General features: G+C 38.5%; 2 protein-coding genes across 2 annotated transcripts; both read right to left on the reverse strand.

Annotated features, from left to right (window-relative positions):
* Positions 1-14,418: 14,418 nt before the first annotated feature.
* On the reverse strand, positions 14,419-29,447 carry LOC104118688 (protein S-acyltransferase 8-like). Its single transcript, XM_009629993.4, has 5 exons — positions 29,075-29,447; positions 17,486-17,671; positions 16,258-16,563; positions 15,930-16,163; positions 14,419-15,244 (listed from the first exon to the last, which is right to left on the reverse strand). Exons 1-5 carry the CDS (start codon positions 29,111-29,113, stop codon positions 14,738-14,740), a joined length of 1,272 nt encoding a protein of 423 aa, XP_009628288.1. The 5' UTR covers positions 29,114-29,447; the 3' UTR covers positions 14,419-14,737.
* On the reverse strand, positions 18,719-29,068 carry LOC108948948 (uncharacterized). The gene is made up of 2 exons (XM_070200026.1): positions 27,038-29,068; positions 18,719-26,552 (listed from the first exon to the last, which is right to left on the reverse strand). The coding sequence occupies exon 2, from the start codon at positions 25,604-25,606 to the stop codon at positions 23,912-23,914; it is 1,695 nt and encodes a 564-aa protein (XP_070056127.1). The 5' UTR covers positions 25,607-26,552; positions 27,038-29,068; the 3' UTR covers positions 18,719-23,911.
* Positions 29,448-72,089: the final 42,642 nt, after the last annotated feature.

Below are 72,089 nucleotides of genomic sequence, written 5' to 3' on the forward strand. Positions count from 1 at the left end.
GTTTTCTGGATTTTGTTGTGGACTTTGGACCCGACCTTGGTAAAAGCTCGTCACTACTTTCAACCTAAGGTTAGGTTTGTTATTTACTCAGTACATGGGGACGGTTGTACTGATACTACACTTCTGCACCTTGCGTGCAGATGTTGGCTGCTGATGTTGCTGTGTTCGATGGGAGCTGGATTTGAAGATGTATCTGCGTTCCGGTTGTAGCTGCTTCTTGTTCATGATAGCCTTTGATTTATAAAACTTTGTTTATGTACTTCTCAAACAGATGGTGTATTTATTTCATACCAACTTTGTAAACTCTATTCTTAGAAGCTCATGATTTGTACTACCAGTTCTTGGGGAAAAGCATTGGCTTTAGATATTTGCTTTTAATTAAGTGCCTCGTTAATTTCATTGGAATCAGATAGTTGGTAATTGGCTTACCTAATGGGTTGGGTTAGAGGCCATCACGACTAGTTGGATTTTGGGTCGTGACATAGGTTTGTGAGATATAATTGGAAGTTCATATATGAATCCAATTGCAACATTTCATGTATAACCACTCTCTATTGTATATATACTAAAATCCTATAGTACAACTTTAAAAGACAAAATATATCTACTCTACAATCTGTTCGTTGCATATGCTAAATTTAAACTCAAGTAAATTTCTTGAACGGCAAAGGGTCAAATATACCCATGTACTTTCGAAAATGGTCTAAGAATACCCCTCGTTATACTATTGGGCTATATATACCCTTTTCGTTATACTTTGGAATAAATATACCCTTATTTTGGATGGAGTGCCATGTGGTAGCACCAGATGAAAATGACTCATTTCCTTTTTTTACCTAATCCGTTTTAAAAAACTCACCACCCGACTCGTTTTAAAATTCAGTTTTTTTTCAGTTTTTTTAAAACATATATTTTGTTAAAACTGGAATTGTTTTTTAGTAAAAACCGGGGAAAAAAAGTAATTTGAAAAATATATATTTTTAAGTCTTTTCAGTGTTTTTAAATTATTCTTTTTGTAAAAAATAAAAAAAATTGTAAAAACTGAAAAGAAAAAAAAAAGACTCTCCTAAAGCAGTAGACTACATATGCATTAGTTTAACTAAAATGAAAATATTTTGCAAAGTCTTTTTTTTCAGTTTTTACAAAAAAATACATTAAAAACTGAAAAAACTAAAAAATATATATTTTGAAAATTTCTTATTTTTTTCTTTTTTACAAAAAAATATTTTCAAAAAAAAATGCTTTAAAAACTGAAAATATATATTTTGTAAAAACTAGAAAAAAAGAAATTTGAAAAATATATATATTTCAGTTTTTTCAGTTTTTTAAAGTATGTTTTTTGTAAAAACTGGAAAAAAAAAAGATTTTGCAAAATATTTTCATTTTCTTAAAACTGAAAAATATATATTTTGCAAATTTATTTTTTCTGTTTTTATAAAATATATATTTTTCAGTTTTAAAAGCATTTTTTTTAAAAATATTTTTTTGTAAAACTGAAAAAAAAAAAAAAAAAGGAATTTTCAAAATATATATTTTTTAGTTTTTTCAGTTTTTAAAGCATTAGTTTTGTAAAAACTGGGAAAAAAAAAAGACCTTGCAAAATATTTTTATTTTTTTAAAACTAATGCATATGTAGTCCAATGCTTTAGGAGAGACTTTGCTTTTCTAGTTTTTACAGAAAAATATTATTTTTTCAGTTTTTACAAAAGTAATACTTTAAAAAAACTGAAAAGACTTAAAAATATATATTTTGCAAATTCTTTTTTTGTTTTTTTTTTGTTTTTACAAAAAAATATTCCTATTTTTAAAAAATATATACTGAAAAAAACTGAATTTTAAAACGGGTCGGGTTGTGGGTTTTTTAAAACGGATCAGGTAAAAAAAAAGGGTAGTTTTCATCTGGTGCTGCCACGTGGCACTCCATCCAAAATAAGGGTATATTTGTTCCAAAGTATGACGGGAAGGGTATATATAGCCCAATAGTTTAACGAGGGGTATTCTAAGACCATTTTCGAAAGTACAGGGGTATATTTGGCCCTTTGCGCGTCTCCTCACCATCCGTGAGAGAATAGAGATACAAAGGCTCAAACTCCAAAATCAACAAATTTTGCACAAGAGGAATGAAAGAAGTGGAAATTTTCTAATAGTTCTGTATCCTTTCGAAGATAAGTACAGACGTCTCTGTACCGATCCGCAAGACTCTACTAGACTCATTCGAGACTCGTAGAACCTATGAACCTAGAGCTCTGATACCAACTTGTCAAAATTCAAAATCCCACCACAGGCGTTGTGATGGCACTTAGTCTCTAAGACTAGGTAAGCCGATTACAATTACATTTCGAGTCTTTTTTTAAAACATATAATTTAATACATGTGTCGAAACCAAAAGCGGAAACAAATATAAAAACTTCCCAAGATTGGTAATACTGAGCTATGAACTCAAACTGAGTACATGCGGTGATCCCAAGGATCAAATATACAATATTGTTCGAATAAGAGTGGACATTACAATAAAAATGGAAAGACTCGAAGGGACTGCGACGACCAAGCAGCCCCACCTTGAATCCTTGCGATCACACTCTAATCTCTATCCGAATCCGATATCTCCAATACCTGGCTCTGCACAAAAATATACAAAAGTGTAGTATGAGTACACCACAATCGGTACCCAGTAAGTATCAAGACTAACCCTAGTAGAGTAGTGACGAGGTACAATCAAGACACTCACTAATCATTTAACATGTGAAATATAATGATATACAAGGATAATAGAAAACAAGTAGTAGTGACGGCAAAAAAGATCAATCAGGGATATGAACAACAAGGCAACAAGAACTCCATAAATATTGATCAAACGAATAAGGAACACAAGTACAACCAATTAATCAAGTCCTTCAAATATAAATCTTTCACATATAAGTTTTAAAAATCTCTCGAATATAGTTCCTTCAAATAAATATCCTTCGAGTATAATTGTTTCAAATAAAAGTCACTCTGTGACACCTCATTTCATAATCATAAAATACGGGTCTCAGCCCACTTTCATATTTTCATGGCACCTCATGCCCATATCTCTATTACAACCGCACATACAACTCACATACCAAAATATCAACGTATATTAGATCCACAAGATCAATTTATTTTCAATGAAGTAAGTTAATAATTTTTAAACCAAGTAAGAAATCAACAAAGAAATGAGTTTATTTTTTAACTCGTTTGGGTGAAGAGAATGACATTTCAATTCATATGAAGCATCTTATAGCTATTGATTTGGATGTAAAATTTATTAAATTAAAATATAATAGCAATTTCTTTTATTCGAAACAACTCAAACCTCGAAAACCAGTAAAAATCATAAACACAAATCCTCAGAGTCACGTACGAAGAGTCAAAGCCAACACAATACAACAAAGAAAAGAAAACACATAATAAAATCAAATAATACGTCACGGAAGAACACAAGAATTTATATATCATGAAAAAATAAAATAACTAAAGGCAAGCGCAGCCATAAATAAATTTCAACAAAGGGCACTCCCGAATCATAAATAAATTTCAAATCTTTCCTTATATCACTGTGGGAACCTTTACATTTAGTTTTTAAAAATAAATTATTCCCGAAATAGCATCCCGCGTTTTAGTCACCCATATCACACTGCATGGCTTCTAGTAGTTCCCCTACTAGCCACGTGTATCAATCCCCCCCTTATCTCACCGCATGCGTTTCAACACCCAGACCCTATACCACCGCATGCGTACCAATATCACAATTCGCACCTCAAGTGCCTGATTATCACAATATAACACAACTTGCACCTCAAGTGCTCAAATATCATAACATATTAGAAATTGCACATCAAGTGCTGAAATATCAAAATATATCACAAATTGCACCTCAAGTGATCAAATATTACAACATATCATAAATTGCACATCAAGTGCTTAAATATTACAACATATCTCAAATTGCACATCAAGTGCTCAAATATCACAACTTGCCAAAGAAATCAACAATACATTATTTTCTACAATAAGGAGCTCATGGCTCGACCATAATGTGCACAAAAGCTTAATAAAAATATTCGGGAGTGACCAACTCAACAAAATAATATTTCACAATTTAACACTTTGCCTCAATATGACTCCCGACCTTTATAACTCAATACCAATTTCAACAATATGAACTGGAAAATAATTCATCAAGGAACAACGCCTTCTTAAATCCAAATTTTAGATAAATATATAAACGCCTCAATTTAAACTTATTTAATTAATTATTTGCAGATGGAAAATCCATAATGTGATTATTTCCAAGAAATATCAAATCAACAAACACACGGAATTCACATAGAAATCTAAGTGGCAATCACATCAAATTATCATATAAAATACAAACTCGACAAACAAAGATTGAGGCATGACAAATAGATGATTTAATAAGTGCCAATAATTTCCAAATTTAATACATAAGGGCGTCTAAGAATTTTAACCGATATAATTTACACATATAAACCAACTACGTACTCGTCACCTCGCGTACATGGTTTTGAATTACACAGTTTTCCACATAGGACTCAATGCCTAAGGAGTAATTCCCCCACTCAAGGTTAGGCAAGATACTTACCTTTTTGAAGTTATGTTGATATTCCAAAATAGCCTTCTTGCTTGAATTAACCTCCGGACATCTCAAATCTATCCAAACTGATTGTATAACTTCATTAAAATTCATCGAAAATAATTCCAGATAATAAAACATCAACTTAAAATTTTGCATTAAAAAGTCAACCAAAAGTCAATGTGGGGCTCGCCTATCAGAACCATACAGAATTTTCATGAAATCCGAACACCCATTCCGATAAGAGTTCAACCATACCAAATTTACCAAATTCCGATAACCAATTGACCTCTAAATCTTAAATTTTCGTTTTTGAAAGATTTTGCAAAATATATCATTTTCTTCCAATTGATTTACTAATAAAAGATGAAAATAATCATGGAATCGTGAAATATAATGAAAACCGAGTAGAAAACACTTATCCCAATCCATTTGGTGAAAATCCTCTCAAAAATCGCCCAAATCCGTGTTCTCTAGCTCCAAAAATATTGAAATGAGCTTAAAAAACAAAACTGATCAATAAAAACTCAGTTCTCTTCAATAAAAGTACATTTTCCGTCACTAAAGGTCCGCACTAGAACCTGCTTGCACCAACAATTTAATATTTTACTAAAAAGGCTCTAACTCTATCATACGAACTTGAAATTCGACGATTCTTGTTCCTATGAGTCACAAATAATAATATGAACCTAGTAGTTCAATCGAAATTCAATTCGAAGCTCATTTGTTCAATGTGATACCAATTTCGCTCGTTAAACAATTAACTCATGTTTCGCGCTAAAAACTCAATCACGACTTGATGAAATTAGACCAAACATACTCTGCTCAGAAAATAAATTAAAGCAGCGTATTCATGGGCCCAACAAAGGTATAAAAGCAGCAGGAAGGCAAAATCACAAGAAGCATGGCCTATGGAATGCACGGGTTCATGCCCTATCTTGACGCACAATTAGCATCAAATTTCTCTTAACCTCTATAACAAAATTGAACTTAACAGAAAAAGGAATGCTAGGCTTGTGAGATATAATTGGAAGTTCATATATGAATCCAATTGCAACATTTCATGTATAATCACTCCCTGTTGTATATATGCTAAAATCCTATAGTACAACTTTAAAAGACAAAATATATCTACTCTGCAATCTGTTCGTTGCATATGCTAATTTTAAACTCGAGTAAATTTCTTGGATGATCACCCAACTTATGACATACGTGAATATGCACAAAATCCATATAAGATGTTTTATATACAACTTATATTACTTAATTATGTCTTTTTATTGGACAAAATTCATCTGAGGTCGTCTTGGATTACATTAACGAAATTGAAATACACAATGAAATCTGAGTCTTCTCTGAATTGCAGTTTTAGAAACAGAACAAAAAAGAAAAGCAGAAGCAGCATTTGTCATCAGGCCTTTTACAAGTACCTCAATATGCACCTTAACATTTAACAAATCAACAACAGTAATAGTAGCACTTTTTACATAATGAGACATTAATGTTTACACCATACTGAGAACAACATGAATTACAAAGATTTCAAATCTACTTTAATTCGGACCGACAATAAGGACAGGATCTATTTTTCAGAAGCCATTCAAGAAAACATGTTTCATTATATATATGGGAACATGATTTTAAGGATAAAACGGTAGAGCCAACTGAGAAGTCTTCCCTGCAAATCAAGCACATCTCCAAAAGATTTGAACCCTCACTTACAAATCTCATCTTTTGCAATCCTAAATCCTTCTGCAAAGCATCAAGCTTTTCGAGCCGTGAACCGATAACTCCTTGAGGCCTTTTCCGTGCCTGAATATTGTGGTCTGGTTCAATATTCTTAAGCTTATTCAAGAATACTATTTGGGATAGATGAGTGACCTTCAAAATTTCCAAATTGATGAAGCTATGAACTTTGTCGTAAGGCGAAGCTGGAGAATCCATCATACTCCTAACAGAGTCCACTATTTTGGAAATCAACATGTCCTTGTTTTCCAAAATGGCAGTTATCTCAATTTTACCATATTATTCTGTGTCTCTCCAATTTAGATTATCCTCCAAGGAAAAAGGGACATTCATCAGGTAGATAATTTTCGACATAATATCACGAGCATTGTCCGAGAAGATTTAATCGTATGGAATCCAAAATGTGAGCTCGGTTTTGTGATCAAGTATGTGATTACGAGAACTAGTAGAAAGTGATGACGAAGGACATAACATTACAACAACCGAAACTTTAAGAGGCAAACCAACCTTGTCAACAGAGGTTTTGTTGAGGTGAAGCGTACACTTCTTTTCTTGTCTAAGCATGTAAGTAGTGGATTTTGAACCTGTCACGCACACATAAGAATTTTCTGCAAAATTAGACCATTGTCTTAGTGTTGTTGTTCCTGCAATCGCAACCGACATATTTCTTTGAGTGAGTGGTTTTGGAAAGGAATTTGTTGTTTCTTGAATTGTATTCTGGAGAGAGATTGATTTTGAAGTAGAAAATGTGTAGTGGTTGATTAATGTATTTGTATGCACTTTTATAGTAAAAAACCATAATCCTATTGAGTCCGAGAAGAAATAGGAAAACGCGGGCCCTATGTTTCATACTTACCAAAATGGCAATTCTCATTGTATTTTGAGTCCGATAAGAACTAGGAAAACAAGTAATGCTTGGGCTCTACGTAGTTATTAATTTCCAAAAGGACAGGACACTCACGCGTTTAAATAAATAGAATCCTCACTTTTTTAGCCAATAAACAACACACTTCCTATTAAGGTGTATATAGTTCGGGTTGGTACCCGGTGCCGGAACCATGGCACAAGAACCCTGATGCTGTGAAATGTTCGATGCACGAGGGCAAAAATCTAGCGATGTGCCTCGGATCACCACAAGTATAACAGGACCTCGGCTGCTGTGACTGCGGACCCTGGAACTGACCCTGTCGATCTGAGTAACCACCCTGAAAACTCTGGAGTGGAGGTGCACTAATAGGAGCCGGTGGTGTATTGTAGGCTAGCTAGTCGGAATAAGGCATATGAGGGCCATGACCACCTGAAGCACCGTGGGATGCCTGGAGTGCTGAATGAAACGGCGTGGGAGGATGGCCTCTACCAAAAGTACCCCTGCCTCCAGACGAAGCACCGCTAAACCCACCGGAATGATGAGACCTCTTGTCAGACCCCTGACCTCCCCCTGTGCAAGAACCATCTCGACCCATCGGCATCCGTCTGAAAAGAAATCCCACTCCCGGTCTCCTTGGCCATCTGCAACTTGATAGGCTGAGCAAGTCCCTCAATAAAACTCCTCACCCTCTCTCTCTCTCTCTCTCGGTAGGAAGCAGAAGAATAGCATGACGGGCCAGATCTACAAAATAGGTCTCATACTGAGTGACGGACATATTGTCATGCTGAAGACGCTCGAACTGATGGCGATACTCCTCTCTCAATTTAATAGGGAGGAACTTCTCCAGGAAGAGCTGAGAGAACTGGTCCCAAGTAAGAGCAGGCGACCCCGCTAGTCTGGTCAATACAAAGTCCTTCCACCATCTCTTGGCGGAACCCGTCATCTAAAACACAGCAAAATCGATTCCATTGGTCTCAACTATCCCCATGTTCCGCAGAACCTTAGGGCAGCGGTCAAGATAATCATGCGGGTCCTCAGAAGGTGCACCTCTGAAGTGAACTGGGAAGAGCTTGGTGAACTTGTCCAATATCAATAAGCCCTCAGAAGACATAGCTGGCCCATTACCGGCCTGTGCCGCAACAACCGGCTAAACTACTCCGACTGGCTGAGCTGCTGGAGTCTAATACTGGGGAGCCATCTACTCCGGAGTATGAGTAGCAGGAGTTTGTGCTCCTCCTCCAGGCTGAGAGACGGCCGGTGGCATGGGAAATGTACCAGTGGGACACACTCTCCATAAGGCTCACCAAACAGACCAAAGCGTCCTGAAGCACTAGGGTGGCGATGAACCCCTCCGGGACCTGAGCTGATCCGATAGGAACAGTCTGGATTGAAACCTCCTCGTCAAACTCTACCTGAGGCTCCATTGCTGGTGCTGCTGCTCGAGCCCTGGGCTGAGCTCTGCCCCTGCCTCGGCCTCTGGCACGGCCTCGACCTCGACCTCTGCCCCTTATAGGAGCTTCCACTGGGGGCTCTGGCTGCTGCTTAGCTGAAGATGCAGTATGTGTTCTCTCCATCTATGAGAAAATAGTAATAGAAGAGTTCAATTAACACTAAGAGAACAAAATCGCACGACAGAGAATAATGGAAGTGAAATTTATTCCTAAACTTCATAGCTCCTAGAAGATAAGTACAAGCGTCTCCGTACCGATCCTCCAGACGCTGCTAAGCCTGCTCGTGAATTGTGAGACCTAGGCAACTTAGTGCTCTGATACCAACTTGCCACGACCCGAAATTCTCACCTTCGGGACCGTGATGATACCTAATATTTCACTTGCTAGGTAAGCCAACATTAGAGAACCGTTAAATCAATTATTATTCAATTCAATAGATACAGTCAATTAAATCAATATGAAATAAAGCCGAGTGTGGAATAATATAAAGCCCATAATATCTGAGACAATTCGGAACTAGAATCACAACTCACGAGCTTCTAAGATTTTCTACAAATAGAGTTTGAAAGAAATACAACTGTTTGAACGAAAGAAACAGTAAAAAAAAAACTGAAAAGATAGACGGGGACTTCAAGGTCTGCGAACGCCAACATATCTACCTTGAGTCTCCGATGAACTAGTCCGAGCTGCTACGCCTCTCGATCAGCCGTGACCAATACCAAAATCCGCACAGGAAGTGCAGAGTACAGTATCAGTACAACCGACCCCATAATAAATATAATCAATAAGCGATAATGAAAATGAATATAATCTAAAATTACTAAGTTGTTAAAATAAGTATGACTAATGAGTACTATTATTTACATGACTAAACACTAAAAAGAATAAGTTATACATTTTATCTAAACCATTAAAAATATAAAGAAAAAGATATCCAAGGCTATTCTCATTCAAGTACAATTAAATTGAATGTCTTTTGTTAGCATTAATATTGATTTGGTTTTGGTTTGGGATTTCTTTGAGTTACTAATATTTATGGACTATAAAATTTATTGGAGCAAATAATACGTTAAAAGATAAACCTATGAAAAAATTTAAGAAATATTTATAAATTACGCTACAATAAATATATTAAAAACTTCTATACATGTAATGTCGAGTTGGTTTGGTTTCGATGTGACTTTTTTTAGTTAAACAAACCAATTATGATCGAATTTTTTTTCAACACCAAACCAAATCAAACTGAACCATAGTCGGGTTTTTTTATTGATTTGACTCGGATTATTGGCTTGGTGCGGTTTATCGGTTTACTTTGTACACCCCTACTTCCTATAGTGGATTTAAACATCAAGAATAAATCAATCTTAATACAAACTTGGTATGATATTGTGTAGTAATTTTCTATACACGGTCTTGACTTTTATCCTACATGTGCACCGTATATGCACACATACTCACGGATCGTGAAAAATAATACAAGATGCAAGTGAATATTACATTTTATTGCACCAATCATACTCTGCTCAGTAAACAAAGCAGCATATTCATGGGCCCTACAAAGGTATAAAAGCAGCAAAATCACAAGAAGCGTGGCCTATGGAATGCACGGGTTCATGCCCTATCTTGAAGCACAATTAATTAGCATCTCTAAAAAAATTGAACTTTAGAATCAAGTCTGGAGAATCAAGTCCTCCTTCTTCGGTAATCAAGTCGGAAGAACATGAGTAAACAGAAAAAGACTGGACAGTGGAAACTATGTATCCAAATGAGCAGGGAAAATAGAAATTCCATGATCACCAAGTACCATGCTTGAAATTTAACCAGCAATTTTACTGCTCTAATTATGTACTACTGTTATAGTTATGTAACTGTTATGTGTAAAAATGAAAATATCAAAGCTAATAAATAATCAGGAGAATGAAAAAACAACTGGACATACAAAGGGACAAACAAATTCTAGACACAAATGCTAACGTATACATGAACAAAAAAGAAAAGCAGAAGCAGCATTTGTCATCAAGCCTTGTACAAGTAACTCAATATGCACCTTAACATTTAACAAATCAACAACAGTAATAGTAGCACATTTACATAAAGAGACATTAATGTTTACACCATACTGAGAACAATATGAATTATAAAGATTTCAAATCTACCTTAATTCGGACCGACAATAAGGACAGGACCTATTTTTCAGAAGCCATTCAAGAAAACATGTTTCATGGTATATATGGGAACATGATTTTAAGGATAAAACGGTAGAGCCAACTGAGAAGTCTTCCCTACAAATCAAGCACATCTCCAAAAGATTTGAACCCTCACTTACAAATCTCATCTTTTGCAATCCGAAATCCTTCTGCAAAGCATCAAGCTTTTCGAGTCGTGAACCGATAACTCCTTGAGGCCTTTTCCGTGCCTGAATATTGTGGTCTGGTTCAATATTCTTAAGCTTATTCAAGAATTCTATTTGGGATAGATGAGTGACCTTCAGAATTTCCAAATTGATGAAGCTATGAACTTTGTCGTAAGGCGAAGCTGGAGAATCCATCATACTCCTAACAGAGTCCACTATTTTGGAAATCAACATGTCCTTGTTTTCCAAAATGGCAGTTATCTCAATTTTACCATATTGTTCTGTGTCTCTCCAATTTAGATTATCCTCCAAGGAAAAAGGGACATTCATCAGGTAGATAATTTTCGACATAATATCACGAGCATTGTCCGAGAAGATTTCATCGTATGGAATCCAAAATGTGAGCTCGGTTTTGTGATCAAGTATGTGATTACGAGAACTAGTAGAAAGTGATGACGAAGGACATAACATTACAACAACCGAAACTTTAAGAGGCAAACCAACCTTGTCAACAGAGGTTTTGTTGAGGTGAAGCGTACACTTCTTTTCTTGTCTAAGCATGTAAGTAGTGGATTTTGAACCTGTCACACACACATAAGAATTTTCTGCAAAATTAGACCATTGTCTTAGTGTTGTTCCTGCAATCGCAACCGACATATTTCTTTGAGTGAGTGGTTTTGGAAAGGAATTTGTTGTTTCTTGAATTGTATTCTGGAGAGAGATTGATTTTGAAGTAGAAAATGTGTAGTGGTTGATTAATGTATTTGTATGCACTTTTATAGTAAAAAACCCCATAATCCTATAATAGTTAGGATTTTGAGTCCCAGAAGAAATAGGAAAACGTGTGCCCTATATTTCATACTTACCAAAATGGCAATTCTCATTTTATTTTGAGTCCGATAAGAACTAGGAAAGCAAGTAATGCTTGGGCCCTACGTAGTTATTAATTTGCAAAAGGACAGGAGACGCGTTTAAATAAATAGAATCCTCACTTTTTTAGCCAATAAACAACACTCTTCCTATTAAGGTGTATATAGTTAGGGTTGGTTCGGATAACCAAACCAATTATATCGGATTATTAAATTTAAAGACCAAAACAAAACAATAAAAGTAGAATTTTTTAATCTCATCTTTTCTCGAATTTTTTAGGTTTTTTTTTCATAAAGTCTTCATAGCATAAAACATAGAATTTTTGCTCCAAATATTTCATTAATCCTAATAAGACAAAACTATATAAGGTATTTTTTCAGAAAATAACATAAAATATGAGATCAACCATGGCATTGTACGAAAATATTCAACAATAAAGATAATAAAATCGCATAATAAATATAATTAATAAGCCATAATGACAATGAACATAATCTAAAATTACTAAGTTGTTGAAATAAGTATGACTAATAAGTACTATTATTTACATGACTAAACACTAAAAAGAATAAGGTATAGTACATTTTATCTAAACCATTAAAAATAAAAAAAAATAGATATCCAAGGCTATTCTCATTCTAGTACTATTAAATTGAATGTCTTTTGTTAGCATTAATATTGATTTGATTTTGGTTTGGGATTTCTTTGAGTTACTAATATTTATGGAGTATAAAACTTATTGGAGCAAATAATACGTTAAAAGATAAACCTATGAAAAAAATTAAGAAATATTTATAAATTAAGCTACAATAAATATATTTAAAACTTCTATACATGTAATGTCGAGTTGGTTTGGTTTCAATGTGACTTTATTTAGTTAAACAAACAAATTATGATTGAGTTTTTTTTTCAACACCAAACCAAATCAAACTGAACCATAGTCGGGTTTTTTTTATCGATTTGACTTGGATTATTGGCTTGGTGCGGTTTATCGGTTTCCTTTGTACACCCCTACTTCATATCGTGGAATTAAAGATCAAGAATATCTCAATCTTAATACAAACTTGGTATGATATTGTGTAGTAATTTTCTATACACGGTCTTGACTTTTATCCTACATGTGCACTGTATATGCACACATACTCACCGATCGTGAAAAATAACACAAGATGCAAGTGAATATTACATTTTATTGCACCAATTATTCAGTAATTAATATACTTTTTTCCTTTAAGGGAAAAATTAGATCTATCGAATACAATAAGTTTTTCTGATGGTTTAAGTAGTAATGGCTAAAGAATATGAAAAAAAGAAGTTAAGAAAAAGAGAAAACAAATTGTTTTTTTTTAAATTGTTTGCTGGTATGATACAGAGGAAGCTGGGAAGAAGAAAATAAAATATTCGAGTAATAATTTCTTTTCAATGATAATAAATATTAAAAAGGACCAAGAAGAATGACCTACTTTTTGATAAGCCAATCTGAGATCATAAGATCATTCACAACTGTATATCCCGTCAAACTAAGATACTTAATAAATTTGTTACCACTTGAAATATCAGCATCAAGAATCCCAGAAAGAAGTAGCCAACCTTGACAATACTCAGCATTATTGGCAGCTATTGAAAATTCAAAACTTGCTACATCATATAACTTATGTTTTTCAACATGAACCAAAGCACTCTTGTACAAACCTATTATCTGACCATACAAGTTGAGACATTGACCAAGACCTGACTTCAATTCGAGTCCTATAACTTGAATATTTCCTTTAAGCTTTTCTCCAATGTATATTTGTGTTCTTGTAGCGTTTATTAGTCCTGTCTCGATGATTGATAGTGTTAGCTGCAGCAGATCCTCTGCTGATATGATTAGAGGACTTGATTTCAAAACGTCTAAACAGAACGAAGAATTCCAATCTGTTGAACCCCAAGCACAAGCCTTGTCGAGCAATTTTGGAGAATCTGGCTCTGATGTAGCACTGAAAAATGCCAAAAGAAATATTGCAAGAATCGAAACATTAATTAATGAAGACATTCTTGCTGTGGAGGAATAAATTTAGGGGAAAAAAAACAATTTTTAACGAGGGAATGAAAGGGTATGAAGTTGTAACATAACGTATGAATTGTATCTGTGATATTTTGGGATGATGGATTGTCTGAATGATTAAATAATTGTTTGGTATAGCTCATTTATTATGAGTAATAGATAAGTTCACAATTTAATTGTGCCTAATTGCAAATAAGGTAAAGAATTTATTTGTATGGACTCAACCATAGAAAGAACACTGTATTTGGATGGATCAATGGATTTGGATCATTTACATTCCAGCTAATCAATTATGTAACAAAAGATACACACTCCCTTTCTCCTTCCCAAATATTGTAATAATGGGCTTCAAAATTAAGAGGTAATATTGTGTCGTTAGTGAATTGTGATATGAGGTTGAAAAGATGGCAGAAGATTTAAGAGAAGAAGCTACTGATACCCAAAAATGGTGAAAACAAGGAGAAGTAAAATGAGTAAGAACCATCTCTATTTAAATTAACAGAGGCATCAGGTCTACACAAAACAAGCCAGTTCACAGTCCCCCAATTGAACAGAATAAGCAGCAGCAGCAGCAAAGCCAAAACAGGGACTACCTTGTCATTCAAAAAATCACACACGCCTATTCACTAATTTTCCCAAAAGAATATTTATACCAGTCTAGTATCCAGTGGTGAATGAGAATGTGAAAAGGATATAATGTATTACAGAGTTAACCTACAGGAGTAAGTTACAACTGCAGCTTAATGATATTATCCATTGTCGTCAACTGTACAACATCATTAAATCATTGATAAGGCTCCCGCGAAGCATTGTAGCTCCTGCTCTCGGGGACGTTGGTTTTCGTGCCAAGGACCTCTGATGCGATTTCCCAGCTCCCACTTCTCCTTCCCCAGCTCGAGTGACGCGTGTCTGATTGCACGTTGGGAGCTCGCCTATCTGACCCATGAATTGAATCAGCCTCAGATGAATTATGATAGGGCACATCACTCCCTCGGCTACGTATATCTGCTTCAATATCTTCAATACTATGACGCTGTGAGATCTTTAGAAGGTCTCCACCAATATCGAGATCATCTTCTACCTTCACTCGTTGATCCTCACCCATTTCAACTTCAGCTTCCCTGGTAGTAGGCAAAGGTGGCTGTGGTTCTTCCTCTTGTACATAACCTCGGAAGTTGTTCCGTGACGGTTTTACTTTTGTGCAAAATACTTCCATGAAGTTGTTCAAACAACCAAGGTCATAGACATTGATCCTGTTTTCTGCTCTATACCGGAAATTCTCATAGGTCGTCTGAGACAGGACAAGGTTAAACGCTAGTGAGAATGCAAAGACTGCTGCATATCTAGAACAGCACAAGAAGAAAATTTCTTGTTGACATGATGGTAAAGTGGATCTCCCAGACAGACACCTTGTCAAAAAGCTATTTACTTTAACTAACTACAGAGACAATACTTGACTAATGCATGAATACCAACCGATATGGGTTAGCTGTTTTGAATGAATAAAAGGAAAGAAAAGCAAGTGCATTTTATAAGATAACTATATTGCTTACTGTTTCTCTCCATTCTTTCCTTTCTATCCTAAATCAGACCAGCCCAAAACCTTCACATGAACTAACTGCAACTATTAAACATAAATGCAAAGGAACAACTTGAAATGAAAAGGAAGACATAAAACACCAACCTGACCCTACCCTCGTGCAACAGTACATTAAAATGCAAAAGCAATTAAGGGAACAGAGAAAGTAGTATATTAGGCTCATCTTTTACTTCCAATCATACTCTGCTCAGTAAACAAAGCAGCATATTCATGGGCCCAACAAAAGTATAAAAGCAGCAGGAAGGCAAAATCACAAGAAGCATGGCCTATGGAATGCACGGGTTCATGCCCTATCTTGAAGCACAATTAGCATCTCTAAAAAAATTGAACTTTAGAATCAAATGTCCTATCATGAATACAAGATAAAGCAACTGACCTGATTGGTACTTATTAGATAGAAGTGAAAGCCGGTGAGTCCACCAACAAACCACAGGGAAATAAAACAATAAGCCATTAGAATGACAGATGCTGGCGACTCTTTCATTGCCTTCCAGACTGTGCCTTGATCATTATCCATTAGCACCTTGATGTACAGAGCACATATTGCAAACACATAGATGCACAGCAGCATAGCAGAAGAGACAAAGCAGAAGAAAAACCGGTAGTTGCGCTGCACGATAAAATGAGAGCTGTCAAGAGTAACCCAATAGATCTAAAAATTAAGAAAATTTCACAGAACCAATTTAGCTAGTACAATACCCTACCAATCCAATGCACTGGCCCACCCATGGGCAGTGGTGATCAAATCGCTCCACACAATTGTTACAGATGGAACAGTGCGAACAACGTGGAGGGCGATATAACATGCAGGTATCACAGTATTTCACTCTCACTGGCATCCCATTAACAGTTACTTCTTTTGTTCGGGGAAATTGAAGGCTAGGCGTTTGTCTTCCACCAATCTCTACTGATGCAGAAGTGTCACAACGGAATACTTCCTCTGGCTGATGAGAATTACGTGGAACAATACCTGGATCTCTAGCTGATGTAAGAAGCAGCAGCACCAATACCTGCCAAAACCAATTCAGGGATCCTCTAAGCCACAGCTTGAGAGTTGATCCATTTCTCCTCTACACTATTTCGAACGAACAAGAAGTGATACCCATATAGAGAGGTCATAACAGTACATAGTTCGACACAGAAAGAAGCAAATAGAACAAATTATCAGGCAACTATTTTCAGAAGTACTACCTTCAGCTAAATCTTTCCAAAACAATAAAGATAAAACAAGTAACTTCAATCAAATTCTAAAAGTTTCACTAACAAAAGCTGAGAGCTGACAAAACATATCCATATGTGCACGACATTTTTGCATGTTCAGTAGTGTCTAACTAGTATAATTGTGCAACTACCAACAGTCCAAACCAAGATGAAAATTAAGATTATCCAATTATTTGTCATCTATAATATCAGATATTAAAAGCATTCGTTATTTGCCTCCTCCTTCGGTAATCAAGTCTGAAGAACATGAATAAACAGAAAAAGACTGGAAAGTGGAAACTATGTATCCAAATGAGCAGGGAAAATAGAAATTCCATGATCACCAAGTACCATGAAATTTAACCAGCAATTTTACTGCTCTAGGCACTACAGTTAATATCCCACCCACCAAAAACTCAACCTGAAAACATAATAGCAAAACCTAATTATGTAACTGTTATAGTTATGTAACTGTTATGTGTAAAAATGAAAAAATCAAAGCTATTAAATAATCAGGAGAATGAAAAAACAACTGGACATACAAAGGGACAAACAAATCCTAGACACAAATGCTAACGATCCATGAACAAAATTAAATGTAACAACTAGCCACTAGCTAAAAACCACAAGAATTCAAAGTAAAACAAACTTATCACATTATTTTAACCATATTGGTGACAGAAGTAACATGCAATCATTCTCAAGAGTCAAGTAAGGGGTTAATGAACTTACATGGATAGTGAAAATAATTGCTACTGCCAAAATAGCATATCCTGCATTGTACGATGAAAACTCATGGCGCAGATGCCTTGCGACAAAAACACAGAAAACAGTGACGGGTACTATGATAAGCAATAAGGTTATAAGCAATGACTTTGCATCTGGCCCAAAAATCAACCTGCCACCTAGAAAAAAATACTGCAGAAGAAAGGAAATGAGTAAAAAACAAAGAAGATAAATCAGAAGTACAAAGTATAGCATGGCATGCTACTGCTGATTTGTTATAGCAACAGATGAATAATTACACTGTTGTTGCTGCAAAATGAAAACATTGAAAAAGGACTTATCTTTTCTGTCCTTTGGTTCACAAGAATAGTTGAAAGATCAAGAGACAATTTCAAGGGGAAGAAACGAATAATTTCTCTTCATCGCAATCATCAGTGCAAGTGAAAAAACTTCTATTGGTACTGCCAATGTTCTGTTGGCAATCTTTTCCACTTTCTTTTCTTTTTTCAAGACCCCTCCTCTTTGTTTAGAACAATCTAGATGTGGCTATGATCATGATTTCATACTCAATGATGATAGAGTTATACATATATATTATCTAAAGACAGAGAGACCTCTAATTGAATGGCCAAGAGGATTGTACTGAAAAAAAGTCAATACAAGGGGACTTTAGGCCCCAGAAGTCAATGACCCAGTGTACAAGGGCCCCTGTACAAAGAAGCTATATACGAGGAAAACAGCCTGATCAACTATATTCATACTTTACAACAGTGATTTTTATACAGAGGCTTCCCCTTTTTATGAGGGGCTTCCGCTGCTTTCTACAAGGATCCTCCCTACTTTTGCAATGTCGAGTACTAGCTGAGCGCTTGGATTTTAACACGACCAATACTTGCTTATCAAAATAAGCCAAAACAAAACTAATGGGCCAATGGCCCGTGGTGAGCCGATCGTGATATTAAACATTCTACTTTCAGTTTTTTTTTTTTTTTTGATAAGTAGACTTGAGGTTAGTTTTACGAATAAAAAATCTTCAGTATTCGAATTTCAAGTGCTACTATGCCCAATCAAGTCTTTCAAGAGGTGCCAGAAAGGAAGATAACTACCTTTTTACTTTTTCTAATCACAAATGTTTACCGAACAAAGTGCACATTAGAGGAACCTTTAGAACATTGTCGGTGTATTAGGGCACATGTACCACGTTGAAATCACCTTCGGTTAACAGGGGCAAGCGTTAAACAATTCTAGTTCAATGAAACTCCTCCAGGTAAGGGCACTCACAATCAGAATACAGTTTATCACGAAGAGGAAAAAATCCACACTAGACTGACTAAATGAATAATTTACGGAAAAGGGCCAACAATACCCCTAACGTATTAAAAATGGCTCAAAAATACCCTTCGTTAACCTTTTGGTCAGCAAATGCCCCTAACATTTATTTTTGGGCTCAAACTTACCCATGTATCTAACAGAACTACTTGGTCAATTTTTTGACTTTAACTTTGCCATGTGGCATTTTCTTAACCTGCCACGTGGATTATTTATATTAAATTAAAACTCACCCATATCTTTTAAAATACCCAATGACCTTACCCGCTCCTATAACCCACTGCTTAACCTCTTCAAACTTGTTACGAACTATTCAGTATTCCTCATTAGAAGAATACAAGTTTGCTTCTTGATCCATATTTAGTATAGAATCGTCTAATTAATACACTTGGAGAAGTTGCAAAGCTTCAAAAACAGAACAAGAAAATTGTCTCTTCCATATCTTCCCCAAGAAAAAATGACCATAAGACTCAAGAATGCTAGCATTAGATCTAGGTTTTGGATTTATTGCCGGAGAGAAAGATTAGGAGGGCAGGATTTTATATGCCTTGGCGGCCAGGTAGATACTACCCCTACAGCGGTGTTGGCACTAGTATACCGCAAGAACATACAAAATACTAGCAGAAAGCTAAGGTCAAAATAATGGACAAGTGCTACGGTTTCAGAATCCTAGTATCTCTTATTAATGATAAAGAAGAAAGGGTTGTTGGTTTAAATTAACTGGTAATGGGTGGGTTATAGGAGCGGGTCAGGATCGTTGAGTATTTTAAAAGATACAGGTGGGTTTTATTTAATACAAATAATACACGTGGCAGGTTAAGAAAATGCCTCATGGCGAAGTTAAAGTCAAAAAATTGACCAGGTTAGTTCTGTTAAATATAAGGGTAAGTTTGAGTCCAAAAACAAACGTTGGGGGCATTTGCGGACCAAAAGATTAACGGGGGGTATTTTTGAGTCATTTTCAATACATTAGGGGTATTGTTGGCCCTTTTCCGAATAATTTATTAGCAATTCCCTCAGAGTAACAGCTAACTCTCTTCCTAATCCCTCTATCATTGCTAGTAACTATCTAATCATTTTTTTTTTTTGATGAAGTAAGATAATATCATTGAAATGGCATCAGGAGGATGCCAAATTACAAGAACAGAAATTATGTTAGCTCCCGTACAAAAGACAAAAAACACTGTAAGCTCCAGTACAAGAGTATCTATGCTATAACTAGGGAGCTAACAAAATCCAAAAGAGTGTCTACGCTATTAACAGGGGAAAGAAAGTTCCAACTCAACAAACTAACTAAACATCTAGCTTTTACGGAATGTGTTGGAGTTGATATTCCATCAAAACATCTGCCAATGTTTCCTTCCAAACAATCCAAAATATGACTGCTGGGATCATTCTCCATATTCTTTTGATGGCTTTGTCAACTCTCCAAAAAATTCAGCTAATATAGGCTTCCTTGATGGTGTGAGGCATGATCCAAGTTATACCGAAAATGGATAGGAAGAAGTTCCAAATATCAACAGTGACTGGGCAATGAAGAAACATATGGTTAACACTTTCTGATTTCTGTTGGCACATATAACATCTGTTGACTAAAGTAATGCTCCTTCTGCTAAGATTGTCCTGTGTTAAAACAGCTTCATTGAGGGCAGTCCATGTGAGGCATGCTACTTTGAGTGGCATTCTGGTAAACCAGACATGTTTCCAGGGCCAATCCTCTAATATTCTATTATGTGAGCAGATAAGGTTGTAACCCTCTTAGACTGTGTACTTTCCTTCTTTTGAATTCCCCCAGATGATTCTGTCTGGTTGTTGATCTTCCGTGATGAAATCTCCTAATGTGGCTAGGAGAGCAAGTAAGTCATTGATTTCCCAATCCTGAAGATTTCTTCTAAACACTGGATTCCTCTGTTTTGAGCAATATTTGAGTCCTGATTGCAGGCTATTAGGTATAGACTTGGGTATGAATCCTTTAGTGTTGTATTACCAAGCCATATGTCTTTCCAAAATTTCACATGAACACCACTACCGACTTTGAATGATGTATTCTGAAAGAAATCATTACTACCGACTTTGAATGATGTATTCTGAAAGAAATCATTTTGAAAGTTGCTGATGTGTTTCCATTAACCCACTCCATGGGGTGCTGAACTTTTCTTGGGGCTCCAATGATTCTGAATTCCATATTTGGCGCCAATGATCTCCTTCTTAGTAACCTGCTTCAGTTTGTCCATACCACCATAGCCATTTCATTAGCATACATTTGTTGTGAAGCCTAAGATTCCTGATACCCAATCCCCCATAAGACTTTGGTTGAATTACTCTTGGCCACCTAACAAGTGAAAATTTGTGAGTCTCACTGTTTCCTTCCCATAAAAACCTTCTTTTTAGCCGGTCTAGTTGTTTCAGGACTGAGCTTGGCATAGGAAACAGAGACATGTAATAAGATGGTATGTTTGTCAAGGACACTACTGATCAGTGTGAGTCTGCCCCCCATCGAGAGATATTGCATTTGCCAGGTTGCTAGTCTCCTTTCAACTTTTTCAATGACTTCATTCCAAATTCCAGTGGATTTGAATTTGGCTCCCGAGGGGAGTCCTAGATAAGTTGTGGGGAAGGAGCCAGTTTTGCAGCTAAGTATTTCAGCTAAATCCTCCAAATTTTGAACCTCATTCACTGGATAAATAATGCTTTTAAGCATATTGATGTGTAGCCCGAACAATGCTTCAAAAATGAGTAAGATGAGGTTGAGATTGATTACTTGTGACCTTTCTGCACCACAGAAGATCAATGTGTCATTTGCATATAGCGGGTGTGATACAGTGACTGAATTTGCATGATTTCTCCCCACCTGAAAACCTTGTATCCATTGAAGCTCCTTTGCCTTTCCTAGCATATGTGAGAGACCCTCCATTGCTAATAAAAAGAGAAAAGAAGAGAGTGGATCTCCTTGCCTGAGGCCTTTTTGAGGAGAAAAGAAACCTACAGGACTTTTGTTAACCAACACAGAATACTTCACAGTTGATATGCAGAATTTTATCCACCTATCTCCAAATCCCATCTTCTTTAAGATGTTGGTGAGATATGCCCAACTCAGTTGATCAAAAGCTTTTTCAATGTCTAATTTGCACAGCAAACCTGTTTCACCATTTTTGATTCTCCAATCCAAGAACTCATTGGCAATCAAGGAGACATTTGTGATCTGCCTGTTTTTTATAAAAGCACTTTGTTGCCTAGAGATCAACTTGGCAATGACCTTTTTTAATCTTCCAAAATTTTTACAGCTATCTTGTAAACACTCCCTATTAAACTGATAGGTCTATAGTCCCTTAGTTCTATTGCTCCTTTCTTTTTGGGGATAAGAGCAATAAATGCAGTATTGCAGGATTTGACCATATGACAACTATGATAGAGTGATTGAGAGCCTCCATGATATCTGTTTTAATAAAGTCCCATGCCTTTTGAAAGAAGACCATAGTGAACCCATCGGGGTCTGGTGCTTTATCAGGAGCACAAGACTTTAAGCCTGCTAAGACTTCTGATTCCTCAAAAGATGATTCTAGATCAACACATTCATCTGCAGATAATGAGGGTAACCCCTCAAACTCTGTTGTAGGCCTCCACGGTTCCCTTTCCCTATACAAAGCCCGATAATAATCCAGTATTTCCTATTTGATCTGCTCCTTAACTTCAACTAAATTTTCTCCCACTTTGAGCCTATCAATGCAATTGTTCCTCCTTTGAGAATTAGCAATTTTCTGAAAATACTTCGTGTTTCTGTCTCCCTCCTTTAGCCATAAGCATCTGGATTTTTGTCTCCAAGAGACTTCTTCAGCTAGTGCAATCTGTTGAAGTTCCAATTTGAGATTGAAGGTCCTCAACTTTTCCTCTGGAGAATGTATCCTATGTTCAGCCACTTGATCCAAGAGTCTTAACTCATCGAGCGCCTTGTTCCTTTTGTCTTCCAACTTGCCATGCACCTCTCTATTCTAGGTTATTATGTCCTTCTTTAAGGATCTCAACTTCTGGATGAGAATATGATTGTATAGGATTGCCACCATTCCTTTATCATGTCCATAAACCCTTCAGTTTGTAGCCACATATTTTCAAACTTGAAGTAGGAAGGTGTCGATTCCCGATCTCCACTTTCCAGGAGGATTGGTTTGTGGTCTGAAATTACCTTGGGCATTGGTAGCTGTTTCACTGCTTTAAATGAATCACCCCATTCGGTTGAATGCAAAAATCTGTCAATTCTGGACGCTTGTGTAAAGTTCTCCCCTCTCGACCATGTGTATTGTGCTCCATTAAGAGGAGGATCAATCAAGCCCAGCTCCAATATAAAAATTGAGAAGTCGATCATTGCCTTAGATCTTCTGGAGCAATTAAGTCTTTCATTTTCATATCTGCATGCATTGAAATCTCCGCCAATTACCCATTGGTCTGACCATAAACCACCGATTGCTGCCAATTCATGCCAAAATTCCTTCCTTTCTGGGTTGGTACGAGGGCCATAGACCCCTGTGTAAGCCCATTTGAAATCTTCAGTTAAACTCTCAAATCTGCAGGTTATTGAGAAGTCTCCCGATTGAGAATCAACACAATGCTACAACCTTCTATCCCACATAATAATGACCCCTCCTTTATTTCCCCAAGCCTTGAGTTCAACCCATGATACCCATCTGTTGCCCCATATTTGCATGGACAGAAAATTGTTCCAATCCTCAATTTTAGTTTCCTGAATACAAAGGATGTCTACTCTCCATTTACGAATCAGAGACTCCAAAGTACTTTTATTCTTGTCATTTAGTCCCTACACATTCCAACTTAGGATTTTGACCTTCATGCGGAATGAGATTGGTGAGACCTGCCCCTAACCTTTCTGTCACTGCCTTCTTGAAGACCCCAAGCCAGCTTCTTAAGTTCTGCTTCCCCTTTATTCTTCCCTTTTCTAGGGCTTGCTACTGCCTTAGCCTGTTGTTGTTGAAGCAGTAGTTGAGCCTTTCTTCTCTCCTCCATCCTTAAAATGATACCCAAGATGTCATGTTCGAACCCTGCCGCATTTACACCAAAAGCTTTGCAAGCTTTTACCAATGCAATTTTGGTTTACCTTGATGTTTCGACCTCTGTTGGTTTGTCCATCACTTGCATGGTAAGATCCAGTCGATCATGCCATGGGAGAGAGAGAAAGTCATTGAAAGACTGAGCGGAGAAGTCTGATTCCGAGTCACTTACCTTAGCTGATTCTGAGAGCAAACATAATTGCGAAGTGGGTGGCTCAGCTTCATCATCTGCATCGAATTGGGTGTGAGATGTTTCACCTATTGCTTCATTGTTCATGTGAGTGGAAGCTTGGATCTCCTCAGACATAGGGTCGAAATAATTTTTAATCTCTGTCATATGACCCTTTAGAAGACACGGGTCATTATTATTCCTTAGCACCTTCCATGTATTACAGTTGTTGGGCCTTTTAAAATATTTCTTCTGCTTTTGCCCACTTGAATAGTACCCATTATAAAAGCCCAATGTTTTGGCTTTATGGGTCTTAATATTTGTAGTAGTTGTAACTGGACCTTTTAATTTTGCAGCTAGCCCCTTCACATGTAAAATCCAAGGCTGATTTTTAAAGTTGGAGATGGTCCCTACATTAGACATATCCTTGCTGACCTGCACAAGATTCGAAATCTCAGAGCCCACATGATCCTCTGTTACCTTTTCTGCTGGCCTCACTGTTACAGAGGGTAATGTGTTTGGACTGCTAGGTATTGGAGTTGGTTGGTTCTCCGTTGTTATCAAGATTTCAAATCTCAAACCTCCCCAATCTATTCTAACCTTCGCCGGAAGTTGCTTGCCAGAGTTCCTGATGCAAATTCGAGCCCAGAAAAAATGCTTTCTGCTCTTTGTATCTGCATCTACTCCAACATAGCCGTCGCACTGATCTCCAATTTGTTTGAAGATTTTAGATGTCCAAGCATGGATGGGGATCCCGAAAGTTTTCACCCATATAACTTCTGGGAAGCTATCAACAGAAATAGTTCCATAACACGGCGTCCACCATTGTAAATGTAAATGTCGATCGCTCCAGAACCAATTCCCTGCACTGATTCTAACAGCCTCTTGTCTTGATGGGAACTCAAATAGGAAACGATTGTGGTCTATGGGGGTAACTTTAAGTCCTGCACTGATTTTCCATCTGCCAAGGAACCAATTCTGAATGGTTTCTGCGCTTGGGCTATTGCTGAATGGGTCGTTGAAAGTTCCAATTAGACATCTAGAGAGTGGGTGTGTAACTTCTTCAACCTTTGAAGATGGTGGGATCAGAATGTCTGGCCAGCTCTCAATCTTTACAGCTTCGAAATAGCTCCTAAGTAATGGAGATGGTGGTCGTATAGGGCCATTACTGTTGTGGCTTCCTACAAATCGGAGGATTTTTTCAGCAATATCAACCCAATCACTATTATAATCTGCTTCCGGAATAATCACCGCTGATTTTCTGCTTCCTTGCCACACTTCTATTCTTACAAATCTGCCATAGATATTGTAATTCTGATAGACTTTGTGAAGATATTGTTGTTGTTTCCTCCCCCATCTTCTGTAAAGATCTCCTCTCCCCTTTGATGTTTGCTTCAAAGCGTCACATACCCATCGTAGATTATTCTCGTCGATGCTAATTCTGCTAGTGAAACGACTACTTCTTTCGATGAGTGAATACCACCTAATCTGAGCATCCCCGATGTTGATGAGTTCAAAAGATTTTTCCCCTGAAATGAAAAAAGTTTGTTCCCCCATAGAAAAATCCATCTAATCATTTTACTAACTCTACAACAACAACAACCCAGTATAATCCCACTAGTGGGGTCTGGGGAGGGTAGTGTGTACGCAGACCTTACCCCTACCTGGGGTAGAGAGGTTGTTTTCGATAGACCCTCGGCTCCCTCCTTCCAAGAACTCCTCACCTTGCTCTTGGGGTGACTCGAACTCACAACTTCTTGATTGGAAGTGGAGGGTGCTCACCACTAGATCAACCCACTCTTATCCATTTTACTAACTCTACATCTCCACGGATCATTTTCTCCTATTTCTTGTTTTTGGTTTCTCTATGTTTCTGGGAGGATAAGTAAATTACCATTAAAGCATACAATGAAAACATAACACCCTACTGTGATAAAGATTTCGTGATCTTGTTATCATCAACCTGTCTTCCCCATTTCCAGATCATCTCAAGCTATATCAACGCCTTCCTTTTCTTTTTCCTTTTGTTTCTTGGGTGAAAGTGTACTATCTATTCTTTAAAATTTGATACTTCGATGGTAAATCTCTTAAACTATCTTAGCTCAATAGCTTTGATTGTTATCAGGAATACTTTATTTGTACAATAAAATAAATATATAGAAAATAATTGAATATGTAGAGAAGTTTGTCAAACAAAAGGGTTCCAACACATTGAGCACCCTGTCCACTATAATCAACCCCATTAGAAGTGTTGAAGTCCACTATGACTAACAGCAGAAAAACTTAACAATAAATTAACCTTCAAAAACTTGATGACAACCAATTAAAGGAAATGTTTAAGGGCAAGAACAGTTGTCTAACGTACAGTCCCTCAAGGACTCAGCATCTTTACCTACATCTTTAAAAGCAGCATGCCAGGATATTTTTCTTTTTTCTTTCTCCTTTTTTTTCCTTTTTCAACTTTGTTGGAGGGGGGGTGGGGGAAGGATGTGGGCGGAGTGGAAGTACTCAATACCTAAGTTGCTCGGACACGGGTGCGGGTGTCTAACACGGGTGCGGATCTAGAGGTCGGATCCTTCGACATGTAAATTCTAAGATTCGGGGATACGGATCCTAGTACGGATATGGGTGCGGGGATCCAGCTAAAAATAATTCAAAAAAATAAAAATATAAAAATATCTCTAAGTTATGAGAAATTTTGTGGAATACTTACGTATAGCTTGTGAAGTGTGGATTTTCTTTTTATTCTCAAATTGTAGATAAGTAAAGGATTGATTTACTAGATAAGGTATGTTATTTTCTTCAAATTTATCCGAGTTATGGTTCTTATTTCGGGCATCAAATTGTATCTCGTCTCGAATTTTTCCGTCTGTCGTGGTCAAAGTACCCAAAATTGTTTGACCAGATCCGGTACGGATCCCATACCCACACCCATACTAGTGTCGTGTCGACATGGGTGCGACACCTAAACTGCCGTGTCGGAGCAACTTAGCTCAATACTTGGGCAAAATATCAACGGCGCCATAAATTCCAATTCACTACATTTGTTAGTCCCTCTATAGAGGCTTCATTTTAAAATAATCTAGCCCTTCATATCTCTGCTTGAACTACAATCCTTAAGATTACTGATTAACAACACCATTTCCATCATAAAAATGAATACGTACGCAAGCTATGCACTCAAACTCAGTGAATAAACTTCCCTTGAAAAATTAGTCTTCTAATACTATTATATCCCTACATATTCGATAAAAAGCAAAGAGATCCTCACTGATACCTAAAGCACTTCATATACTTTTGAAATGATCACTTCATATACTTTTGAAATGATGTTATGTTTTGATCCATATTTCCAAAAAGAATAAAATTTGAGTACATTGTGCTTCATCTCTTTTTCAATAAACCGAGAAAATCTGAAAAATCCAAGGTTATAAGAAGTTGTCAAAGCACCCTTTCTTCATGGTGCTTAATGAAATTTGTTAGCTATTAGCACAAAGGGAACTAGAGCTAGTTGGGGCCCTTCAATCATCAAAGTTTGCTATTTTTGTCTCTTTGAATGGCCAGTGTATTAACTAAAAAAATTCGTTCCTTGATAATCGAGAAATTCTTGAGGACCAGTGGCACACGATTCGAAATTTGGTGGACAATGGGCCGGCACTTCTACCCCTCTCTACTTAGATACCAGACTTTCTCTGCGGCAAAGTTTGAACCTGTGACATGTGCCTAACCACATGTCATGGGCTGCACTTTTACCACCAGGCCAGAGCCCTAGGGGCTGTAGATTAAGAATTTATTACTTACAAGTTGGAAAATATGTATTTTTTTAAGAAATAAAAGTTGCCTCATATACTAAACTAGCGTGCTTCTGGTTTTTTATCCCCGCCATCTTCTTTACAGGTTTGACCCTACTCCTCCGTCTCAAAATTTTATACTCAGTATTTCATCATTTGCTGCTTATTCCTGAAAATTTTAGGTACTTTAATCATATGAGCAATTGCTTAGAAATTATATACAGCCCTCTTTCCGCTCCAGATTCAAAAAAGGTTCTGGAATCAAATCCATATGGAACGACGGTAATAAAAGCAAAAACTTCTCAACAGAAAAGGTGCCAACTTCAACAAGATGATAACATTATTATTCGCCCAAGAAGATAATAACCACGTGAACCATAGGAAAGAGTTTAAATTCTTAAAAAGGCTGTTATCTCAGTATAGGATCTATTTGACTTCATATTGATTACCAGTCTGCCAATATTTTTCCTGCATAGCCTCCAGAAAAATTGGCACTTCTTAAGATATTCACCATAGAAGGGGCAAATTCAAAATTGTGCAAATGTATTTTTTTATTTTTTTTTTGACAAGGTAGAAGTAATACAATCTTTAGTTTTTCTTCTTTTGGGTTTCACAACTAGTGTCCAATAGCCACATTGGGGCCCGACTAAATATGGATCCGTGTCTGGAAGTCCCACATTGGAGGGTAAAGAGTTGTTTAACAAAGGCGAATCCATACCCAGGGCTCGAACCCAAGACCTCTGGTAGAGGATGATGGAATACTTACCACTCCATACCCAGAGCTCGAAAGTGTGCATACGTAAGTTATATCTAAACCTCAAACTAGAGTTTCAACAATGTATTTCAGATTTTTATGAATGTAAGGAACTAGCAGACACTTGTCTGGAAAACATCCCGAGAATTCCAAAACGTAAAGAATGCTGAGTAACATTCTTTACAGTTCAGATCAAAACTTAAGACATTTCACAAGGCCATTAGAATAACTTAAAGTTGAATAAAGAAATAAAAATTCAATCTTTATGCACAAATTGGCAAAGTAACCATTACAATTTACACACACAAGAAAACTATATACAGTAACAAAAATACTGTCCAAAACCCACTACACCAAACAATACCCAACTAAAAGTTCAACCAAAACCCAGGAAAAAAATTAAAGTATAACCACATAAAAAAACACCCACAAAAAAAGAGAAGCAAAATTTCTAATAATCAAAAGAAACAAAATTAAAAAAGAAATTCTCACATTGCTTCCTTTCCAGACTTGGTACACGCGCTTTGCCATATGGCACGCCTCAACCCCCACGTGCTACGGCCTCTCCTCAAACCTTAAGCTGGAACAGAGTCAAACACTTGAAACTTGAGATTGTTCATTATATGGTAAGCGAAATGCTCAAAAAAATTGAATTCCTCAAAGGGTTTTTCTGGGATTTTAATTTGGAATATGGGAAAGAAGAGAATTTGGGGGTTGGGGTGGGATGGGGTTACGGGGTATGGGGTATAATGACGGAAGAAGGTGGTGGTGGCGGTGGCGATTTTGGAGTTTTTCGTAAAAAGTCTCTTTTTTATGTTTCTGAAAGTGTTTTGTTTTTTTTAATTGGAATGTTTTGGGAAAGAAAAGGTTAAACGCTTTTTAAACTTTACAACTTTTTTTAAAATTGGAATGTTTTAATTTTAATGCATTTAACTTTTCTCTCTCTTAGGTCACTATTTTGAGCAGTGACAAGATTTTCTAATAGTTTTTTACTGTCATTTTTGGTCATTGGATTTGTTTAAGATTTTGAACAGCCTAGTTGTAGCCTGTATGTTTTCTTCTTGTCATATTGAAAATACTTTTTTTTTAAAACGTATTAACATTATAAAATAAATAATAAAAAAAGAGTTAATACCCCTTTTAAATTGTCATATTTTTGTCAATTTTCTACTTAAACTATTTGATGTCCCCAAAATACCCTTGAACTGTATTGCCCTTCATTTAAAAACCCCTTGTTGCTGTGGCATAACATGTGTAAATATTTGTTTGGCAGCGCGTGTCAGCTAAAATAAGCCATCAAAATGGCTCGCCTAACATAAAATAATGGCTAATTAGGCTAATCCACTTTCAAATACTTATTTTTTTAATAAATATTCTCCTTATTTCAGTTATATCCACCTTTCTTCCTCATTTTTCACATTCTTCCTTATGTTTTCACTATTCTTCTTCATTTTTTTTTACCTTTTTTTCTTCGATTCTCCATGTGGGTTTCCGCTGAAAAATTTCTCCATCTCTTATTTTCTCTGAAATGATTTATTCACTTTCTTGTTTTAGTTTTCTTTCATGTCTTACACATATTATTGAAAGAATACTAATTTAAATCTTCTTATTAAACTCAACACCTTATAGAGAATAAAGTTGAATATCTTGAACCTTCTTTATGTAATCTGGAATTATAGAATGTAATTGTTGGCCAATTGATTTTTTATTTGCGAAATTTTATTTTGTGTAATCTTTTTTATGAAATATAAGATGATTTTTAAGAAATGCAACACTATATGCCTTTATTTATATTTTTACTGTGCTACAAAGTGAATATAAATAAGGGCTTATTCAATTGGAGTCTAACATAAAGCACAATCACAATTAAATCTAAAATTAACATGGTATATTAGATATTATTTTGGCCAAAACTCCTAGAATTAATCAGTCATTTGAGAGTAATACATCATGAGTAAACTATATAAAAGACTTTGTATAAACCATAAGTTAATATATTTAGACAAAAATACCTTTAAAAGTCTAACATGGGGTTTAAATATATAGGGAAATATAATTCATGGAATTTTTGGGGACACCGGATAGTTTAAGTAGGTAACTGATAAAAAAGTGATAGTTTGGGTGGGTTTTAGGCTAAGTTAAATAGCCATGTATAGTGCTACATGGCATGTTTTTTTAGATAATTAAGAGCTTGTACTAGACGCACCTCTAAGAATGCAATGAGAGGGTTTTAATATGAAAAGCAACATAGTTCATGGGGGTTTTGGGGACACCGAATAGTTTAACTAGTGTCACGACCCAAAATTTTACATGTCGTGATGGCGCCTATCTCAATACTAGGCAAGCTGACAATCTTAATAAACCATATATCTTTTAAATTTGAAAACATAAGGATTAAATCCAGCGGAAGAAATCTCACAAGTACAAATATAAATACTCTCAAAACCAGGTGTCACTGAGTACATGAGCTCTCACAATCAGGCCCTCGGCCTCGCTTAGTCATAAATCTCTCCAGTCTCTCGGGCTCTCAACAATCATGAAATCAGCCCAAACAATAATGATATGATGCATCAATAATGAATAATAGAGACTGGGATAAAATAATCAAGTAAATTGTGACTGAGTACAAAACAACAATTAAACAGATCGTTCAACATGTACACGACCTTTGTGGGTCCCAACAGTACCAACATATAGCCTAAACATGGTTTCTAACATGACTTATAGTTAAATTTTCACAACACATAGAGAGCACATAGCTAACAACAAGTTATTAAACTTTACAGTTTTTACGGGATAGACCAAGTCACAATTCCCTCGGTGCACGCCCACACGCCCGTCACCTAGCATGTGCGTCACCTCCAAATAAATCACATGACACAAAATCTGGGGTTTCATACCCTCATGACCAAATTTATAACTGTTACTTACCTCAAAATGTGAATTTTTTTACTCTGCTATGCATTTGCCTCGCAAACGGCCTCCGAATGCCTCAAATCTAGTTACAATTAATTTGTTTCAGTCAATAAAATTTATTGTAATTAATTCCATAAGAAAATACTAATTTCTCATAAAATTCTGAAATTTAGCTCAAAATTTTCCTGTGGGGCCCACGTCCCGGAACCCGACAAAAGTTATAAAATCTGACAACCCATTCAATTACGAGTTCAATCATACTAATTTCATTCAAATCCGACTCTGAATCGGTGTTCAAATCCCAAAAATTCATTTTATAAAATTTCTACAATTTTCCCCAAATTTCCATCTTAAAATATTGATTAGATGATGAAAACAACGATATATTCATGTATGTTAAACAAATTTGAGTTAGAATCACTTACCCCAATGAATTTCTTGAAAAATCCACGAAAAATCATCTCAAATCGAGCTCCAAAGATCCAAAAATAAAATAATAACCTAAGCCTCGGTTATATAGTACATTCTCTGAACTCACCATGTATTGTCCGCACAATTCCAAGTGCGGCCGCACATCCCAGCTTCTGCGGTCGCACAGAAATGGTGCGGTCGCGCCTTTTGGTGACTGCGCTGCCATGACTTAGTATTTTGTCCATAATATTCTCTACATATGATCCAAATGATGACTTCTTTACCTTTTTGGAAACTAGACACGAAGGGATACAACTTTCGTTTTTGAATCATCTCAAAATCCCTTGTAGATCAAAAGATATAAGCTTCTGAAGTCGGACCGACGAATCTGCAGAACTCCCTGTAGTGCGGTCACAGACAGAATTGTACGATCCGCTCTCCTCCTCTGAGGTCCTCACTTTTCTGTTGCGGTCTGCACTCTTATGTGCGGTCCGCACCTCTCCTTCGCCTCAGCACCCCAAAATGTGTGGCCCGCACCCAAAAAATGCCAGAACAATATCAGAGTGTCGAAATGCCCGAACTCGCTCAAAACTCACCCCGAAACACACTCGAGGCCCCCGGGACCTTAACCAAAGGTACCATCAAGTCCTAAAATACCATATAAACTTAGTCGAGCCCTCAAATCACATCAAACACCGTTAAAACCGCGAATCATACCCCAATTCAAGCCTAATAAACTTTGAAATTTTAAATTTCCACAAACGACGCCAAAACCTAATAAATCACATCCGATTAACCTCAAATTTTGCAGACAAGTCATAAATGATATAACGGAGGTATTCCAATTTTCAGAATCGGATTGCGACCCCGATATCAAAAATTCAACCCCCTGGTCAAACTTCCCAAAAATTCAACTTTCAGCGTTTTAAGCCTAATTCCACTACAAACCTCCAAATAATTTTTCGGAAATGCTCCTAAGTCCAAAATTATCATACGGAGCTATTGAAATCATCAGAATTAAATTTCGAGGTCGTTTACACCTAAGTCAATATCAGGTCAACTATTTCAACTTAAGCTTCCAACATGGAAGTTTATTCTTCCAAGCTAACTTCGAAATACCTTAAAACCAAACCGATAATTTACACAAGTCATAATACCTCGTAGGAAGTTATTTAAGACTTCAATTAGTTGAAAGGAGCGTAAATGTTCAAAATGACCGGTCAATCGTTACAACTAGAAAACTGATAAAAACATAAAAGTTTAGGAAAATTTTGGGGTATTAACTCAAAAAAAAAAGTAGTTAAATATAAATGTCTGGTAAAGGAGAGAGCAATAGCAAGGAATATTCATGGCAAATAGAGCAACAAAAGGCACGCATATGAATTGGATTTTACCATTGGCATCATGTTATTTGCACCAAATTGATTTGATGGCAAATTCTTTAGAAAGAAAATATACTTTGACTTCTTTTGATTTGTTTTTGTGTTACTATTCAAAATATTTTTTTGCTTATCTGACATGAAATTGGAAATTTCTTCAAATTCAATTCTAAGGATGATGTCCTCTTTTTAATTAAGACAGTACAAAAGCATTCACTAACATTCTAATAGATTCTAAACATGCATGAACTTTGAAAATATAAATATTTATAGTAAATGAGATTGCATCAAATGTAAAATCTAGACGTTCGGCAACTAGAATGTTATCATGATTATAAGTCTATATGTCCAATATTTCTCCAAATAATATCAATTATGACTAAACAATAAGTGAAAATTTAGGTTGTAAGTGAAAAAAAAAGTTTTTTAACACATCATAAAAAGTCGACCATGTCAAAGAAATTGCTCTAACTTTCGTAACAGAATAATGACCTCGAGAACCTTGGTGTTTTAAGAAAAGGTTGGTCGCTGATTAACGGCGGTAATGTTATGAATTACTCAATTTGAAGAAAAAACTTACAGAACAAAACTTACATTTTTATGTCAGAAAATATTTTCACTAAACAATATTTGACTGAAACAATCACCACCTTGATTTATTATGTTTTTTATAGAATGCATTCACCTATGAAAAGTTGTATACAGGGGCGGGGCACAAGTCGATCTATGGGTTCGGCCGAACCCAGTAATTTTTGATCAAATAGTGTATTTGGTGTTTCAAATTCATGAAATATGTATAAATATTAAATTTAGAATCCAGTCATTAACACTTGAAGTCGTGATCCTAAAATTCAGAACTCATAAGGTTGAAATCCTGACTCCACCTCTGGATATATATTAGGACTCACGTGTTTGTGTGCTCAACAATAGAGGAGTCTAGCGTTTAAGTGCAAAAAGGTAAAAATAATATATACATCATCCATTGAGTTTTAAAGCTCACTGCTAATTGATTATAAAATATATAGTTATAGTCTCATATTTCTTTTAAAAACATTCGAAGATAATTTGATAGAAACTAATAGTCCACCAAACAGTATAGAGAATCGGGTTCTCTATCTGTTCCCATAGCAAAAAGACATAAAGTAAATAACACAAGATGTTTATGTGAAAAATTATTTGCTCAAGGGATTAAAAATCATGACCTACCGGTGTAGGATTTCCAACTTCACTAAATCAAGCAATTTCATTACAACCTAGAAATTAACCTCTTAATCATTCACCTCTTGTAATAACTCTATTGTAAACCCTTTACAATAACTCTATTACAAAGCAACAAATATTAACTAACTCTAGTCAAGAAAACCAAAATAAACTAGGTTGAAAACTGTCCTATAATAGCACTTCTAGAAACTAGTATAGGATTACAAATAAAGAATAAAATGACAAGACTCAACAAACTTAAGGACTTAAGACATCTTCGGTATTGGGATCTTGTCCTTGAGTTTGTAGCAGCTTTGTTCTTGAGAAAACCTCGAGAGCAGTGGCGGCTAGCACTTGAGAGAATGTAATTTTCAGATTGTCAAGTGTTAGGTCAAACTTTGTAACATGTTGTTTATATACGAGAGAGCATGTGAGAATAGATTATGGACATTTCATCTTTTAGTTTGGCCTCTAGCATGCAACAGATGTACCGTTGTACTGCTGTCAGTCGGTAAAGTGAGACAACTTTTACAACTATAGAATTGACTGTACAACAACCATGGAATTGATCATATCTCGTTCCTCGAGAACATTTGGCAAATCATCAAAATACGAAATAGCATAACTTATCAATCTCCCATTTTTTTTTATGATGACAAACCCAAAATTGATATTTCCTCTGAGAACTAGATTCTCAATTGCTCCCCCTACGAATCAAACCTATAACAATATGTTAACAACAATGTTTCCCCTGCGAATTAGACCCATCTTTCCCGCATAACACATCATATCAATTCTACCTTTTTGACCCCCTCCTCTTGAATTTCCGCCTTTTGGCATCATTGAAAAGATTAATCAAAGAAGCACAAGTAAAACAAAGTTCAATAATATTAACTCATGGTCACTTGGGCAACACAACATGAACATTAACAAGAACGACAAGTGAATTTCATTGCACAAACGTAGAATAATTGCCCACAGTGATTAATTATAATAAAATTACAATAGTTTCAACAACACAAAATATGATAATTAAATAGCCAAAGTACCAATGTCCATTAAACAATAAGGATCAAAAGAAGATAGAATTTTGAAGGACTTGGAGGGACTGAAAGACATAGATCACTGGGCAAGAAAAAACTTAAGGGGCTAAGGCTCTGAGGAGCTTGTCCATCCGCTCATTGGCAGTCCTCTGATCAATGACCATCTGATCATTTAGGTCCTCCACTTGTTTCCTTAATCTTGTATTCTCAGCCTTCAACTGAGCATTCTCTTCTGCCAAGGGACCACTGTGACCTGGTTTTGTGCTTTTCTGAGCGAGCTAAGACTTTAAGATGACATTTTTAGCTTGGAGCTTGTGAATCTCAGCGGTTGCCTATTATTGAGCATCAATCAAACTGGAAATGGTGGAATTATTTCCAGCTCCTCCCTTCTTCGACACACACTCACACTTCCCCAAAGTGCCCAAAATAAACATTTGCTTCCTCGTCCCCACGGTTGCTTTTTTCAGCTTAACATCGAAATACGTAAAGACCCTAACATAGAACAACTCGTAGGAAAGACCATGCTTGCCATCCTTTGTATTTGCAACTTTCATCATGTGCTCAAAGATCACGTCCAAAGCACACCTCACAAGAGGTAAGAAACGCTCGCTTGCAATAATAAAAACCCAACTAAGAGTCGGGGTCGAATCCACAGGGAGTTAAGATAGGAGTTAAGGGTATATATTTCAATGTGAGTGATTGGATTATCTAGATTACACTTCCACAATAAGATTTATTTTTCTATTTCTAATTTTTACTCTATTGATTGCAAAATAAAGGAAGAAGACTAGAGAAAATTATTTTTAAGGTTTTTCCAAATGGATAAAAGGTCTAGGGTTGTGACCATTACCTAGGTGTTTGCCTAATGAATTAAAGAATTTAATGCTTGTTTCGTTGATTCGGGTGTATTATAGCTATCAACTCTAATTTATCCACTCAGTACCTCTCGGTCAGAGAGTGATTTTGCCCAATTTGGCTTTCTCAAAACCAAATGGGTATCACCCAAAATAGTTGATAAGAGCTCAAGTCGGGTTATTACTATCTCTAGGTTGAACCTTTTAATTGGGTTAATCAATCTCTCAATTGACCCAATTCCTTGTTAGCTAAGTTATCCTAGACTAAGTCTCTCTTTCTCAAATAGAGACTAAGTCAAATAGGCATGAACTAATGGCTGCAACCATTAATTCCATAATTAAAGCATGAACTAAGCTAAATAATAAACACCCAATCATAAAAAGTACTAAAGTAGATACCCATAAGGTTTACACACTAGGATTGGGTTACAACCCTAGTAGAAATCCATCTACTAATAATTGGATTTGAAGAAAATAGAGAAGAAAGACTAATTAAACTCATAATGAAAGCTTCAAGTGATTAAATCTATTATAAATACACCAAAACAAAGTAAAATTTCCTAAAATAGCAAAACAAAATGGCTATAGTACTTTTAGAGGTTCAAACTTAACCTAATTTTGTGAAACTCGTCTATTTATACAAGGTTAAAACTCTCAGACAAAAGTACCCCCTGGGAGGTTCTGCGGCCGCACAATTCCATGTGCGGTCCGCAGATTTCTTCATCTGGTAGGAGCTGGAGTTCTGCGGCCACACATTTCTGAACTGCGACCGCAATATTAGGAACTCTTCTGCGGTCAGCAATATTAGGATTGCGACTGCACAAATCTTGTGTGGTCCGCAATTCATTGAGGCTCTTTTTTGCATAATCTCTGATCTTGACCCTTGGCCCAGCTTTTGCGGCCGCATAATTCATGTGCGATCCACAGTTTGCACAATTGTCTACTAATTTTTCCTTCTTTATTTGCAGTAGCAGATGGAATTCTGTGGTCCGCAATTTCTTCTGCGGACCGCACATTGTGTGCTTTTGTGCCCTTTATTGTCTTGTGCTTAGACTGCTCCTTTTTAGTTGGATTTCATTTCGGGAGCTCAACTTCCGGCATTCTTGCAATTCTACACAATATTATTAGTTTTGGGAATACAATTCAATGCTTTTAGACTAAAACAAAAGCTAAAAGGCGTTAATAAGTAGTCAAAATCCCCACTTATCAGTAGGCTGATGGAGGTTAAGGTTGGCAATGCCTTAATGAGGACTAGATCAGAGATAGATACAATGGACCTCTCTCATACCTAGGCAGCAACACTTTGTTGACCATTTCAAACAGGAGCTGATATTCAGGCTTAAGCTCCTTCCTATACAGTCTGAGCCCAAACATAGTTTCTTTACTCTTGACAATGAGCTTCATGAACTTAGATGAAGCAGTTCCCTTAACAGTTCCCAACCCATCAGTTGGAACATCAAGAATCTATCTGAGTTTCTCCTCAACAAGAATGAACTTTGTCCCATTCACGCACAAGCATAGTGTATCATCACCAATATTAAACTGATTAGCATAGAAATATTTTACTTCATCTTAATATAATTTGGGACTTGGAGGAGCAAATAAATGACTCCACTTTTGGAACTCAATGATGTCGTGAAGTCACTTAATGCCCTTCTTCTCAACAATCTCAGGGTCAAAAACTCTACCCAGCAACAATTTTTTAGGCCTGAGAGCCGCCTTCCTCTCCAGCTCATAAACTCAACCGTTGGTTTCTTTGAAGAGTCAGGTTCCTCACTTTCACTAACTTTCCTTTTTCTGAGAGGTATTTCCTCCCCCTTCTCCTTCTCACTCTGCTCACCCTCCTCATCAGGAATCTCTCATTCGGTCGCCTTTCCTTTCTCCACTTATCTCTTTTTGGAATTCTTTCTTACAAGAGGAGATTCATTCTCCTCATCCTCAACAGCCACTACATCAACATGTGGCACATCTTCCTCATCAATTAGTCTACTCTTCACTAACCTCCTCCTTTTCTTCAAAGAAATTTTCTCCTTACTTGCCTTCAAAGTAGTCCTAAGTTCAACCCTTTTCTTTTGCCTAGTAGTAGTCGGCTTGTAGGTAACATGTTTCTTTCCCTTTACACTAACCTTTGCCACTGGAACAGAGGCTCGTGTGAGCATAGAACTTCAAACAAGATCATCATCAGAATCATCATCTTGAGAAGGACTAGAGAGATCAGGTCCCTTCTAATCTCGTCCAATTTCACACCTCAATTCAAGGTTATGAAATGGTCAATTGCAATAGTAGTACCGAACAAGAGTCGGGGTCGATTTTCACAGGGAGTTATGAATAGAAATTAGGCGTATATATTGTAGTACGTGAGTTTGAACTACCTCAATTTACACTTCCACAAATTGGGGTTGATTCTATGTCTAATTTAAACTAAGATTGCAAAGTTAAGAAATAAAACAAAAAAAATATTTTTGTTATTTTTCAAGTTTTGTAAAAAGCCTAGGGCTATGACCATCACCTAGGTGTTTTCCGAATGGGGTATAAACCTTAATACTTTTTTTATTGATCGGGGGTATATTATAGCTACCAATTCTCAATTACCCACTTAATACCTCTCGATCAGAGAGTGATTTTGCCCAATTTGGCTTTCTTAAGTCCAAATGGGTATTGCACAAAATAGTTGATAAAAGCTCAAGTCGGGTTATTACTATCTCTAGGTTGAACCCTTTAATTGAGATTATCAATTTCTCGATTGAGCCAATTTCTTGTTAGCCGAGTTGTCCTAAACTAAGTCTCTCTTTATCAAGTAGAGACTAAGTCAAATAGGCATGAATTAATGTTTGCAACCATTAATTCCCAAATTAAAGCATGAACAAGGCTAAATAATAAATACCCAACCATAAACAAGCATTAAGTTAAACACCCATAAGGCTTACACATTAGGGTTGGGTCACAACTCTAGTAAATTTCTAGCTACTCATGCTTGAAATTGAAGAAATAGAAGAAGAAATGCTAATTAAACTCATATTGTAAAATTAAAATGATAAAATCTATGTTAAAATATCCCAAAAAATAAAAAACTACTAAAAGTAGCAAAGAGAAACGGCTATTGTAGCTGATGATGTCAAAAGTTAACCTAATTTCGTAAAACTCTTCTATTTATACAAAGCCGACAATTTCGGACAAAAATGCCCCTCGGGAGGTTTTGCGGTCCACAGATTTCTTCAACTTGTCAGGAACTAGAGGTCTGTGGCCGCATAATTCTGATCTGCGGCCGCGAGGCATTCTTTCTACGGTTCATAGATTTGTAACTGCGGTCGCAACTTGGTTCTGTAGTCCGCACTTTTACTTCTACGATCGCACAATTCTTGTGTGGTCCGTACTTCTGAAGGACTTGAAACTTAGGAAATTGCACATTCTCTAAACTTTGTTCCTAGCCTAGCTTTTACGGCTGCACAATTCGTGTGAGGTCTGTACTTTGCACAAAAGTCTGCTGGACTTTTCTTTAGCCGCAGATGAAATTCTGCGGTCCGCACTTTGTGAGCTTCTATTCCTTTTATTTCCCTGAGTTTAGATTACTCTTTTTGAGTTGGATTTCATCTCGGGGGTCCATCTTCCAATATTTCTGCAATTTAGCACATTTCATCAGTTTCGGAAACATAATTCAATGCTTTTAGACTAAAGCAAAAGCTAAAAGATGCTAATAAGTAGTCAAAATCCCCACTTATCAACTCTCCCAAATTTAAGTCTTTACTTATCCTCGAGAAAATAAAATAGTCCCACCTCCACAAGTTAAGGGCCATTATAACCAATCAAAGGTGTGTCATTCACACATCAATTGGTACCCACATTACTTATGTATTATCAAGAAGGCGACAAGTTAAACTTTTATTCACATATAGTTCTAATGTGACACTTTAGTATCAAGAGTTGACTTTATTTATTGTGGAAGCTCACTCTTTCATGTAGGTCATTGTGGATCCCCAAACTTCTCCTCCTCTACTCTCCGCTTGTGTGATGATTCAAAAGGTCATCTTATGTTTTAGAACTCGAATCTGCACTCTTAAGCCTTAAAAATCTCATTTTGCCCACCTCGATTTGCGTGCGCGATCCGGACAGGTTTCTGGAAAGCTTTTATGTTGAAAACTAATAAAAATAAGAATTTTTGCTTTAAAAGTTGATTTTAGTTGACTTCGGTCAATATTTTTGGTAATCGGGCCCAGATCCATATTTTGACGGTCCCGGTGGGTCCGTATCGAATTATGGGACCTTGGCGTATGCCCGGAATCGAATTCGGAGGTCCCTAACTTGAGTTATGAATTTTTGATGAAAATTAATTGTTTTTAAGAATTGATTGATGTTTGGCATTGTTAGTGTCGGGTCCGTATTCTGTTCCGGAGCCCTGTACAGGTTCATTATGATATTTAAGACTTGTCTATTAAATTTGGTGAGAAACAGAGTTGATTTGACGTGATTCGGACGTCCAGTTGAGAAGATATGAATTTTAAAGTGTTCTTGAGAATTTCATTCGATTTGGTGCTAACCTCGGAGTTCTAGGTGTTATTTTGGCGATTTGATTGCGCGAGCAGGTCCGTATGATGATTTTAGACTTATGTGCTTGTTTGGTTTGGAGCCCCGAGGGCTCGGGTGAGTTTCAAATAGGCTACAGGGTGATTTGCACTTAAAAAGTCTGAGATTTTTGCTGCAGCAGCTGTTCTGGTGTTCCCTTCTTCGTGTTCACGTAGGTAGTATCACGAACGCGAAAGGTAAAATGGGGGCAGGGGAAATTTCTTCTTCGCGAACACGAAGGACTGGTCGCGAACGCGAAGCGTTGGGGGTGGTACCCTTCGCGAACGCGATATGTCTCACGCGAACGCGATAGTTTAAGGGACCTGGGGGAGGGGGTCATGTTCTTCTACGTGAACGCGTCCACAGGGTCGCGAACACGAAGGCTTGGGGGGGGTGCCTTACGCGAACGCTTAGAAATACTCGCAAATGCGAAGGCCTTAGGCCGATGTGCATCGCGATCGCGACATGCCTCTCGCGAACGTGATGAAGGCATGTCCAGTGACTTAAAACAGACTTCAAGCACGGGTTTAAGCCATTTCTTCAACAATTTTCAAGAACCAAACAGGTAGAGGCGATTTTAAAGAGTCATTTTCTTCCCCAAAGTATTGGTAAGTGATTCTAAACCATTTTCTTTCAATTACCCATTACATTTCTTGAATTATCAACCTTGGTAGAATTAGGGGTTAGGGTAGAAACGAGGGATTTCGAAACTTTGAGGATTTAGACCCCAATTTGAGGTCGTATTCCAAAACTAATTACATATTCGGGCTCGGGGGTGAATGGGTAAATAGATTTTGGTCCGAACCTCGGGTTTGACCAAGCGGACTCGAGGTCGATTTTTTGACTTTTCGGAGGAAAATTTAATTTATGCAATCTAATTGATTCCTTTAGAAATATTTGATATTATTGAATCATTTTTGAATAGTTACGAGTGGTTTGGAGGTGAATTCCAAAGGAAAAGTTGTTATTGAGAATTAAGTGGCCTTCGGAGCGAGGTAAGTGTTGTGTCTAACCCTGACTTGAGGGAATTAGGAACCTTAAATCACTTGCTAAGTGAAATTCATGTGAGCGGCATATATGTGAGGTGACGAGTACTTATGCGCCGCCAATTTACCCGTTTTCTATGTTTCTCTGTTTTTCTTATATTGTCTCATTCCTATGCCAAATTGCTACGTGTTATACTAGTGTTGTTCAATTTATCGTTCTTATCATGTTTACGAATTTTTTGGTGATAATTGAGTTTTTATTTCAAAGTTGAGATTGATATTATGGAACCAAATATTGAAGTAAGGTTTGTACTTGTTATTCTATCTTCCTGTTGTTATTTATTCATTGCATTATGGTATGGGAGAGTGTTAATTCACGAAGGGTGATGTCGTGCCATATTGTGAGTGTTAATGCACGAAGGGTGATGTCGTGCCATATTATGAGTGTTAATGCATGAAGGGTGATGCCATTCCATGCCATGCCATATTGTGAGTGTTAATGCACGAAGGGTGATGTCGTACCATATTGTGAGTGTTAATGCACGAAGGGTGATGTCGTGCCATATTGTGAGTGTTAATGCACGAAGGGTGATGTCGTGCCATATTGTGAGTGTTAATGCACGAAGGGTGATGCCGTTCCATATTGTGAGTGTTAATGCACGAAGGGTGATGTTGTGCCATGATATGAGAGTAAAAGCACGAAGGGTAATGCCACGCCGTTTCTATTAATTTTATGGTGAGATTGAGAGTAAAATCACGAAGGGTGATGTCGTGTATTTTTCCTTACTGTATTCACTATTCCTGTGGATTCATGGTATATTGACTGCTCCGGTGATCATTATGTTGTAGTTCTTTATCTTGTATTCCCCTCAGTATGTTTCCCCTCCCGACATTTCCTGTTTAGTTCTTCATTTCTGTTATTTGCATATACACTGTTAAATTGTACAGGTTGATTTGTAGGTGTCTTGCCTTAGCCTCGTCACTACTTTGTCGAGGTTAGGCTCGACACTTACCAGTACATGGGGTCGGTTGTACTGATGCTGCACTCTGCACTTTCTGTGCAGATTTTTATACCAGTTGAGGTTGATCGAGATTTGCTACTGGTCCGCTGTCCGGAGATTCAAGGTAGATCTGTCGGCGTTCACAGACCTTGAAGTCCCCATCTATCTTTTATGTCCTACTGTATTCTTTCATTCAGACAATTGTATTTCTTTTAGACTATTACTTGTAGTAAATTCTAGAATGCTCATGAATTGTGACTTCAGATCCGGGTGATAATAATTAATCCAGTTTTATGATATTCCGCACTTATTATATTTCATCTTAGTTAGTTATTGTTATTTACTGAATGTAAATAAGGAATTGGTTTAACTATTTTCTAACGTTGGCTTGCCTAGCAAGTGAAATGTTAGGCGCCATCACGGTCCCGTCGGAGGGAAATTTCGGGTCATGATAGTTGGTATCAGAGCACTAGGTTGCCTAGGTCTCACGATTCATAATCAAGCTTAGTAGAGTTTGGAGGATCGGTACAGAGACGTATGTGCTTATCTTCCAGAGACTATGAAGTTTAGGAACAAGTTTCACTTTTATTCTTCTCTGTCGTGCGATTTTGCTTTCTCAATACTGATTGAACTCTTCTACTCTTATTCTCTCGCAGATAGCGAGAACATGTACCGCTTCATCAGTTGAGCAGTAGCCAGAGCCTCTAGTGGCAGCCCCTATGCGGGGCATAGGTCGAGGCCGAGGCCATGCCAGAGGTCGAGGCAGGGGCAGGGCGCAACCTAGAGCCCTTAGCAACAGCCCCAACAGTGGAGGCTCAGATAGAGCTTGACGAGGAGGTTCCAGCCCAGACTGTTCCTGCTGGACTAGCTCAGGTTTCGGTGGGGTTCATTGCTACCCCAGTACTTCAGGACGCTTTGGTCAGTTTGGTGGGCCTTATGGTGAGTGTGGCCCAGACTGGCATATTTCCCATGGCACCATCAGTCTCTCAAGCTGGAGAAGGAGCCCAGACTCCCACCACTCCCGCTCCGGAGCAGATAGCTCCCCAGTATAAGGCTCCAGCAGCTCAGCTAGTCGGATTAGTTCAGCAGGTTATTGCGGTACAGGTCGGAGATGGGCCAGCTATGTCTTCTGAGGCTTTATGGAGATTGGACAGGTTTACCGAGTTCTTTCCTGTTCACTTCAGTGGTGCTCCTTCAGAGGATCCCCAAGAGTATCTTGACAGCTGTCACAAGGTTTTACGAAACATGGGTATAGTGGAGACCAATAGGGTCGATTTTGCTGCATTTCAGATGACTGGTTCTGCCAAGAAATAGTAGAGAGATTACTTGTTGACCAGACCAGCTGGGTCGCCTACTCTTACTTGGGACTAGTTCTCTCATTTCTTCATAGAGAAGTTTCTGCCTATCATATTGAGAGAGAAGCGTCGCCGTCAGTTTGAGCATCTCCAACAGGGCCGTATGACTGTTACTCAGTATGAGACCCGTTTTGTGGATTTGGCCTGTCATGCCATTCTTTTGCTTCCCACCGAGAGAGAGAGAGAGAGAGAGAGAGGGTGAGGAGGTTTATTGATGGACTTGCTCAGCCTATCAGATTGCAGATGGCTAAGGAGATTGGGAGTGAGATTTCTTTTCAAGCGACTGCTAATGTCGCCAGACGAGTGGAGATGGTTCTTACTGAGGGAGGTCAGGGGTCTGACAAGAGACCTCGTCATTCCGGTGAGTTCAGCAGTGCCTCATCTAGAGGCAGGAGTACTTTTGGTAGAGGCCATCCTCCCAGGCCGTTTCATTCAGCGCTCCAGGCATCCCACGGTGCCTCAGGTGGTCGTGGCCCTCAGATGCATTATTCCGACCAGCTAGTCTACAGTGCACCACCAGCTCCTATTAGTGCACCTCCACTCCAGAGTTTTCAGGGTGGTTATTCATGTCGATAGGGTCAGTTTCAGGGTCAGCTGTCACAGCAGCCGAGGTTATGTTATACTTGTGGTGATCCAAGGCACATTGCTAGATTTTGTCGATGGGCAACAGGCAGCTCACAACATCAGAGTTCTCGTGCCATGGTTCCGGCACCAGTTGATGCACCACCTGCTTAGCCAGGCAGGGGTCAAACAGCCAGAGGTAGGGGCCAGACAGTTAGAGGTGGAGGTCAGGCCGTTAGAGGTGGAGACCAGCCAGCTAGAGGCCGTCCCAGGGACATAGTTCAGGGTGGTGGGGCCCAACCCTTGTGTTATGCTTTCCCATCCAGTTTTGAGGCTGAGTCATCTAACGTTGTTATCACATGTACTATTTCAGTTTGCAGTAGAGATGCTTCAGTTCTATTTTATCCGGGATCTACTTACTCCTATGTGTCATCCTATTTTGCTTCCTATTTGGTTGTGCCCCGTGATTCTTTGAGTGGTCATGTGTATGTGTCCATACTAATGGGAGATGCTATTGGTGTAGATCATGTTTATCGTTTGTGTGTGGTCACCATTGGGAGTCTTGAGATTCGTATAGATCTTTTATTTCTCGACATGGTTGAGTTTGATGTCATACTGGGTATCTATTGGTTGTCACCTTATCATGATATATTAGATTGTCATGCAAAGACGGTGACCTTAGCCTTGAAAGGGTTGCCTCGATTAGAGTGGAGAAGGAATCTTGGCCATTCTGTAAGCAGGGTTATCTCTTATGTGAAGGCTCGACATATGGTCGAGAAAGGGTGTCTAGCTTATTTAGCTTATGTCCGTGATTCTAGTGCGGAGTTTCCTTCTATAGATTTAGTGCCGGTTGTTCGTGAATTTCCAGAGGTGTTTCCTGCAGACTTGTCGGGGATGCCACCCGACAGGGATATTGATTTCTGTATTGATTTGGCTCCGGGCACTCAGCCTATTTCCATTCCGCCATACCGCATGGCCCCTCCAGAGTTGAAAGAATTGAAGAAGAAGTTGCAAGGTTTGCTTGATAAGGGCTTCATTAGACCTAGTGTCTCCCCTTGGGGTGCACCTGTGTTGTTTGTGAAGAAGAAAGATAGATCGATGAGGATGTGTATAGATTATTGGCAGTTGAACAAAGTCACCACCAAGAACAAATATCCATTGCCGATGATTGATGATTTATTTGATCAGCTTCAGGGTTCCAGGGTGTTTTCAAAGATTGATTTGAGATCTGGCTACCATCAGTTGAGGATTAGGTCATCCGATGTTCCTAAGACCGCTTTTCAGACTCGGTATGGGCATTATGAGTTTCAAGTAATGTCATTTGGGCTGACAAATGCCCTAGCAACATTCATGGATTTGATGAACCGGGTGTTCAAACCCTACTTGGATTCCTTTGTGGTTGTGTTTATTGATGATATCTTGATCTACTCCCACATTCGAGAGGAGCATGAGCAGCACCTTCAAATCGTTCTTCAGACTCTGAAAGACATCCAGTTATATGCTAAGTTCTCAAAATGCGAGTTTTGGTTGAGTTCAGTTGCTTTCTTGGGTCACATTGTATCAGTAGAAGGTATTCAAGTGGATCCTAAGAAGATTGAGGCAGTCCAGAGCTGGCCTAGACCCACATCAGCTATAGAGATCCGTAATTTCCTGGGTTTGGCGGGCTATTACTGTTGATTTGTGGAGGGATTTTCATCCATAGCAGCCCCGTTGACCAGATTGACCTAGAAGGGTGCCCCGTTCAGGTGGTCAGACTAGTGTGAAGCGAGATTTCAGAAGCTCAAGATAGCTTTAACTACGACACCGGTATTGGTGTTACCCACAAGTTCAGGATCTTATACAGTATATTGTGATAAATCTCGTATTGGTCTAGGTGCGGTATTGATGAAGGGTGGCAAGGTTATTGCATATGCTTCACGGCAGCTGAAGATTCACGAGAAGAATTACCACATTCATGATCTAGAGCTGGCAGCCATTGTTCACGCACTGAAGATTTAGAGGAACTATCTTTACGGCGTGACATGTGAGGTATTCACTGATCATCGGAGCTTGCAGTATTTGTTCAAGCAGAAGGAACTCAATTTGAGGCAGAGGAGGTGACTGGGGATATTGAAAGACTATCATATCACCGTATCATCCCGGGAGGGCCAATGTGGTGGCCGATGCTTTGAGTAGAAAGTCAATCAGTATGGGTAGCCTTGCATATATACCAGTTGGTGAGAGACCGCTTGCATTGGATGTTCAGGCCTTGGCCAACCAGTTTATGAGGTTAGATATTTCTGAGTCCAGCCGTGTTCTAGCTTGTATAGTTGCTCGGTCTTCTTTGTTTGAGCGCATCATAGATCGGCAGGATGACGATCCTCATTTACTTATCCTTAGAGGCATAGTGCGGCATGGTGGTTACTATTGGAGATGAGAGAGTTTTGAGGATGCAGGGTTGTATTTGTGTGCCTAATGTGGATGGACTTCGTGAGTTGATCCTTGAGGAGTCCCACAGTTCTCGGTATTCTATTCATCCGGGCGCCGCCAAGATGTATCAGGACTAGAGGCAACATTATTGGTGGAGGCAAATGAAGAAGGACATAGTTGCCTATGTAGCTTGGTGCCTAAATTGCCAGCAGGTAAAGTGTGAGCACCAGAGACCTGGTGGTTTACTTCAGAGGTTAGATATTCCTGAGTGGAAGTGGGAGCATATCACTATGGATTTTGTTGTTGGACTCCCACGGACTCAGAGGAAGTTCGATGCAGTTTGGGTTATTGTGGACAGGCTGACTAAGTCAGCGCACTTCATTCCTGTGGCAGTTACCTATTCCTCGGAGCGGTTAGCTGAGATTTATATTCGGGAGATGGTCCGTCTTCACGGTGTGCCTGTGTCTATCATTTTTGATCGAGGTACGCAGTTTACCTTGCACTTTTGGAGGGCAGTACAACGTGAGTTGGGTACACGGGTTGAGTTAAGCACAACATTTCATCCCCAGACGGACGGGCAGTCCGAGTGTACTATTCAGATCTTAGAGGATATCCTCTGCGCCTGTGTTATTGACTTTGGAGGTTCTTGGGATCTGTTTTTGCCGTTAGCGGAGTTTGCCTACAATAACAGCTACTAGTCGAGCATTCAGATGGCTCCCTGTGAGGCATTATATGGTAGACGGTGTAGGTCTCCAGTTGGGTGGTTTGAGCCGGGGGAGGCTCGGTTATTGGGTACAGATTTAGTTCAGGAGGCCTTGGACAAGGTCAAGATTATACAGGATCGACTCCGTACAGCTCAGTCCAGGCAAAAGAGTTATGCCAATCGTAAAGTTCGTGAAATTGCATTCATGGTTGGAGAAAGAATATTGCTTCGGGTATCTCTCATGAAAGGTGTTATGATATTTGGGAAGAAGGGCAAGTTGATCCCTAGGTATATCGGGCCATTTTAGATCCTCGAGAGAGTGAGGGAGGTAGCTTATAGACTTGCCTTGCCTCCAGGGTTATCCTCAGATCATCCGTTATTCCATGTGTCTATGCTCCGAAAATATCATGGTGACCCCTCCCACGTGTTAGATTTCAGCTCTGTCCAGTTGGACAAGGATTTGACTTACGAGGAGGAGTCGGTGGCTATTCTAGACCGACAGGTTCATCAGTTGAGGTCAAAGAGTTACCCTTCAGTTCGAGTGCAGTGGAGAGGTCAGCCTATTGAGGTAGCTACTTGGGAGTCCGAGTCCGATATGCGGAGTAGATATCCCAACGTTTTCACCATCCTAGGTACTTTTCTATGTTCGTTCGAGGATGAACGGTTGTTTTAGAGGTGGAGAATGTGATGACCCAAAAGGTAATCTTATGTTTAAGAACTCGAATCTGCGCTCTTAACCCTTGAAATTCTCATTTTACCCTCCTCGATTTGCGTGCGCAGTCCGGGCAGGTTTTTGGAAAGTTTTTATGTTGAAAACTAATGAAAATAAGAAATTTTGCCTTAAAAGTTGATTTTAGTTGACTTCGGTCAATATTTTTGGTAAACGGGTTCGGATTCGTATTTTGACGGTCCTGGTGGGTCCGTATCGAATTATGGGACCTGGGCGTATGTCCGAAATCGAATTCGAAGGTTCCTAACTTGAGTTATGAATTTTTTATGAAAATTAAAAGTCTAAAAATTAATTATTTTTAAGAATTGATTGATGTTTGGCATTTTTAGTGCCGGATCCAAATTCTAGTTTCGGAGCCCGGTACAGGTTCATTATGATATTTAAGACTTGTCTGTGAAATTTGGTGAGAAACAGAGTTGATTTGACGTGATTCGGACGTCCAGTTGAGAAGATATGAATTTTAAAATGTTCTTGAGAATTTCATTCGATTTGGTGCTAAACTCGGAGTTCTAAATGTTATTTTGGCGATTTGATCATGCGAGCAGGTCTGTATGATGTTTTTAGACTTGTGTGCATGTTTGGTTTGGAGCCCCGAGGGCTCGAGTGAATTTCAGATAAGCTACGGGGTGATTTGCACTTGGTAAATCTGAGATTTTTGCTGCAACAGCTATTTTGGTGTGCCCTTCTTCGCGTTCGCGTAGGTAGTGTCGCGAACGCGAAAGGTAAAATGGGGGAAAGGTAAATTTCTTCTTCTCGAACGCGAAAGACTGGTCGCGTACGCGAAGCATTGGGGGTGGTACCCTTCACGAACGCGATATGTCTCACACGAACGCTATAGTTTAAGGGACCTGGGGGAGGGGGTCATGTTCTTCTACGCGAACGCATCCACAGGGTCGCGAACGCGAAGTCTTGGGGGGAGATGCCTTACACGAATGCGTAGAAAGACTCGTGAACGGGAAGTCCTTAGGCCGCTGTGCATCGCGATCGTGACAGGCCTCTCGCGAACGCGATGAAGGCATATCCAGTGACTTAAAACAGACTCCAAACAAGGGTTTAAGCCATTTCTTCAATATTTTTCAAGAACCAAACGGGTTGAGGCGATTTTCAAGAGTCATTTTCTTCCCCAAAGTGTTGGTAAGTAATTCTAAACTATTTTCTTTCAATTACCCATTATATTTCTTGAATTATCAACCTAAAATCTAGAGTTTCATGGTAGAATTAAGGGTTATGGTAGAAACTAGGGGTTTCGAAAATTTGTGGATTTAGACCCCAATTTGAGGTCGGATTCCAAAATTTATTATATATTCAGGCTCGGGGTGAATTGGTAAAAGGAGTTTGGTCCGAACCTCGGGTTTGACTAAGCGGGCCCGGGGTCGATTTTTTGACTTTTTGGAGGAAAATTTGGGAAATTTAATTTACGCAATATAATTGATTCCTTTAGCAATATTTGATATTATTAAATCATTTTTGAATAGATACGTGTGGTTTAGAGGTAAATTCCAAAGGAAAAGCTGTGATTGAGAATTAAATGGACTTCGTAGTGAGGTAAGTGTTGTGTCTAACCCTGACTTGAGGGAATTAGGAACCTTAGATCACTTGTTAAGTGAAATTCATGTGAGAGACGTATATGTGAGGTGACAAGTACTTATGCGCCGTCAATTTACCTGTTTTCTGTGTTTCTCTATTTTTCTTATATTGTCTCATTCCTTTGCCAAATTGCTACGTGTTATACTAGGTTTTTTTCAATTTATCGTTCTTATCATGTTTACGGATTTTCTGGTGATAATTGAGTTTTTATTTCAAAGTTGAGATTGATATTATGGAACCAAATATTGAAGTAAGGTTTGTACTTGTTATTCTATCTCCCTGTTGTTATTTATGCATTGCATTATGGTAAGGGTGAGTGTTAATGCACGAAGGGTGATGCCGTGACATATTATGAGTGTTAATGCATAAAGGGTGTTGTCGTGCCATATTGTGAGTGTTAATGTACGAAGGGTGATGCCGTGCCATATTGTGAGTGTTAATGCACGAAGGGTGATGCCGTGCCATATTGTGAGTGTTAATGCACGAAGGGTGATGTCGTGCCATATTGTGAGTGTTAATGCACAAAGGGTGATATCGTGCCATATTGTGAGTGTTAATGCACGAAGGGTGATGCCGTGCCATATTGTGAGTGTTAATGCACGAAAGGTGATGTTGTGCCATGATATGAGAGTAAAAGCACGAAGGGTGATGCCGTGCCGTTTCTATTAATTTTATGATGAGATTGAGAGTAAAAGCATGAAGGGTGATGCCGTGTATTTTTCCTTACTGTATTCACTATTCCTGTTGATTCATGGTATATTGACTGCTCCGGTGATCATTCTGTTGTAGTTCTTTATCTTGTATTCCCCTCAGTATGTTTCCCCTCCCGGCATTTCCTGTTTAGTTCTTCATTTCTGTTATTTGCATATACACTATTAAATTGTACAGGTTGATTTGTAGGTGCCTTGCCTTAGCCTCGTCACTACTTCGTCGAGGTTAGGCTCGACACTTACCAGTACATGGGGTCGGTTGTACTGATGCTACACTCTGCACTTTCTGTGCAGATTTTGATACTGGCTCAGGTTGATCGAGATTTGCTACTAGTCCGTTGTCCGGAGACTCAAGGTAGATCTGTTGACGTTCACAAACCTTGAAGTTCCCGTCTATCTTTTATGTACTGCTGTTTTCTTTCATTCAGATAGTTATATTTTTTTCAGACTATTACTTGTAGTAAATTCTAGAATGCTCGTGAATTGTGACTCCAGATCCGGGTGGTAGTAATTAATACAGTTTTACGATATTCCACACTTATTATATTTCATCTTAGTTAGTTATTGTTATTTACTGAATGGAGATAAGGAATTGGTTTAACAATTTTCTAACGTTGGCTTGCCTAGCAAGTAAAATGTTAGGCACCATCACGGTCCCGTCGGTGGGAAATTTCGGGTCATGACAGCTTGCCTATCTCACTTAAGAATTTTTGCACTCAATCCAAAGATTTTTGAAAGGTTCACTCATTTCTCTCAAGAGAATGTCGCAAGTACGACTTTAAGTACCATAGGCTTGCCCCTCATGTAGATCGCCACTAATGTAAGCTCACTCGGCTTGAAATCACGTAGGGCTTTTTCGGAATGCAGTTAAGGCTTTTGGACTAAGGTTGGATATGCTATGATAGAGCGGGTTCATCTTTCCTTAAGCACTCTATTTTTTTCGGCTCATGCTTTGCCAATTCTTTGAGGGATTTTCGTTTCCTTGGGAGAACTAGAGCAACTTAGAATCATTCTATCTTGATTATGACATTCATTTTCTCCCTCTTTGATTTCTCCATGCTTTGTACCAGTACTTTTCTTTGAATCTCTTCAACTCCTTCACTTATTCACTTTTTTTGCCTTTCCTTCTCATCACTTCTTTTCTATTTTTGTGCCTTGATACCTCTTTCAAGCTCCTCGTCTTTCCCCCAAACTTAAATTTTTAGCCAATTGTTCACAAAAGTGTTAAGGAAAACTCGGGTGCCAAGAGAGGGTCACGACAAAACGGGTACATGCTTGTAACATGGTTATCAAATGAGAAAGGCTTAAGGCTCAAATGGGTTGACTAGAGATAACAACATTGGTAGGTAATGGAGAATTCAAGCGGGTCAAGTAAAGCCTACAATCACTTCTCAAGCCAAAACTTATAATTTCGCCTTGAAACACATTCGGGGCATGTTATAGACCATTCACACGTGTACTTGGACTTGCCAAAAAAATATCTCAACTCTCACGTAACTGGATTGTTAAAGAGGATAGAGTCGAGGGTCCATGACGACCACATTCAAGATTGAAAATCACTGTGGTTCGATTAAACTACTAGATGATTGCCTAAGTCAACACAAGAGTCACAAAGTCACTAACTATAGCTATTTCTTTCCAAGAGACTTGTTTTTAACCATAAGCACGTAGTTAAGTGTGTTGGTACCAAGTGAATCATGTTTGACTCTTCGAGCATGACTTAATTAGGTCTTTTTATTCACTACTACTACTATTATTACCTAAACACCAAAACGGACTCAGTCTCTTAAGAAGGTTGTCACGCCATCCCTCGTTGGGAAGAGTCACCCGATTCACACAAAAACTACCTTTGGAAAGAACCGTGGCATTAAGAAAACCAAAGGCTTATTATCTACTAAAACACAAAAAGAATCTATTAAATCAGAAAGAAGCTATTAATTCAAAAAGAACCTAGTTAGTTAAACACTAACTAGTAAAAGAACACATGTAAAAAAGCTTCAAAGCAAAAACTACCGAAAGCATAACGAGTACACATCGTGAAAGAAGATATATACATAATGAGGGAGAAAAAAAGAGAGAATATATACAGAATAAGGAAAAAGAAGAAAATACTGTCAGTTATTACAAACCAATTGTCTTAGAATCATCAAAATATATCAAATAAACTTCACCCCCGAATAAAAATAAACATAGTCCCCAATGCTTGACAAAACAAGGGTAAAGGAAGAATAAGAGTGAAGAAAACTCCATATGGATCCTTGGCCATCTCTGTGTCCACAACAACATCACTTATCTCAGTCATATCCAACTGGATCTTATCATCATCAACTCCGGGCGTGACTGGGTTGGTGAACATCTGACGTACTGCCTTGGCAGTGTCAGCAGCAAGGTCTGACTCCTCAGACTAGCCAGTTGGTGCTGTCTATGTTGTAGGATATGGGTCTAGGTGGTGCGGGTCTATCAGTATGTCAAATGATCTCTAGCTACTGCAAGCTTGGTAACCTACCTCTGGAGATTGTCCACTGACTTCTTGGAGGCCTCGGACTTTCGCATCTTCTTCACTTCCTTGTCCAACTCTTCTATTATTGACCCATGCTGTACCAAAATGGCCATGATTGCGTTCTAATTCTCCAAGAGCTTCTTTCAAGTTTCTTTAATTGTGGGGGGAATCTGGGGTATCGGAGTGGAGGATTGTGCTGCAACATTACTGGATATGTCAGACAGCTTTGTAGTAGCTGTCTGCATCCAGTTGTTGAGGCTCGCCAGTGTCTAGGAGACTCGCAGTGCAGATAGTGGAGCAGTGGGCATCGAAACCGGCTTTAAAGCCGAGGTGGAACCTGTAATGAGGGATGCTGGAGGCACTGAGGCTGGAGGTGAGGGCATAGCTGCTGCACTGGCTAAAGGCCCTGCTAATGTAGATGGCATGTCGACTGTCTCTGCACCTTCCACCGATGGCTCATCAGACTGGCCTATGGTGGTACTGGGCTGACCCATTTTCTTAGGGTTGTGTGCATCCATCAACGAATACCATGAGAAGGGCTTCTTCACTAGCACCTTCGTATCAAAATCTCTCGGCTCCACCCGTGCATCCATAAAATGCTTAGTAATGATGTTGGGATACGGGTATGAGGTATCAGCTTGCCTGGCGACCACAAATATGTTGGCCAACATCATGGCACCCATATTGATTGGGTACCCGGTCATGATGGAGACGACTAGAACTGCCCGCTGGATAGGAAGATTTGTCTCATTCTAACACGGGTCGAGTCGGCTATATACAAAGGTCCGCCACCCCTTCACCTCAAAACTCAGGGTGTTTTTGTGAATAGACACCCCTGCAGTAATCCATGGTGGTGGTGGCCCAAGAGCTGCTGGAATCTCAGCTAGTCATGGGCGAGATGCATCTCCCATTGCCAACTTCTCCAAATACTGTACGGGCTTAACATCATCAAAACCTAAGTAGGTGTTCAATGTGTGCTGGTCAAAATGCACCTTCAGGTTCCTTACTTTAGTTATCTTTCTCCCATTCTTGATGTGCACCACATTGGCGTAGAACTCCCGGACAAGATATTCATTTTCATCCACTACGCTCTGGGTGAACCACATCCACCTCCTTCGCTCTCGGAACTGCCTTAAGACTGTCGGGTTATACTTTTCTAGATCTTGTAATTAGAACTGTCTATCAAGAGTGAGCGACCTCACCGACCACTACCCACGGAAGCTAGTGAAGGCATCCATGCTGACGAACCAGTCCTTCCAGACCTTTTTCTTCTTCGACCGCTCAAGGCCGGCAATTGTAGTATCTCCCCCTCAGCCATCATGGGATGTCATAAACTGTAGTCGCTGATGCCTCAGGGACAAGTGTAGAGGAGGGCTCGGAAGCCTGATTAGCACTTTCCGAACCCTCAGAGGTGCTATGTGATGTGGTAGACTCATCCCGGAGTTGATACCTTCCTGATGGATTTGATTGGATAGCCGACAACTTTTAAACTAAGTTGCCCTCTGATGCTTCCCTAGACGGGGCATAAGAACTGGATACGGAGGGCTCTGCATTTCTCCCTCGGCCGACTGTAGCAATTTTTTAGATTATATTTTGGAGGGCGGGGGGTAAAGCACTCTTGCCTCAACCCCTAGAAGGTTCACCCCTCCCTTTTGAAGTATCACCTCTGCCTTGAGATCTAACCATTTTCTGTACCAAGCAACGGCAGGTGTCAGTTGTAATTCAAGTGCAAACATACAATAACACACCAGAGAGACAGTGAATAATATAGTGTAAAACATGCTTGCAGGGTAGGGGAGTGCGATTCGCAAAATTATCATTGCGGTCACAGACTGGGCAGTGTGGTCGTACAATTTAATCTTGCGGCTGCAGAATTGGATTTGCGGTCCGCACAATTGTCAGTGCAACCACAAAATTGGATTGCGGTCCGCACAATTGTCATTGCGGCCGCAGCTCAGATACTACTAGTATGCCAACTCTCTGATAACAGAGAATGGGCTGTTTTGTTGCCGCAATCACTTTTCTGTGCCCCACACATTTGCCATTGCGGCCGCACATGTGAGTCATCAAATTGACAACTCTCTTATAACAAAGAACTAGTTGTTCTGCGGCCGCGATGGGATTTTTGCGGTCCACACATTTTTCATTGTGGCCGCAGAATCATACTTGACTAAAGTACCCTAATTTCAACTTCTACGGATCGCACAATTTCTTGTGCAGTCGCAGATTTCAACATAATTACAATAAGATTTTTAGGGTTTGCAATGTTTGCAAAAACTTGACATGGTGGTAGTGTATAATCATGAAAACCTATTTACCTATTCCCCATAGAGCAAGTACTAGTTGACCCACTACAATTTTAACAACACATGGTTGTATAATTGAATTCTACTGATAATTGGCCTAAAACTAACTAACAAGTTGTAAATTAAACTAAAAATTGAAAATATCTACAAGTAATTGAGGCATACCAGATTTGAAGCAATGCAAATGAATGAACACAGATCTTGAGTGTGTGTGGCAGATGATTTATCAGATGATTTTAATGTTTTAAACTTGTGAATGCTCAGAGAGTGGAAAAAAGCAACAATAACCCTAGGCCTTCTATTTATATTGGACGGTTTTGATTTAGAAAGAGAGTTGAGTGTGGCCGTAGAATTCCCGTTGCGGTCAGCACAATCTTACCTGGAGGCTCAGAAGCCCTTATGTGCTGCGGTCCGCAGAATTATCATTGCGGCCGCAGAATTATCATTGCGGCCGCAGAATGGGTTGTGGTCAACAGATTTTGTCTTGCGGACGCAATTTGGCCATTTCTCTGACAAATAAACTTGAGAGAGTTGTCGTTTTTCCCTTTCAAATTGTGCGGTCGCAAATCATCTTTTGCTGTAGCAACCAAACTTTTGCGGTCCGCATAATATATTTGCAGTCCGCAATTCATTCCACACTTAGACAATTTTCTGGGCATAATTCCTATAAAGTACACTCATTCCTGCAACATAATTCAAAACCAGTTAGCACCGAAATAATACCTAACTACAAAAGACGAAAAGAAAAGAAAAAAGAACATGGTTTGCCTCCCAAGAAGCACTTGATTTAACGTCGCGGCATGACGCAGATTACCATTATTTGAAATGAATCACTGCTACCACATGGCCATCATCAACCTTTCCCAAATAGTTCCTCACCCGGTGACTATTGAATCGGAAAACCTCATTATTTTTGCTCTTCAAGTACAATGTACCAAAAGGCGTTACACCCAAAATTTCAAAGGGACCACTCTATTTAGATTTCAGCTTTCTGGGAAACATCTTCAACTGTGAGTTGAATAACAAAACAAGATCGCCCACCTTGAACTCCCTATTCCGAATGTATTTGTCCTGGAAGTATTTCATATTCTCTTTGTACAAGGACGAACTTGCATATGGATGGTACCTAAACTCATCCAATTCATTCAAGTGTGCAACCCACAAGTTAGTAGATGCATCCCAATCAAGATTCAATTGCTTTATGCTCAAGTTCCACCGGAAGATGACAAGCTTTGCCAAACACCAACTGGTATGGAGACATCTTTATAGGAGTTTCGAAAGCAGTCCGATAAGTCCATAGTGCATCATCAAGCTTCTTTGACCAATCCGTCTGGTTAGCATTCATCATTTTGGACAAGATACTCTTTATCTCCCGGTTGGAAACCTCCACTTGACCGCTAGCTTGTGGATGATAGGGAGTCATAACTTTATGATTGACACCATACTTCCTAAGCAAAGTGTCAAAAGTCTTGTTGCAAAAATGCAACCCCCCATCACTTATGAATGCCCGCGGAGTACCAAATCTTGCGAAAATATTTTTCTTCAAGAATGCCATCACACTTCGCCCTTTATTGTTGGGTAGAGAAATGGCCTCAACACATTTAGATATATAATCAACCGCAACCAAGATGTCGGTGTTTCCACAAGAACTCACAAAAGGACCCATGAAGTCAATACTCCACACATCAAAGATATCAATCTCCAAAATGGTAGTGAGAGGCATTTCATTTTTTTTTGATATTTGACCGGCCCGTTGACATTCATCACATCTTTTCACCATATCACTTGCATATTTGTAAAGAGTGGGACAATATAAACCGCAACTTAAGACTTTGGCCGCCGTTCTTGCTCCGTCATGGTGGCCACCATAAGGCAAAGAATGGCAAGCCTCAAGAATATCACTTTGCTCTTCATCCGACACACATCTTCTAATTACCCCATCCGTGTAAATCCAAAAAAGGTATGGCTCGTCCCGATAATAATCTTGACAATCCCATTTGAGCTTCTTCCTTTTATTTGAAGAGAATCATCCGGGATGATTCCACACATAAGGAAGTTTGCTAGATCCGCGAACCATGGCACCTACTTCATTGAAATAGCCAAGAGTTGATCATCGGGGAAGGAGTCATTGATTTGAAGGCCATCATGCGGCCTCCCCTCCTCCTCCAAACGAGATAAGTGATCCACCACTTGATTTTCACTCTCTTTTCGATCTTGGATGTCAATATCAAACTCTTGCAACAATATCACCCATCTCATCAACCGAGCTTTGGAATCTTTCTTTCTCATAAGATAGCGAAATGTCGCATGATCAGTATGAACAATAACCTTTGCACCTAGCAAGTACGGGTGGAACCTCTCAATTGCAAACATAATGGCAATGAGATCTTTCTCCGTAATGGTGTAGTTGACTTGGGCATCATTCATGGTCTTACTATCATAGTAGACCGGATGAAAAATCTTGTTGATGTGTTTCCCCAAACTGCTCCAACTGCTACATCACTAGCATCACACATGAGCTCAAAATGAATACTCCAATTAGGAGCGGTAATAATGGGAGTGGTTGTCAACTTGAACTTTAGCAATTCAACGTTTCTCATGCAATCATCATTGAAGTGAAACTTAGCCTCTTTCTCTAATATCTTGCACAACGGGTTCACCACTTTAGGAAAATCTTTGATGAAACGCCGATAGAACCCCGCGTGACCTAAGAAACTTCACATGCCTTTCACTAAAGTTGGAGGTGGAAGTTTAGAAATCACCTCAACCTTCGCCTTGTTAAACTCTATGCCATTCTTTGAAATTTTGTGGCCAAGAAAAATGCCCTCCTCGACCATGAAATGGTATTTCTCCCAATTTAGCATCAAGTTCATTTCTTCACACCTTGAAATACTTTATCCAAATTTTCCAAATAATCATCAAAAGAATCCCCGACCACCGAGAAGTCATCCATGAAGACTTCAAGGTAGTCCTCGACCATATTCGTAAAGATCGCTATCATACACCTTTGAAAAGCCACCAGTGCATTACATAAACTAAATGGCATCTGCTTGAAAGCGAAAGTACCATAGGGACATATGAAAGTTGTTTTATCTTGATCTTCCAGAGCAATAAGGACTTGGTTGTAGCCCGAATATCCATCTAGTAAGCAATATAAAGCACGAACGGGTAACCTATCAAGCATTTGGTTAAGGAAGGGAAGTGGAAAATGATCCTTCCTTGTGAGTTTGTTTAAGTTGCGATAGTCCATACACACACTCCACCTGGTCACCGTTCTTATGGGAATCAACTCATTCTTGTAATTTGTGACCACCATCATGCCCACCTTCTTTGGGCACATTGCACCGGAGAAGTCCACGAACTATCGAAAATGGGGTAGACAACCCTGGCATCCAACCATTTGATAATCTCCTTTTTGACCACGTCTTGCATAGCTTCATTGAGTCTCCTTTGATGTTCAATAGATGGTTTGGAATCCTCCTCCAAGTTAATCTTGTGCATGTAAAATACGGGGCTTATTCCCTGAATATCTGCCAAAGTCCACCCAATAGCCTTCTTCCTCTTGTGGAGCACCACCAATGTAGAGTCAGCATGCACGTTAGTCAAACAAGAGGAAAGAATAATCGGTAAAGTAGATCAAGGACCAAGAAATTCATACCGAAGATGTAGAGGCAATGGCTTCAACTCCAAGGTAGGAAGCTCTTCAATTGAAGGCTTTGTAGAAGGAGTTTTCCTATTTTCAAGATCCAAGGAAAGTTTTTGGGGTGCATAGTTGTACGGCTTCATTCCTTGCAAATAATTCACACAATCCATGAAGCCATCCATCTCGTCATCATCAAAGTTGAGCAAGACGGACTCCAACATATCACCCATATTAATCGTGACACTTGTATCATCAATAATCACATCGGTCACCAAGTCCACGAAAGAACACACTTCATTGCTATTTGGTTGCCGCATAGATTTGCACAAGTGGAACACCACATTTTCATCACCCACCCGAAAAGTGAGTTCTCTAGCTTCCACATCAACAAGAGCCTTCCCCGTAGCAAGGAAAGGTCTTCCAAGAATAATCAGCACCTCATAGTCCACTTCAAAATTAAGAATAACAAAATTCGCCGAAAGAATAAACTTATCAACACGAACCAATACATCTTCAATCACTCCCAATGGTCTCTTCATTGTACAATCGACCATTTTGTAATCTCATGAATGTGGGTCTTGGTTGCCCAATTCACAAGGTCTTGAAAACCGAATAAGGCATCAAATTTTATACTTGCCCCAAGATCACAAAGCATTTTAGAAAACTCGGCACTTCTAATGGTACAAGGGATTGTGAAAGCACCGGGATCTTCTAAATTAGGAGCCATCGAATGTACAATTACACTCACTTGATGAGTGACTTTGGTAGTTTCAAAATTCATTGACCGCTTCTTTGTCACCAAATCCTTCATAAACTTTGCATAACTAGGCATTTGCTCCAAGGCTTCAACTAATGGCATATTTATCGAGAGACTCTTCATCATGTAAATAAACATTTTGAATTGATTCTCGCCATTTTTCTTGGCGAGCCTTTGAGGATATGGAGGAGGTGGCTTAGGCAATGGTGCCTTAGACTTTTGCACTACCAGTTTCGGTATGTCAATAACATAATCCCTAGACGGGTTCACTTCCTCTTGAGTCTCTTACATAATGGCATCAATATCAATCCACACTTTATCATTTGCTTGCACCACATTGTTCGGGATCTCTTGTTCTTCTTCTTCTACCACTTCCTCATCATCCATAAGTTGCCTTTGACTTGAGATGGGTGCATTCCCACCTCTTCCACTTCTTGTAGTAACGGACATGGCATGCCCCATATTGTTCCCACCCTTTGGGTTCACCACCGTGTCACTTTGTAGTGCCCCCTTAGGACGAGAATTTAAAACTTGAGAGGTTTTCCCCATTTTCACTTCTAAGTTCCGGATCGATGTGTTGTGTGAAGCAAGCTGGGCATCGGAATCGACATTCTTCTCCATCATTTGCTTGAACATGTTCTCAATACGGCCCATTCATTGTTGGAAGAACTAGGACCATGGGAAGGATATGGAGGTGGGTTTCTCGGTTGTTGATGCATCGGGGGGCCTTTGAAAATCTGACCCCCGATTTCCTTGATTGATATTCCACCCACCTTGATTGTTGCCTCCCCAATTTCCTTGGTTATTGTTGTTATCCCAATTCCCTTGATTATTGTCTCCGCTCCAATTACATTTATTGTTGTTGTTATTCCAATTGCTTTTATTATTTCCACCACTCAAATTACCTTCATTGTTTTGAGGTCTCCATTGTTGTTGGCTTGGGCCTTGGAAGTTGTTTATTTTCCCTTGAAAGTTATTCACATATTGTTGGACCTCTTCTTATTGGTCATTGTAGGAATCCTCTTACTCAAACCCACTATCTTTTTGCACAAAAAATTTCACTCTTTGTTGCACTTGCGGACCCTTTGTTCTCCGTTTGTTCACCATCATGTTTACTCCCTCAATTGCATTGACTTGCCTCGGGGTTTTGCACTTGTTGAAGTTGAGACTATGCTAATTGGTTCATGGTGGTGGTCAATTCGGCTATGGCTTGCCTATGGTCATGCAATTCTTTGTGAAGGTGAATCACATTGGGATCCCCTTGTGGAACATTAGCCCGGGATTGCCACGCCAATGAAGTGTCCGCCATCTCATCCAAAATATCACACGCCTCTGCATAAGGCATAGTCATAAAGTTTTCACCGGCAAGTTGATTCACCACACATTGGTTGGTTGTATTGATCCCCCGATAGAAAATTTGTTGAATCATGTTCTCTGTCATATCGTTGTTGGGACACTCTTTCACCATTGTTCTATATCATTCCCATATCTCATGTAGTTGTTCATTGGGCTCTTGTTTGAATGCTAGAATTTCATCTCGAAGAATAGCCATGTGCCTGGGAGAGAAGTACTTAGAAATAAATTTCTCCGCTAATTCATCCCAAGTATGAATGGAATGATTTGGCAAACGTTCCAACCAATCTAAAGCTTTCCCCCGTAGAGAGAAGGGAAAAAGCCTTAGCCTCAAGGCATCCTCGAAGACATTAGTTTGTTTACTCCCCCAACAAGTATCTACGAACCCATTCAAGTGTTTGTATGCATTTTGACCTGGTGCACCGGTGAAGAACCCTTGTTGCTTGAGCAAAGTGAGCATCACGTTGGTTATTTGAAAGTTCCCCGCCCTCATATGGGGAGGAACTATAACACTTGCATACCCTTCATTCTGAAATACCTGATGTGGAGCCACTCTTGCTGGAGGTGGTGGTGGAGCTGGTACATTGTCTTGAGGCGCTCGGCCTCGTCTATTTACTTGAGGTTCAAGAGGGACCTCATCCATTTGATCATCCTCAATGTCCACGTCCCCCAAAGCTATATTTCCGAGATCAATATTTGCCATGATTGCACCTATAATTTCTCAACACGTTAGTAACAAGGAAGGAAAAGAAGATATTTCAAAAACACACCTAAATATATAGTTAACACCGTTTTTTAACTCCCCGGAAACAACGCCAAAAATTGATCTCGTCCAATTTCACACCTCAATCAAGGTTATGAAAGGATCAATTGCAATGGTAGTACCCAACAAGAATCGGGGTCGATTTCCACAGGGAGTTATGTATGGGAGTTAGGCGTATATATTATAGTACGCGAGTCTGAACTACCTCAATTTACACTTCCACAAATTGGGGTTGATTCTATGTCTAATTTAAACTAAGATTGCAAAGTTAAGAAGTAAAACTAAGAAATTGTTTTTGTTATTTTTTAAATTTTGTAAAAAGCCTAGGGCTATGACCATCACCTAGGTGTTTGCCTAATAGGATATAAACCTTAATGCTTATTTTATTGGTCGGGGTTTATTATAGCTATCAACTCCTAATTACCCACTCAATACCTCTCAGTCAGAGAGTGATCTTGCCCAATTTGGCTTTCTCAGGTCCAAATGGGTATTGCACAAAACGGTTGATAAAAGCTCAAGTCAGGTTATTACTATCTCTAGATTGAACCCTTTAATTGGGATTATCAATCTCTCGATTGACCCAATTTCTTGTTAGCCGAGTTGTCCTAGACTAAGTCTCTCTTTCTCAAGAAGAGACTAAGTCAAATAAGCATGAACTAATGTATGCAACCATTAATTCCCAAATTAAAGCATGAACAAGGCTAAATAATAAATACCCAACCATAAACAAGCATTAAGGTAAATACCCATAAGGTTTACACACTAGGGTTGGGTCACAACCCTAGTAAAAATCTAGCTACTCATGCTTGAAATTGAAAAAATAAAAGAAGAAGTTCTAATTAAACTCATATTGTAAAATTGAAATGATAAAATCTATGTTAAAATATCCCAAAGTATGAAAAACTACTAAAAGAAGCAAAGAGAAACGACTATTGTAGCTGCTAATGTCAAAAGTTAACCTAATTTCGTGAAACTCTTCTATTTATACAAAGCTGACAATTTTGGACAAAAAATGCCACTCAGGAGGTTTTGCGGTCCATAGATTTCTTCAACTTGTCAGGAACTGGAGATCTGCAGCTGCATAATTCTGATCTGCGGCCGCGAGGTATTTTTTTTGCGGTCCGCAGATTTGTAACTGCGGTCGCAACTTAGTTCTGCGGTCCACACTTTTACTTCTACTGCCGCAAAATTCTTGTTCGGTCCGCACTTCTGAGGGACTTTGAACTTAGGAAATTGCACATTCTCTAAACTTTGTTCCTAGCCTAGCTTTTGCGGCTGCACAATTCGTGTGCGGTCCGCACTTTGCACAAAATTCTGTTGGACTTTCCTTCATTATCTGCAGTCGCAGATGAAATTCTGCGGTCCGTACTTTGTGAGCTTCTGTCCCTTTTATTGCCTTGAGTTTAGATTACTCCTTTTTTAGGTGGATTTCATCTCGGGAGTCCATCTTCCCATATTCCTGTAATTTAGTATATTTCATCAATTTCGGGAATACAATTCAATGCTTTTAGACTAAAATAAAAGCTAAAAGGTGCTAATAAGTAGTCAAAATCTCTACTTATCACCTTCTTAGGAGAGAAATCTCCTAGATATACATCAAAGGTCGACACTACTTAGGGATTGACATTGATGTCTAGATTAGCCCGAGAGGAACCTGGTGTCTCATCCCAAGTAGGAGCAGTTTTGAGTACAGAAGACTCAGCCTCTCCTTGGATGGAGGGATAAGGTCCCTCATTCAGTTCCCCCTTATTGAGCATATCCACAAGTTCCCACTGAGTTCCTTCAGTACTTTCTCTATCCCTTAAGGCTTTAACCAACCGAGCCACAATTTTCGTCTCTCTCAAGAATATTTAATAAACCTTGTTCCCTTTCATTTAAATTCCCATCAAAATCCAAAGAAGAATCATCTACCTCTTTAACACTGTCAAGATGAGTAGTATTACTTGATTTCGCAGAGGTTTCTATAACATATCCCCTGACAACCTCAATGTACTCTCCCTTTGACTCATGCAAGTCAATAAAAGTTGATGTAGTAGCAACAACAACCAATTCCTATGTACCAACAACCTCAGTCATCTTGGTTTGACTTTAACCTTGACACCGTCATCTTTCTCACCAATTTCTTATGTGTTTTGAAGAAATTTTGACACAGACATTATTTGCTCACTTTCAACAAAGTCGAGTTTCTCAGTAGGAGCAGAGGTTAAGGGAGATGTTACAAATTTCTTAGGGATTTGACTCTTGTGAGTCCTATGCGGACGAGAAACAATGGGTTTTGTGAGTGTGACAATAGGGTTTTACTCTGTAGAGATTGAGGCTTTTGGGGGTGAGTCGTTGGGTTTCGATTCAGATAGAGTTGGGGTTTTTATGGAGACAACGTTGGATTCATGTCTGATAGATTTTGAGAGGTGGATTATGAGTAAAACACGGTTGAATTTAGATAAGAAGATACGGGGAGGAAGAATGTTCGGAGAGAGAGAGAGAATATTTTTGAGTGTGAGTGAAGAGAGAGAGAGAAATAATTTTGATTTAAAATATAAAATAGGAACCGATTTTGATTTGGGGTAAGAGAAAAGAAACGATTTTGGTATAAGGATTTGGTGTATTGTTTAGGACTTCAAATGTTAGAATAGAGGGCGAGAATTAATGATGTGGAACTCACAACAGTTTAAAAACATATAAGTATAGAAGAGACTACTAACACGAGTCAAAGAAACCAAGTTCCTTAACAGATTTTGGTAATTTGGGCAAAAGATCTGAGAAGTGCATTGTCACTTATACTTGTTTTGTCCAGAAACTGCCATGCGTGTATACCTGTAACAGTATAGAAATTGAGTTAGATGACACCAAAAAAATACTTTTTTGCATTGTACTTTTCCTTCTTAACATAGCCAATCATTGAGGGAACTTGTAGAACGACAACTAATTGAGCTTGATCAAGCCAAACTCTAAACAATTTCTTTCAAAGTGTTCCTTGCTCAACGCCTTGGTGAAGATGTCTCCTACATGGTCCTCCATCTTACAGAACTCCATACAAATCAAACCCTTTTTAGTATTATCCCTCATGAAATAGTGCCTAACATCAATATGTTTGGTCGTTTTGTGTTGCAATGGATTATTTGTCATGTTAAGAGTACTCGTATTATCATACAATAAGGGCACATAATAAGTAAATACACCAAAATCCTCAAGTTATTGTTTGATCCATAACAGATGAGCACAACAAGAAGCAACAACCGCATACTCACCTTCAGTAGTAGAAAGAACCACGAAATTATATTTCTTTGTACCCCATGAGATCAAGCACGACTCCAGAAAACATGTCATTCCAGATGTGCTTTTCTTATCCGTTAGATATCCATCATAATCAACATCAACATATCCAACCAAGTTTAAATTATCTCTTGAAGGAAAGAAGAGGACCAGGTCCGGAGTCCCTTTGAGATACCTTAAAATTCATTTTGCAGCCTTCAAGTGAGATTCTTTTGCGCTTGATTGGAACCTTGCACATAATCCAATACTAAAGACAATATCAGGTCTGCTAGCAGTTAAGTACAGAAGAGACCCAATGATACCCTATACATAATTTCGTTGACAGGAGAACCAGGTTAGGAATTTTGACAATCTCTCATATCATGCCCTAGGGGCTTGCTTTAAACCGTATAGGACCTTGTCAAGCTTGAATACATGCTCACGGTACTCGTGACTTTTAAAACAGGAGGTTTCTTGACTAAGACTTCATCTCTCAGATACCCATTTAGAAAAGCACTTCTAACATTTATTTGGAATAATTTGAATTCTGTATGAGATGCAAAAGCAATAAGAATCCTGATTGCTTCTATTCGGGGCAAACGTCTCATCATAGCCGATCCCTTCTTCTTGGTTGTATCCTTGAACCACCATTCTTGCCTGGTTTCTTGTTGTGTTTCCCAATTCATCAAGCTTATTGCGAAACACCCACCTGATTCCAATCACTGTTCTATCTGAAGGCATAAGACCATGTGCCACGCTTTGTTTCGCTCAAACCGATGAAGTTCTTGTGGCATAGCAGCTATCCATTCAGCATCTTACAATGCTTCTTTGATGTTCTTAGGTTTAATCTGAGATAGGAAGGCTGAGAAGGCAAATACCTTTCTTGCCCTAGACCTAGTTTGAATACCAGAGTCTAAGGGAGTGATCATATTTTGAAGAGGATGAAAAATCTTGTGCTTCAAGTTGGATACTTGACCTTTAGGATTCGAGGGACCATGTTTCTCCATATTCGATCCATCATTGATATCAACAGAAGTATGACTTCCACTTCTCTGTCCAACATCAGGAGTACTTAATACATCATCAACAACCCGATGTTCAGCTTCAATTGGGGTAATGGAGGGATCATGTTCCTCTGTGCCTTCTAGAGATTCTGTTGCATCTTTTTCATCGCTCTGCTTGACTTGACTCATCAATTCAGTCTTTCCATTTGAGATGTCTATGGCTTCATCAGGAACTTTTGAAAATTCTCCATTTTCATCTTCTTTGTTATGTGCACTTTTACTACTTGATTTTTTGGATTCATCAAAGAGCACATGTACACTTTTTCTACCCACTAAGTTCTTTTGTTGTAGACTTTGTATACCTTGCTTTGTGAGGAGTAACCAAGAAATATTCCTTCATCACTTGTTGAGAACGAAACATTTGCATCCAAAGGCTCTCAGGTAAGTCGACTTGGGTTTCCTCCTATTGAGCATAGGGAGTCTTCTCAAATAGGGACCTGATCATACACCTGTTAATCAAGTTGCAGGCAGTGTTGACAAATTCATCCAAGAATCTTTTAGGCACACCACTATTGATCAACATTGTTCTAGTCATGTCTTCAAGTGTCTTATTTTTCCTTTCCACAACACCATTTTGCTGAGGTGTTCTAGGCACTGTTTTAAAAGGTATTTTCGGGGTGAGCCCAAAGGCGAGGCGTACCAAAAATACTCCGGGGCGATGGTGTAGGGCGAAAGTCTCAAGAGGCGTATGCCTAGCAATTCAGGGCGTATGCCCGGGCGTTTGATGCGCGTTTTTTAGTGAGGAGTAAGCCCTAGAGACTTTTTCAAATTAAAATAAAATTTGTTGAATAAATCCTTCATATAATACCCAAATTCTCAAAAGTCAGTTTGGTAATTACCCAAAAGGTTTAAAAAGGAACTCAAAAGTATTAAATTTAAAAGTCAAAATTTTTTTTATTGATTGAAGCCCTAATTTATGGTCTTCCCCAATTCTTTATCTTGTCCGCTAGTCTCCTAATATCTCCCAAAAGTAATGAATATTTTTTTTTTACAAATACAAAGAGAACTCCATTCTCCTTCATAGCACCACGTTAAAAGTTGAAATTGCAGGTTAATTATCCTTTTTGCTCCTCCATGTAGAAAACTTTATTCTTTTAGACTCAAGGTACTTGTGCTTGTAAGTAGTCTATGATAGATTATTTTGACTAGTTTTTTTATGGGGATGGAGCATATTTTGACTAGTGGGGATGGAGCATATATATATATATATATATATATATATATATATATATATATAGTCTTCTTTAATTTTTATGCAATTTTACTTGTTTATAAATATGCACTATTATTATATTATTTTATAAAATATTAAAAATTAAATACCTATGAGGCTTACTCCCCGTGCCTCGGGGCTTACGCCTCGCCGAGGCATATGTAAAACGCCTCACCTTACGCCCACGCCTTTTAAAACACTGGTTCTAGGAGCAGAAAAGTTGTGACTTATACCATTTTCAATACAAAATTCATCAAACTTGGCAGTGTCGAACTCAGTACCATGATCAGATCTAATGCTCACAATGTGACTTCCTAGTTTCACCTAAATCTGTTTCACAAAGGCAACAAACAAATGAAATATTTCGTCCTTGATTCTTAGAAATAAAGTCAAAGTGAATAGGGAGTAATCATAACAATCACAAAGATATACTTCTTTCCTCTTGGAATCCTCATATGTCCACAAAGATTCATATGAAGAAGATCAAGTGGCCTTGAGGTGCTCACTTCTTTCTTTGGTTTAAAAGAGCATCTGACTTGCTTCCCTTTTATATAAGCATCAAACACCTTCTGATCATTGAACTTGGTCTTTGACAGCCACAAACTAGGTCCTTCACAAAACAATATCTTACTACCGTATACTCTTTATTTTGAAAGACTGCATTGTTCTGTACCATCATAATATTCTCTTTTGCTTCGATTTTGCTTGCGCCTTATATAAGAGTACGTATATTTCTTCCCCATGCTTTGGCTTTTAACTTACGTTTGTCTTCAACTTTTTCAGAAGAATAATGGAGACAAAAAACACGTATGATTTGTTGGCTCAAAACGCGCATCACATGCATGGTATGAATCTTCAAACATGAGGAAAATGAAGAAAAAAAAAACACAGTTAAACGACGAAACTTAACCTCTTCAAATATATATATGCCAACGTACATTTATATTCTAATGAGTGGATTAATATAATTATCCCTAATCCCATTAAAGAAATTTACCCTGCAGGATAAAGTGGTGTCTTTACCCTTTTGCTCATATTTAATCTTGCCTATTTTGATTTCTATATTAATTTCTTTCGGATCTTTTTTCTTAGTTAATAATTTTCTCGTTCATTAAATTTATTATATGTTGTTATTGCTCTGAATCATGTATTCATTGGTAAAAAACGAGGGCACGAGAGAGCTTACAATCTCCATTCTCTCTCTCAACCTAAGAAAGATCTTTTCAGCACTAATCGCTTACAATTTGTGGTAGTATAATATCCACTAATCACATTTGCAGACTATGTGACTCGCAAGGTTTAGTATTTAATCTTCTCTCACAAAAGGTTAAAATGTTACATAGTATATACTATTGTTTGATTTAAAAAATTGGTTTTAAGATTAAATAATTAAATTTGTATTTTTCAAGGGCCACTTGCAATGTGTTTGAGTCGACGCAGTTGTAAATAATGAATAAAGATAAAGGAGAAATAGCGAAATAGAATAAAAAAGAATAATGCAACAGAGAAAGGTCTTCTTTATTTTCAACCCGAAGCGATCTCTCATCGTAAGTATGGCTGAAATACAAAGCTTAATCAGAAAAAAAGAAAAAGAAAAAAAAGGGGCCAGCACAAGATGGTATTTTTGTTACAGAGAGGTTTTTTCTGTGTGTATTCGATGATCCTCTTTTTGAGCGTTGGAGCAGCTTTTATAGCGGTGAGAAGAGAACCGTCTTTCTGAGTTTCGAGCCAGCACGCTAGTGGATTAGGTAGTGGGTAGCGGAATCCTCGATAGTGGCTTCCATTCTTGCGTAACGTAAATATCCTGGATCTATGGATAAGGCTGATCGAGTCTCCGAACTTATTCGACCACCTCTCTGATATTTGACCCTTTGATGACCATAACCTCCTAATCTTTTGAATTCGGCAATGAAACCTTTCACTTAATCTTTAGGTCTTAATTGTCACGTAGGACTTTTCTGTCAAAACTCGTGAAGATGGTAATTTTTACGAGTTCATAATCAAAATAATGAGTTTTTGGACTTAAGACACAAAAATAGGTGGAAAATAACTTAGTGACCAAAATACATATAGCGCTCTTTAAAAGGGAATTATACGTGAATATGAAAAGAGGGGTAAGTATAGCGACGTTTATTAAGGCGCTATACATATTTTGTGGGCCCATGAATAACTATTCTGAACTTAACTGACATAACAATAATTCAAATGGGTATAGCGCCTTTATTTAAGGCGCTATACCTCAAAACATTCGACCCCCCGGATTGGGCATTGCCTTATTTAAATACGTTAAGGATTTTGAGCAACTTGAACGTCCTATCCTAGTACATTCGACCCCCCGGATTGGGCATTGACTTATTTAAATAAAGTATTTATCATTTTGAGTAACTCATTATTTTTTTGGTTGTGCAGTGAAAATGAGCAACTTGAACGTCCTGTCCTGACTCAATTGCCCGAAGATGACATATTTAATCGGGATCTGTCAGATGTACAGAGTCAGGAAGAGAACAGTGATTATGACAACAATGCCGATGAGTCCGGAGATGACACACCCTTCCCTGATAAGGGTGATGATGAGGAGGAAGAGAATGATGGACCTGATTTGACGAGGGAGCATGCTCCACCCCCGTTAGACCAAGAGTGTACGAGTCCCACGTTCTGTTTCATTCAAGGGATATTCCCTACCTTGATCATTTTCCAAGTATGCCGGATGTGGATTCCCTCACAAGGGATACTGACGAAATTCAGACAGCAATGTGGGATGAGTCTCGACCAACGATGCTGTCAAAGGGCATGCTTTTTCCTGATAAAGCGCGCCTAAGCAGAGCGGTGAAAATGTACAGCGTAAAAGAGTGTCGTGAGATGACGGTATGGGATTCAACTACGGATGCATACAAGGTTGTTTGTCGTAGATGGTTTACGGTTGTAATTGGATGCTGCGTGCGAAGAAGAAGAAAACAAATATGTGGGTTGTGGGTAAATACATTAGCACCCACAATTATGAAATGGACACATTCAGTGGGAATCACTTCAACTTGGATGTTGACTTGATTTCTCTTGTCTTGATTCCACACATTGAAGCGTCCATAAGGTACAAGATCAAAGAGTGCATTACATCTGTCCACCAAGAATATTGGTGCACCATTACCAAAAGAAAAGGTATTTCTTGGGTGCAAACGTGCGTTTGAAATTGTTTATGGTTACTGGAATAAGTTATTTGCATATCTACCCAGGTACATGGACACATTGCAACACTTTAACCCCGGGACTATTGTTGAATGAAAGCTTGAGCAGAGTCCGAGAATACCAGAATATATATATCCAGATACGTGTTATGGGCATTTAAACCAGCAATTGATGGTTTTGTGCATTGTCGGCCGGTAATATCCATAGACGATACTCATGTCTATTGAAAGTATGATATCAAGTTATTGATCGTCGTTGCAGTAGATGCTAATGGAAGTATATTTCCCTTAGCTTTTGCTCTTTGTGCTAATGAAAACCAAGAGACATGGATATTATTTTTGAATCACTTGAAAGAGCACGTTATCAAACAAAGTTCAGGTATTTGTCTAATATTTGATCGGCATAGTGGTATATTAAGTTATGTACAAAATTTGCGTGCATGGCAGGAACCGTATGCCTACCACCGTTATTGTGTGAGGCACCTGAAGGCCAATTTCCAGAAGGCATATCCTAACAAGGATTTGCATGATTTAATGTGGATGGCTGCAACAGATCACCAAGAGTGTAAATTCAGGAAGCGCATGGAATCTATCAGGCAAGAAGACGAGGGAGCCTATCATTGGTTGATGCGACATGAGCTTGACAAGTGGACTTTGCATGCAGATGGTGGCAAAAGATGGGGAATTCTGACTACAAATGTGTCAGAGTCTTTCAACGAGTTATTGAAGTCTGCACGAGGATTGCCTGTCACTGCCATGGTACGGATGTCATTAAAGATGATGGCGGAGAGGTTTGTTGAAAGGGATACAGGTGCATCGTCATTGATGGGAAGGGGTGTTGAATTTATGCCAATACCAATGAAAAGATTTGAGAAACACAGAAAGCGAGCATATTGGCATTCATTTTTGTAGTATTGCAACGAGCGAATTTTTTTGAAGTTCGCACCGTTATCCATCACAACCGGGGGAATAATACACATACCATAAATGAATCCAGAAGGTTATGCTCTTGTGGAAAATGGTCCATCTACCACATGCCGTGCTCACATGCCATCAAGTGCTTTTAACA

This window comes from Nicotiana tomentosiformis, chromosome 4 (genome assembly GCF_000390325.3).
Source record: "Nicotiana tomentosiformis chromosome 4, ASM39032v3, whole genome shotgun sequence".
NCBI lineage: Eukaryota > Viridiplantae > Streptophyta > Magnoliopsida > Solanales > Solanaceae > Nicotiana > Nicotiana tomentosiformis.

What these genes read in the sequence shown, in the direction of transcription:
- LOC104118688 (XM_009629993.4), bottom strand. Translation starts at nt 29,113, where the DNA reads ATGGCAAAGCGCGTGTACCAAGTCTGGAAAGGAAGCAAT. An exon ending in AAGTCTGGAAAGGAAGCAAT is followed by an intron (nt 17,672 to 29,074) that starts GTGAGAATTTCT and finishes TTTCTTCTGCAG; the next exon opens with TATTTTTTTCTAGGTGGCAG. An exon ending in CAATTATTTTCACTATCCAT is followed by an intron (nt 16,564 to 17,485) that starts GTAAGTTCATTA and finishes TGGTTTTGGCAG; the next exon opens with GTATTGGTGCTGCTGCTTCT.
- LOC108948948 (XM_070200026.1), bottom strand. Translation starts at nt 25,606, where the DNA reads ATGGATTTTTCTATGGGGGAACAAACTTTTTTCATTTCAGGGGAAAAA.